Source organism: Mirounga angustirostris, unplaced genomic scaffold (assembly GCF_029215605.1).
Source record: "Mirounga angustirostris isolate CCGP_5_RB_7025 unplaced genomic scaffold, mMirAng1.0.hap1 SCAF_11, whole genome shotgun sequence".
In the NCBI taxonomy this organism is placed as follows: domain Eukaryota; kingdom Metazoa; phylum Chordata; class Mammalia; order Carnivora; family Phocidae; genus Mirounga; species Mirounga angustirostris.
This window is the reverse complement of record NW_026991719.1, coordinates 63510813-63582901: the sequence shown is the minus strand read 5'-3', so window position 1 is coordinate 63582901 and position 72089 is coordinate 63510813. Positions and strand designations below refer to the sequence as shown.

Genomic DNA, 72089 nt, shown 5'->3' with positions numbered 1-72089 from the left:
GAAGGAGGAATTCACAATGAAAGAAAGAACCAGAGGTAATGTTCTCTGCCACAGATATAATCAATAAGGATATAAGTAAGATGTCAAAGATGGAATTCAAGAGAGAAATTATAAAGTTAATAGCTGGGCTTGAAAAAAACCATAAAAGACAGCAGAGAAACTCTTAGTGCAGAAATGAGATCTAATCAGGCTGAACTTAAAAATGCTATAACTGTGATGCAGTATAAATTGGATGTTCTAAGAGCTAGAGTGAATGAGGAGGAAGAGAGATTAAGTGATCTAGAAGATAGGCTGATGGAAAGGAAGAAAGCTGAGGAAAAGAGAGAAAAATAAATCAGAGCCCATGAAGAAAGGGTTTGAGAAATTAATGATGCCTTGAAATGAATGAATATCAGAATTATTGGTGTGCCTGAGGGTGAAAACAGAGAGAGAGAAAGCCAGAAAGTATATTTGAGCAAATTATGACTGAGAACATCCCTAATGCGGGGAAGGAAACAAGCAATATCCAAGAGACAGAGAGGACCCTTGCCCAAATCAATAAAAATAGATCAACAACCCAATATATAACAGTGAAACTTGCAATTTTAGAGAAAAAGAGAGAATTATGAGAGCAGCTCAAGACAGAATGTTGCTTACCTACAGAAGGAGGAATATCAGACTAAGATCAGACCTATCCACAGAAAACTGGCAGGCCAGAAAGGGGAAGCATGATATATTCAGGGAAATAAATGAGAAAAACATGCATCCAAGAATACTTTATATAGCAAGACTGCCATTCAGAATGGAAGAAGACACAATTCCAGGACAGATAGAAAGAGAAAGAATATGTGACCACCAAGTCAGCCTTGCAAGAAATATTAAGAGGGATCCTGTAAGCAAAGAGAGAGCCCAACAGTAACAGACCAGAAAGAAGCAAAGGCAGTCTACAGAAACAGGGACTTTACAGGCAATACAGTGGCACTAAATGCATATCTTTCAATAGTTACTCTGAATGTAAATGAGCTAAATACTCCATTCAAAAGACACAGAGTATCAAATTGATTAAAGAAACAAGACCTATCCATACGCTTTTTACAAGAGACCCATTTTAGACCTAAGTACACCTCCAGACTGAAAGTGAGGGGGTGAAGAACCATTTACCATGTTAATGGACTCAAAAGAAAGCTGGGGTAGCAATCCTCATATCTGACAAATTAGATTTTTAAAAAAGACTATCGTAAGAGATGAAGAGGGACACCAAATTATAATTAAAGGGTCTATCTAACAAGAAAGTTTAACATTTGTAAATGTTTATGCCCCCAACATGTGAGCAAACAGTTATATAAACTAATTAATAACCAAAATAAAGAAACACATTGATAATAATACAGTAATGGTAGGGAAATTCAACACCCCCCTCACAGCAATGGAAAGATCATCTAAGCAGAAGATCAACAAAGAAACAAGGGCTTTGAATGACACACTGGACTAGATGGACTTCACAGATATATACAGAATATTCTATCCTAAAACAACAGAACTCATTTTTCTCGAGTCCACATGGAAATTTCTCCAGAATAGATCACACACTGGGTCACAGATCAGGTCTCAACTGATACCAAAATATTGAGATTATTCCCTGCATATTTTCAGACCACAATGCTTTGAAATTTGAACTCAATCACAAGAAGAAATTTGGAAGGAGTTTAAACACTTGGAGGTTAAAGAGCATCATGCTAAAGAATGAATGGGTCAACCAGGAAATTAAAGAAGAATTTAAAAAATTCATGGAAACTAATGAGAATGAGAACACATCTGTTGAAAACCTTTGGGATACAGCAAAGGCAGTCCTAAGAGGGAAGTACTTTACAATACAAGGCTCTCTCAAAAAATTAGAAAAATCTCAAAGGCACAAACTAACCTTACACATAAAGGACCTAGAGAAAGAAACACAAATAAAGCCTAAACCAAGCAGGAGAAGAGGAAATAATAAAGATTAGAGCAGAACTCAATGAAATAGAAACCAAAAGAACAGTAGAACAGATTAATGAAACTAGAAGCTGGTTCTTTGAAAGAATTAATAAGATCAATAAACCTCTGGCCAGACTTATCCAAAAGAAAAGAGAAAGGACCCAAATTAATAAAATCATGAATGAAAGAGGAGAGATCACAACCAACAACAAAGAAATACAGAGAATTTTAAGAACATATTATGAGAAACTATATGCCAACAAATTAGGCAATCTGGAAGAAATGGATGCATTCCTGGAAACTTAAAAACTACCAAAACTGAAAGAGGAAGAAGGAGAAAATCTGAGAAGACACATAATCAGCAAGGATATTGAACGAGTAATCAAAAACCTCCCAAAAAAACAAGAGTCCAGGGCCAGATGGCTTCCCAGGGGAATTCTACCAAACATTTAAAGAAGAAATAATACCTATTCTACTGAAGGGGTTTCAAAAAATAGTTTGGAAGTAAAACTTCCAAACTTATTGTATGAGGCCAGCATTACCTTGATCCCAAGATCAAAGACCCATCAAAAAGGACAATTACAGACCAATATCCTTGATGAACATGGATGCAAAAATTCTCACCAAAATACTAGCCAATAGGTTCCAACAGTGCATTAAATGAATTATTCACCATGATCAAGTGGGTTTTATTCCTAGGATGCAAGGGTGGTTCAACATTTGCAAATCAATCAATGTGATAGATCACATTAATAAAAGAAAAGACAAGAAACATCTGATCCTCTCAATTGCAGCAGAAAAAGCATTTGACAAAATATAGCATCTTTTCTTGGTTAAAACTCTCCAAGGTGTAGTGACAGAGAGAACATACCTCAATATCCTGAAAGCCATTTTAAAAAGCCCACAGCAAATATCATTCTCAGTGGGGAAAAACTGAGAGCTTTTCCCTTAAGGTCAGGAACACGACAAGGATGCCCACTCTCATCACTATTGTTCAACATAGTACTAGTGGTCCTAGCCTTAGCAATCAGAAAAAAAAAAAGAAGAAAGAAAGAAAGAAAGAAAGAAAGAAAGAAAGAAAGAAAGAAAGAAAGAAAGAAAGAAAGAAAGAAAGAAAGAAAGAAAAGGCATCCAAATTGGCAAAGAAGTCATGACATAATACTTTACGTGGGAAACCCAAAAGACACCACCCCAAAATTGCTAGAACTCATACAGCAATTCAGCAATGTGGCAGGATACAGAATCAATGCTCAGAAATCAGTTGCATTTATATACACTAACAATGTGACTGGAGAAAGAGAAATTAAGGAATTGATCGCATTTACAATTACACCAAAAACCATTAGATACCTAAGAATAAACCTAACCAAAGAGGTAAAGGATCTGTATTTTGAAAACTACAGAAGACTTAGGAAAGAAATTGAGGAAGGCACAAATAGATGGAAAAACATTTCATGCTCATGGATTAGAAAAATAAACATTGTTAAAATGTTTATGCTGCCCAGAGCAATCTACACATTCATTGTAATCCTTAACAAATTACTATCAACATTTTTCACAGAACTGGAACAAACAATCCTCAAATTTGTGTGGAACCAGAAAAGACCCCGAATAGCCAGGGGAATGTTGAAAAAGATAACCAAAGTTGAGGGCATCACAATGCCTGACTTCAAGCTGTATTACCAAGCTGAGATCATCAAGACGGCATGGTATTAGCACAAAAACAGACACATAGATCAATGGAACAGAAAAGAGAGCCCAGAAATGGACCCTCAACTCTATAGTCAACTAATCTTTGACAAAGCAGGAAAGGATATCCAGTGGAAAAGAGACAGTCTCTTCAATAAATGGTGCTGGGAAATTGGACAGCCCAATGCAGAAGAATGGAACTGGACAATCCTATTACACCATACATAAAGATAAACTAAAAATGGATGAAAGACCTCAATGTCAGACAGGAATCCGTCAAAATCCCAGAGGAGAATACAGGCAGTAACATCTTCGACCTTGGCTGCAGCAGCTTCTTACAAGATATGTCTCTAAAGGCAAGGGAAACAAAAGCAAAAATGAACTTTTGGGACTTCATTAAGATAAAAAGCTTCTGCACTGCAAAGAATACAGTCAACTAAACTAAAAGGCAACCTATGGAATGGGAGAAGATATTTGCAAATGACATATCAGATAAAGGGCTGGTATCCAAGATCTATAAAGAACTTATCAAGCTCAACACCCAAAAAACAAATAATCCAGTCAAGGAATAGGCAGAAGACATGAACAGACATTTCTCCAAAGAAGACATACAAATAGCCAACAGATACATTTAAAAAATGCTCCATATCACTTGTCATCAGGGAAATACTAATCAAAACCACAATGAGATACCACCTTACACCAGTTAGAATGGCTAAAATTAACAAGACAGGTAACAACAAATGTTGGTGAGGATGTGGAGAAAGGGGAACGCTCTTACACTGTTGGTGGGAATGCAAGCTGGTGCAGCCACTCTGGAAAACAGTATGGAGGTTCCTCAAGAAGTTAAAAATAGAGCTACCCTATGATCCAGGATTGCACTACTAAGTATTTACCCCAAAAATACAGATATAGTGAAAAGAAGGGGCACCTGTACCCCAATGTTCATAACAACAATGCCCACAATAGCCAAACTTTGGAAGGAGCCAAGATGTCCTTCAACAGATGAATGGATAAAAAAGATGTTTATATATACATTGGAATATTACTCAGCATCAGAAAGGATGGATACATACTATTTACATCCATGTGGATGGAACTGGAGGGTATTATATTAAGTGAAAAATTCAATCAGAGAAAGATATTTGTCATATGGTTTCACTCATGTGGAATACAAGAAATAGTTCAGAGGATCATAGGGAAAGGGAGGGAAAACTGAATTGGAAGAAACAGAGAGGGAGAGAAACCATGAGAGTCTCTTGACTCTGGGAAACAAACTGAGAGTTGCAAAATGGAGGTCAGTGGGGAATGGGGTAACTTGGTGATTTGCTTTAAGGAGGGCACATGTTTTGATGAACACTGGGTGTTATATGCAACTGATGAATCATTGAGCACTACATCAGAAACTAATGATGTATTGTATGTTGGCTAATTGAATTTAAATTTAAATTTAAATTTAAAAAATTTAAAAATTAAAAATTTAAAATTTAAATTTAAAAAAAAAAGAGTATAGTGTAGGAAGATCTAGAGTTCACATATAGAATAATTCTCTTCAAAAAAGACTTGAAGACTAAAAAAGTTCTTCCATTACAATGGGGGGAACAGCCACATTGAGATGGGTAGGAAGGGCAGAGAAGCAGTGTTGCAAGGACCCCACTCTCAGTACAGAAACCCACAAGTATGAGGGATAACACACATGCCCAGTTCCTCTCTGAGAAGCAGGGAGTTTAATCCCCACATTGGACACTCTAGCCTATGGGACTTGCCCTAGAATGGCAAGCCCCCAAAATAACTCATTTTGAAAACAAGTGGGGCTGATGTCTGGGAAACCCAGAGGATTGTAGGAAATAGAGACTCCACTCTTTAAGAGCTTGCACACATTCTCACTTGCTAAGAGGCCTAAAACACAGGCAGTAGCTTGAGAAATGTCTGGGCAGTGTCTTTTTGTTGATTAGTCTCACCAGGGGGCAGTGATCTGTTGAAGATCTCTCCAGGAACAGAAGTATTGGTAGACACCATTGTTTTTTACTTTCCTTATTCCTTGCTAGCCTCATGCTTATGGGTGCAATCTCTGGCATTCTTAATCTTCTTTGCTAGCATTGCTCCTTTGCCCCCAGAATTATCCTGCAGCCCCCCACCCTTCTAGGCCTGGTACAGAGGGTTGCCTTGGTCTGGACTTATTCACCATGGTCCTCACCCCACAAGATCTGGTGGGCAGGCTTGCCCCAATTCAGTGCTCCTCCACCAACAATGCTGCCCCACCAGCCCTAGGGGTAGGCTTGCCCTGACCCAGTGCTCTTCCACTGTGACACTGTCCTCTTCTTTCTCAGAAGGCACATGCTCTCAACACAAGGAACACTCTCCTCCCCCCATGAATGCCTGGTACTTCTGGCTAAGGTTGTTTGCATTTCTGGGTCCATGGGACTGAAACAAATGGAGAAACAGAACTTGGCTGGCTATCACCACCACAGCACTGCACACCTCCCCAACCATATACTGACCATTCCATCCAAACAGGGAGGGGAGAAACTGCTGCTTCACCAAACACATAGAAATAAACACAGAAAGTCAAGAAAAAGAAGACCGAGGCATATGTTCCAAAGGAAAGAACAAGATAAAACTTCAGAAAAAGTCATTAATGGAATGGAGATAGGATATCTACTTAATAGAGATTTCAAAGTAATGGTTATAAAGATGCTTACAAAACTTGGGAGAAGAATGTATGAACACAGTGAGATCTACAGCAAAGAGATGCAAAATATAAGAAAGCTCCAAATGGAACTTAGAGAACTGAAAAATACAATAATCAAACTTTAAAGTATACTATAGGGGTTCAACATCTGACTAGATGAAGCAAAAGAACGGATCAGTGAGCTGGAAGAAAAAGCAATGGAAATCACCCAGGCAGAGCAGCAATAAGAAAAAAAAAAAAGGTAAATGTTCCTTAAGAGATCTCTGAGTCAACATCAAGTGGAATAACATTCACACTATATGGGTCTCAGAAGAAGAGAGAAAAGGGCCAGAAAATTTATTTAAATAAATTATGGTTGAAAACTTTCCTAACCCGGGGAAGGAAAAGACATCCGGGTTCAGTAAGCCTCGAGAATTCCAAATAAAATGACCAAACTAATCTACACAAAGACACATTATAATTAGAATGGCAAAAGCTAAAGATAAAGACAGAATATTAAAAGCAGCAAGGGAAAAACAGCTTCTTATGTACAGAGGAAACCCCATAACAAAATGAACAGACTTCTCAGCAGAAATTCTGCAGGCCAGAAGAGAATAAAAAGACATATTCAAAGTGCTGAAATGAAAAGACTTCCAAACAAGAATTCTCTACCCAGCAAGGTTAACATTCAAAATTGAGAGATCAAGAGTTTCTCAGGTAAGCAAATGTTGAAGGAAATCATCACCATTAAACCAGCCTTACAAGAAATGTTAAAAGGACTTATTTGACCTGAAAAGAAATAGCCCTAAATAATAACAAAAATATATATATAAGTAAAAATCTCTCTGGAAAAGATAATTATACAGGAAAAAGAGTATATCAATCACTTATGAAGTAAGTAAAAAACAAAAGTAGTAAAATTAACTAAAACTGCAGTAATTAGTCAAGGGATGCATAAAATAAAAGGGGTGGTGTAAAAATGTAAGGTTTGGAATATGTTCAAATTTAAGTTGCTATCATCTTAAAAGATATATATATATATACACACACACATATATATGGCTATATGTGAACCTCATGATAACCACAAAGCAAAAACTCATAGTAAATACACAAAGAACATGAGAAAGGAATCTAAACATAACACTAAAAAAACCCCATCAAAATACAGAGGAAGAGTGAAGAAGAAGAAATGAACAGAGAGGAACTAGGAACACAACCATACAACAATAAACAAAATAGCATTAAGTACATACTTGTCAATAATTACTTTAAATATAAATTCACTAAACTCTTTAATAAAAAGCTATAGAGTGTCTGAATGGTTTAAAAGAAAAAGGAAGAGTCCCCTATATGCTGTCTATGAGAGAATCACTTAAGAAGCAAGGACACACAGACTGAAAGTGAAGGAATGAAAAAAGATATTTCATGCAAATAGAAACAAAAGGAAAGCTGGTGTAGCTGTACTAATATCAGACAAAATAGACTTTAAAACAAAGACTGTAATAAAAGACAAAGAAGGGTATTACATAATAGTAAAAGAGACAATCCAGCAAAAATATATATCATTTATAAATATATATGCATCCAACATAGGAGCACCAAAATATATAAAGCAAACATTAATGGACCTAAAGGGAGAAAATTAACAGAAATACAATAATAGTAGGGGACTTTCACTACATTTACACTAATGAATAGATCAACCAGACAGAAAATCAATAAAGAAACATCAACCTTGAATGACACAGTCCAGATGGACTTAAAAGATGTATATAGAACATCTATCCCAAATCAGCAGAATACACATTCTTCTCAAGTGCACATGGGATATTCTTCAGGATAGAAGTCTCGATAAATTTGAGAAGAATTAAATCATATCAAGCACATTCTTTGACCACAATGGTATGACAAAAAAATCAATTACAAATAAACTGGAAAAAAAAAACACAAAAATGTATAGATTAAACAACATGCAACTGAACAATCAAAGGGTCACTGAAGAAAGGAAAGAAGAAATTGAAAAGTACCACAAAGAGATGAATGAAAACAGAAATACAACATACCAAAATCTACAGAACACAGCAAAATTAGTACTAAGTGGTAAGTTCATAGCAATGCAACCCTGCTTCAGGTAACAAACAATTATTTTCAAATAAATAATCTAACTTTATACTTCAAGGAACTACAAAAAGAAGAACAAATGAAGTAAACGAAGGAAATAATAAGATCAGAGTAGAAATAAATGAAATATAGACAAAAATAATAGAAATGATCATTGAAATCAATAATTTGTTCCTTAAAAAGATAAAATTTACAAAACTTTAAGTGGAATAATCATGGAAATAAGAGCAAAGATTCAAATAAAATCAAATGAAACAGAAGTTAAAACTGATACCACAGAAATACAAAAGATTATGAGACCACAATGAACAAATATATGACAACAAATTGGAAAACCTAGAATAAATGGACAAATTCTGAGAACCATAATCTTCCAAGACTGAATCATGAGAAAATAGAAAATCTGAATAGACCAATTATTAGTAAGAAGATTGAATCAAAACCTCCAAATAAAAGTGCAGAAACAGCTTCACTGGGCGCCTGGGTGGCTCAGTTGGTTAAGCGACTGCCTTCGGCCCAGGTCATGATCCTGGAGTCCCAGGATCGAGTCCCACATCGGGCTCCCTGCTCAGCAGGGAGTCTGCTTCTCCCTCTGACCCTCCTCCGTCTCGTGCTCTCTCTCATTCTCTCTCTCGCAAATAAAAAAAAAAAAAGAAAGAAAGAAACAACTTCACTGGTGAATTCTACCAAACATTCAAAGATGATTTAATAGCTATCTTTCTCAAAGTCTTCCCAAAATTTGAAGAGGAAGGATTGCTTCAAACTCATTTTCTGAGCCCAGCATTATCCCGATACCAAAAGCAGACAAGGACTACACACACACACAAAAAGAAAATTATTGGCCAATATCCTTAATGAACATTGATGCAAAAATACTCAACAAAGTATTAGTCAAATGGATTCAACAATACCTCAAAAGGATCATATACCATGATTAAGTGGGATTTATTCAAGGGATGCAAGAATGGTTTAACATCTACAAATCAATCAACATGATACACTATACTAACAACATGAAGGATGAAAACCATATAATCATCTCAATAGACACAGAAAAAGCATCTAACAAAATTCAACATCTTTTTATGATAAAAACTCTCAACAAAGTGGTATAGAATAGATGTACTTCAACATAATAAAGGCTTTATATGACAAACCCACAGCTAACATCATGCTCAGTGGTGAGAATCTGAAAGCTTTTCCACTAAGGTCAGGAAAAAACAAGGATGTGTACACTCTTGCCACTTTTATTCAACATAATACTGGAAGACCTAGCCACAGCAATTAGATAAGAAAAAAGAAAAGAAAAGCATCAATTTCAGAAAAAGAATAAGTAAAACTTTCACTATTTGAAAATGACATAATACTTATATAGAAAACCCTAAAGGATCTACAAAAAAACAAAATAAATATGTGCTAGGGCTGTTAGAATAAATTAATTCAGTAAAGTTTCATTATACAAAATCAATCTAAAGAAATGAGTGACATTTCTATGCATTAATAACAAGCTATCAGAAAGAGAAATTAAGAAAACAATCCCATTTGCAATTGCATCAAAAAGAATAAAATACTGGGAATACATTTAATCAACGAAATGAAAGATCCATACACTGTAAACTATAAGACAATTGAAGGAAATTGAAGACACAAATACATGGAAAGATAGTCCATGCTTGCAGATTAAAAAATCAATATTGTTAAAATATCCATGATGCCCAAAGCAATCTAGAGATTCAATACAATCCTTATTAAAATGTCAGTGGCAGGGCGCCTGGGTGGCTCAATCATTAAGTGTCTGCCTTAGGCTCGGGTCAGAAGCCTGCTTCTCCCTTTCCCACTCCCCCTGCTTGTGTTCCTTCTCTCCCTGTCTCTCTCTCTGTCAAATAAATAAATAAAATCTTTTAAAAAAATGTCAATGGCATTTGTCAAAGAATTAGAACAATAATTCTAAAATTTGTATGGAATCACAAAAAATTCTCAATAGCCAAAGTGGTCTTGAGAAAAAACAAAGCTGAACATATCATTCTCCCTGACTTCAAAGTATATTAAAAAGCTATAGTAATTGAAGCAGTATAGTACTGGCATAAAAGAAGACACACATATCAATGGAACCAGATTGAATGCCTAGAAATATATATATATAGGCAGGATTTATACCCATCATTTTTCCTCCTATATACAACAGGTATTTAAAATTAATCTATGATGAAGGGACCAAGAATGTACAATGGAGAAGAAAACAGTCTGTTCAATAAATAGTGTTGGAAAAGTGGTCAGCTACATACAAAATAATGAAACTAGATCACTCTTTTACACTCTATACAAAAATTAAATCAAAATGGATTAAAGACTTGAACATAAGACCTGAAATAATACAGGACGCCTGGGTGGCTCAGTCGGTTGGGCTGCTGCCTTCGGCTCGGGTCATGATCCCAGGTTCCTGGGATTGAGTCCCATATTGGGCTCCTTGCTTGGCGGGGAGCCTGCTTCTCCCTCTGCCTGCCTCTCCCCTTGCTTGTGTTCTGTCTCTCTCTCTGACAAATAAGTAAAAATAAATAAATAAATAAATAAATAAATAAATAAATAAATAAATAAAGACCTGAAATAATACAACTCCTAGAAGAAAACATAGGCAGTAACCTCCTTGACATTGGTCTTAGTGATGTTTTTGTGGATCTGACTCCAAAGGCAAGGGAAACAAAAGCAAAAATAAACAAATAATATTACAACAAACTAAAACTCATTTGCACAACAAAGGAAACCAACATCAAAACACAAAGGCAACCTACTAGAGGATATTTGCAAATCACATATCCAGCAAGTTTCCAATACTCAAAATACGTAAAAACTCATAAAACTTAAAAACAAACAAACAAACAAAACCAACCTGAGTAAAAATGGGCATAAGACCTGAATAGACATTTTCCAAAGAAGTCATACAGATGGCCAACAGGCACATGAAAGTATGTTCAACATCACTAATCATTATGAAAATGCAAATTAAATGTGATTACAATGTGATATTACCTCATACCAGGTAGATTGGCTATCATCAAAAAGGCAAGAAATAACAACTCCTGGAGAGGATTTGGACACAAAAGAACCCTCACACACTGTTGGTGGGTTACAAACTGGTGCAGCCACTATGGAACACAGTATGGAGATTTTTCAGAAAGTTAAGAATAGAAATACCATATGATCCAGCTATTCCACCACTCAGTATTTATCCAAAAAATATGAAAACACTAATTTAAATATATGTATGCACCGCAATGTTTATAGCAGCATTATTTACAACTTGAGGAAACAACTTAAATGTCCATCAGATAAATGGATAAAAAAAAGCTTTGTATATATATACACAATATAATACTACTCAGTCATAAGAAACAAATCTTGCCATTTGCAATAACATGGATGGACCTTCAGGGTATTATGTTAGGTGAAATAAGCAGAAGGAGAAAGACAAAAACAGTATGATTTCACACATAAATGGGAGTTTAAAAAACATCACAACCAAACTAAACAAAACAATAACATCAAAAAACAAATAAATGGGGAAAAAAATAAAAACAAACTCATAGACACAAAACAGAGATTGGTGTTTATCAGAAGGGAAGGGATTTGAAGGTAGGCAAAAATGGATGAAGGGGGTCAAATGTATGGTGTTGGATGGTAACTAGAATTTTGGACGTGACTACTTTGTAATGAATACAGATGTCAATTTATAACATTGTACACCTGAAACATATAATGTTATATACCAATTTTATCTCAATAAAAGAAATACTTGTGCTCCTTGGCACGGTTGAATTCATAATGTAATTCAACTCTATGAACATAAAGTCTCCTTCATTACTAGTGAAGAAATAAATTGTTCTGGCAAATACAGAGGGAGTTGTGTGCACTTTACATGACAGCTGTTTATAGAATGTAAAAGAAATATTATAATTAGTACTTTCCAAGCACTAATTTGTCAGAAATATGCCATTTCAACTCAATTTTTCTCTCAAAGACAGGTAGAGCAGGATTTATACCCATCATTTTTCCTCCTATATACAACAGGTATTTGTATTCATTCCTTATTTGAAAACCACAATGCACCAGAGACAGACCCATATGGGGTTCTCATTGCTCACTTCAGGGACAATTAGAAGCCCATTTAGCAGAATAATTTGTGTGACTAACTCACAGGCTCTGAAGTCTGCAAGCTTAATTTCATACCCTAGCTTACCAACTATTTTTTATGTGATAATGACCGAGTCACTTGCCCTCTCTAATCTCTGGTTTCTTATCTTAAAACCTGTTATTAGGATAAAATAAGATTAAACTTTTAAAATACCTAGCAGGATTGGAAGATGGCAGCAGAGTAGGAGGTCCCTAGGCTTGCTTCATTCCCCCAGTACAAATAGGTAACCATCAAATCATTCTAAATAGACCCAAAAAATGACCTGAAGACTAGCAGAACAAACTCCATAACTAAGAGTAGAGAAGAGACCACATTGAAAAAGGTAGGGAGTACAGAGATGTGATATTGGAGGGAAACAGATTGTGGCTACTGTGGTAGGAAGGGAGCCATGGTTATGAAGAAGGGCAAGAGAGAGAAAAACACAGAGTGGAGTGAATTGGGAAAATGAATCTCCATAGGAATTGGCTTGGAAAGTGAGAGGGGGAAAATTATGTAACTTCTGGCAACCCAGCAGGCCTTAAAGCCTGCAGTTTTAAAGGTCAGTGGGCTTGGCTGGGTTGAGCCTGGAGGGCATTGGGGCTGCTCCTGGAGAGAAGGCAAGCAAACAACCTGAGGACACACAGTGTGGAAACAACCTGAAGAGCATATGAGATGCATAGTGGGGAGTTTACTTGCTTATTTCAGAGTATCTCCCAGAGAGGCAGCATTCCTGGAGGGACATCAAGAACAAAGGAACTGACCAATGTTATTTCCCTACCTGCCCCTCATCATAAGTACAGGGCCACCTGTGGGAACCTATCTGGCACCAACACTCACTACCTAACTTGCTTACACCAAGCTCCACATACACCCCCTCTTCATGATCCAGCAGAACTACACTTTCCTGTCTCACTTGTCTCAGTCCTAAGAAGAATGGCTCAAAACCCTGCACACATCCCATATCCTGGCTTGGGAGTTTGGCATAGGCTCAGTTCCAGTGGCATTGGTGACAGGTTTCATTTCACAGGTAGATCAGAGCACACTTAGTTAAAATGCACCACATTCAGGTGAGGAATGAAGCACTGCCCAGAACAGGCAAAGACAACATTTGCAGAAGATTGACCTGAAGGATAAAGAGACCAGGATAAAACAGCACAGTACATGCAATACACATTGGACACACCCCTGGAAGCACCAGGCCCTGGGGAACAGGGGACATTACCCAAAAGGGCACTACAGAAGTACTTCTTCATAAGGCTGTTACCCTCAAGAGCAGGAGATATAGCACACTTTCCAAAAACAGGGAAACAGGCACAGAGACTTAGACAAAATGAGAAAACAGAGGAATTTGTCCCAAATGAAAGAATAGGACAAGGCCACAGAGATATACCAAAACAGATATAAGTACATGCCTGATAGAGAATTGAAAGCAATGATTGTAAAGATACTCACTGGACTACAGAAAGGAGGGGAAGACATCCGTAAAACCCTTACCACAAAGATAAAGAATCATATAGTAGAGATAAAGGGCTCAATAAACAAAATAAGAAACATGCTTGATAGAATGAACAGCAGGCTGAAAGAAGCAGAGGAATGAATTAAAGACCAAGAAGAAGGCAGTAATGGAAGTAATCAAGCTGAACAAAAGAATTATGCAAAATGAAAATAAACTTAGGGAAATCAGCGACTACATCAAGTGTAATAACATTTATATCATAGGAGTCCCAGAAGAAAATGATAGAGAAAAGGGGGCAGAAAATTTATTTGAAGATATACTAGCTGAAAACTTCCTTAATCTGGGTAAGGACAGAGGTACCCAGATTCAGGAGTCGCAAGAACCCCCAACAAAATCAACAAAGGCAGTTGCACACAAATATATATTGTAATAAAATTTGCAAAATACAACGATAAAGAAAAAAATTTTTAAATAACAAGACAAAGGAAGGTAGTAACATACAGGGGAAGCCCCATAAGACTAGCAGGGAACTTTTCAGCAGAAACTTTCCAAGCCAGAAGGCAGAGGCATGATATATTCAAAGTGCTGAAAGGGAATAGGCAGGCAAGAATATTCTATGCACCAAAGCTATCATTCAGAATAGAAGGAGAAATAGTTTCCCCTACAAACAAAACTAAAGGAGTTCATGACCATAAAACCAGCCCTGCAAGAAATATTAAAGGGACTGTTTGAGTGGAAAAGAGACCAAAAGTGACACTATGAAGATAGGAAACACAAAAGCATTAAAATTAATATTTCTGTAAAAAATCAGTCAAGGAACTTACAAAATAAAAGGATGTAAAATATGACAACATATACCTAAAATGTGGGGAAGAGAGGAGTAAAGAATGGGTTCAAACTTAAAAAATAATCACCTTAATATAGATGGTTTTATGCAGAACATGTTCTAAATAAACCTGAAGGCAACAATATATCAAAAAACACTAATATATAGGCAAAAAATAAAGAGAAAGAAATTCAAATATATCACCAAGGAAAATCAGCAAACTATGAAAGAGTGAAAGAATAGAAAGGATCAGAGAAAACCACAAAACAAGTAATAAAATAAAAATAAATACATATCTATCAATAATTACCTTGAATGTAAATGGATTAAATGCTCCAATTAAAGATATATAGGGTGACAAACTGGATAAAAAACACAAGATCCATTTATATGCTATGTACAAGAGACTCATTTTAGAACTAAAGACACCGCAAATTGAAAGTGAGGTGATGAAGAAATATCTATCATGCAAATTAATATCAAAAGAAAGAAGAGTAGCAGTACTTGCTTTGGACAAAATAGGCTTTAAAACAAAGACCGTAACAAAAGATAAAGAAATACACTATATAATAAAGGGGACAATCAAACAGAAGATATAACAATTGTAAATATTTCTGCACCCAACATAGGAACACCCAAATACACGAGAAATTTAATAAACAAAGAAACTAATCAGTAAAAATAAAATAACAGTAGGAGACTTTAACACCCTACTTATATCAATGGATAGGTCATCTAAACAGAACATCAACAGAAAGCAATGTCTTTGAATGACACACTAGAGCAGAATGATTTAACAGATCTATTCAGAACATTCCATCCCAAAACAGCAGAATACACATTGTTTTCAATTGCACATGGAACTTTCTTTACAATACATCATATATTAGACCACAAAATAGTCCTCAACAAATTCAAGAAGGTCAAAATCATACCATGCATCTTTTCTGACCATGAAGATATGAAACTAGAAGTCAACCACAAGAAAAAATCTGGATATACCACAAACACATGGAGGTTAAATAAGATGCTACCAAACAATGAATGGGTAAATCAAGAAGTAAAAGAAGAAATCAAAAAGTACATGGAAACAAATGAAAACTCAAACACAATGGTTCAAAACCTTTGGAACAAGGCAGAAGAAATTCTAAGAGGGAAGTTTATAGCAATACATGGCTACTTCAAGAAGTGAGAAGAATCTCAACTAAACCACCTAACCTTACACTTATAGGAGCTAAAAAGAGAAGAACAAACAAAACCTAAAACCATCAGAAAGAAGGAAATAATATTAGAGCAGAAATAAATGACATAGAAACTAAAACAAACAAATAAAACAAAGCAAAACAAAAACAACAAACACAATAGAACAGATCAATGAAACCAGGAGCTGGTTCTTTGATAAACTTAATAAAATTGATAAACCTCTAGCCAGGAAATCAAGAAAAAAGGGGAAAGGACTCAAATAAAATCACAACCGAGAGAGGAGAAATAACAACCAACACCACAAAAATACAATTATAAAAAAGTATTATTAAAAAGTATATGCCAACAAATTGGAAAACCTAGAAGAAATGGATGGATTTCTAGAAACATATAAGCTACCAGAATATATAAAATATAAATATAAACTGAATATAAAATATAACATATAAGCTGAAGCAGGAAGAAGTAAAAAATTTGAATAGATTGATTACCAGCAAGGAAATTTAATCAATAATCAAGAAACTCTCTAGGAACAAAAATCCAGGATCAAATGGCTTCACAGGAGATTTCTCCCAAACTTTTAAAGAATAGTTAATACCTATACTTCTCAAACTATTCCAAAAAATAGAAAAAGAAGGAAAACTTCCAAATTCATTCTTTTTTGACAGCATTACCCTGATACCAAAACCAGGTAAAGACTCCACCAAAAAAAAAAAGAACTACAGGCCAATATCCATTACGAATATGGATCCAAAAATTCTCAGTAAAATACTAGCAAACCAAATCCAAAAATATACTAAAAAAAATCAGTCACCATGATCAAATGGGATTTAGTCCTAGACTGCAAGGGTGGCTCAATATTCACAAATCAGTTAATGGGATACACCACATTAATAAAAGAAATGGTAAAAACCATATGATCATTTCAGTAGAGGCAGAAAAAAAAATTCACAGTCTAACATCCATTCATGATAAAACCCCCAACAAAGTAGGTTTAGAGGGAACATACTTCAACATAATAAAGGCCAAATAGGAAAAAAAAAAAAAAGGTAATATCATCCTCAATGGGGAAAACTGAGAGCTTTTCATTTACAGTCAGGGACAAGACAGAGCAGTCCAGTCTCACCTCTGTTATTTGACATAGTCCTGGAAGTCCTAGACACAGCATCAGGCAACAAAAAGAAATAAAAGACAACCAAATTAGTAAGGAAGAAGTAAAACGTTCACTATTTGCAGATGACATGATACTATATAAATAGAAAAACCAAAAGACTCCACAAAAAAATGATTTAAAAAAATGCAGTGAAGTCTCAGGATACAAATCAATGTACAGAAATCTGTTGCATTTCTATACATTAATAATAAAGCAGCAGAAAGAGAAATTAAGTAAACAATCCCATTTATAATTGCACCAAAACAATAAGATACCTAGGAATAAATCTAATCAAAGAGGTAAAAGATCAGTATTCTGAAAACTATAGGACACTTATGAAAGAAATTAAAAATGACACAAAGAAATGGAAAAACAGCCCATGCTCATGCAATAGAAGAACAAACATTGTTAAAATTTCTATACTAACCAAAGCAATCTACACATTTAATTCAGTCCCTATCAAAATACCACCAGCATTTTTCAAAGACCTAGAACAAAGAATTCTAAATTTGTATGGAACCTCAAAAGACTCCAAATACTGAACAGCAAAGCTGGAGGCATCACAATTCCAAGTGTCAAGTTATACTACTAAGCTGTAGTGATCAAAACAGTATGGTATTGGCACAAGAATAGACACATAGATCAATAGAATAGAATAGAGAACCCAAAAATGGACCCTCAACTCAATGGTCAACTAATCTTAAAAAAACAGGAAAGAATATCCAATGGGATAAAAAATAGTATCTTCAACAAATGGTGGTGGGAAAACTGGACAGCAACATGCAAAAGAATGGAACTGGACCATTTTCTTAAACCCTACACAAAAATAAATTCAAAATCCATGAAAGACCTAAATGTAAGACCTGAAACTATAAAAATCCTAGAGGAGAACACAGGCAGTACCCTCTTTGATGTGGGTCATACCAACTTCTTTCTAGATGTGTCTCCTTAGGCAAGAGAAACAAAAGCAAAAATAAACTATTGGGACTTCATCAAAATAAAAATCTTTTGCAGCACAAAGAAAACAACCAACAAAACGAAAACATAACCCATGGAATGGGAGAGGATATTTGCAAATGACTTATCTAATAAACGGTTTTTACCCAAAAGATATAAAGAACTTATCAAGTTGAACTCTCCAAAAACAAATAATCCAGTAAAAAAAATGGGCGGAGTCATCGGGGTGGAGCAAGATGGCGTAGGAGTAGGAGACCTGGATTTCCTCCCGTCTCAGGAATTCAGCTGGATAGGGATCAAACCATTCTGAACACCTATAAACTCAACAGGAGATCAAAGAAAAGAATAGCAACAACTCTCTGAACAGAAAAGCGACGACTTTCTGGAAGGTAGGACGTGCAGAGAAGTGAATCGAGGCGATATTCGGGAGGAAGGATGGTGGAGGAGAGGGCCTCTGTTGGCCACTTCTGGCAAGTGATAGAGCAGCAGAGCACAAAATCGGAACTTTTAGAAGTCGGCTCCACTGAGGGACGTCGCTCCAGTGGCTAAGCGGGGGTGGAACCCTCCTGGGACAGTGTGGTCTCAAGACCCTCGGGGTCACAGAAACACCGGAGGTGCCTGAGTGTGGCAGAGCTCCCAGGTATCGGAGCAGGGAAGCTGGCTGCAGAGACGGAGCCGATGCACGGGCTCTCAGCTCAGGGTTGCCATAAATGATGATCCGCGGCACAGTCGGGCCACTGCTCTTCCAGCAGGGACCCAACAAGCGTTAGATCTGGGGAGACTCCCCTTCCTCCCCTGGGAGGAGTGGCGTGGGAGCACACCGCAGGGATCTGCTGGGTTTGGAGACTCCACACAGGGTCGGGTGCCAGAGATAGAAACGCTCAGTCACAGGCCGGGTGGGCATGGAGTGCGGCTGGAGACTGGGAAGACGGGAGTGACTGACTGCTTTTCTCTGGGGGCGTACTGAGGAGCGGGGCCCGAGTCCTCGGCTCCTCTGGGCAGAGATTGGGAGGCCGCCATTTTCACTCTCGTCCTCCAAAGCTGTACGGAAAGCTTGCAGGGAACAAACTCTCCCAAGAGCAAACCCGAGCAGATTAATTAGCCCTGACTGGCAAGGGCGGGGCAATTCCACCTCCAGCAAAGACATTTGGGAACCAGGGCAACAGGCCCCTCCCCCAGAAGATCAGCGAGAACAGCAACCCAAGACCAAGTTTACCCATCAATGAGAATGGCAGAACTCCAGTACTAGGGGAATAATGCACATAGAATCCATGGCTTTTTTACCATGATTCTTTATTCTTTCAAAGTTAATTTTTTTTAACTGTCTTTTTTTTAAATTTTTCTTTTTCCCTTTTTCAACCATCTTATCAATCCCTTTTTAAAAAAACATTTTTATTTTTCATTTTTAAAATCATATTCTATCCCTTCATAGTAGTTACCCTTATTTTTGGCATCTATATATATAAGTTGTTCTCTCTTTAAAATTTTGAGATAGTTTCATCTAAAAGATCAAAATATACCCTAAATCTCTAGTGTATGGTTTTTTTTCTACTCTCTTGCCTGATCACATTCTCTCCCTTTTTTTTCTTTTTTTTTTAATCCTCTTCTTCCTTTTTTCAAACAACTTCTTATCAATTCCTTTTATAAAATTTTTTATAATTTTCATCTTTACAGTCATATTCCATCGCTTCATTGTATCTACCCTTATTTTTGTACATATATGTTTTTCTTTCTTTAAAATTTTGGGAGGCACTTTCTTCTAACAGACCAAAATACACCCAAATTCTAGTGTGTGGCACTGATCTATGTACCAGCCTGATCATATTTGATCATATTCTGTTTTTTTTTTTGTTTTGTTCTGTTTTTGTTTGTTTTTATCTTTTTTTTTAAAGATTTTATTTATTTATTTGAGACAGAGAGAATGAGATACAGAGAGCATGAGAGGGAGGAGGGTCAGAGGGAGAAGCAGACACCCTGCCAAGCAGGGAGCCCGATGCGGGACTCAATCCCGGGACTCCAGGATCATGACCTGAGCCGAAGGCAGTCGCTTAACCAACTGAGCCACCCAGGCGCCCCTGTTTGTTTTTATCTTTTCCTTTTCTTTTTTTTTTTTCTTTTTTCTTTCTTTCCCTTTCTTTTCTCCTGGTTTCAGGTCTTTTCTGATTTGTTTAGAGTATATTTTCTGGGAACATTGTTACCCTGTTAGCATTTTGTTCTCTCATTAATCTATTCTCCTCTGCACAAAATGACAAGATGGGAAAAATCACCTCAAAAAAAGAACAAGAGGTAGTACCGACTGCCAGGGACTTACTCAATCTGGACATTAGTATGATGTCGGATCTAGAGTTCAGAATCATCACTTTAAAGATACTAGCTGGGCTTGAAAAAAGCATGGAAGTTATTAGAGAAACCCTTTCTGGAGAAATAAAAGAACTAAAATCTAACCAAGTCAAAATCAAAAAGTTTATTAATGAGGTGCAATCAAAAATGGGGGAGCTAACTGCTAGGATAAATGAGGCAGAAGAGAGAATCAGTGATATAGAAGACCAAATGATGGAAAATAAAGAAGCTGAGAAAAAGAGAGATAAACAACTACTGGATCACGAGGGCAGAATTCGAGAGATAAGCGATACCATAAGATGAAACAGCATTAGAATAATTGGGATCCCAGAAGAAGAAGAAAGAGAGAGGGGCAGAAGGTATATTGGAGAAAATTATAGCAGAGAACGTTCCTAATTTGGGCAAGGAAACAGGCATCAAAATCCAGGAGGCACAGAGAACCCCTCTCAAAATCAATAAAAATAGGTCAACACCCCGACATCTAATAGTAAAACTTACGAGTCTCATAGACAAAGAGAAAATCCTGAAAGCAGCTCGGGAGAAGAGATATGTAACCTACAACGGTAGAAACATTAGCTTGACAACAGACCTATCCACAGAGACCTGGTAGGCCAGAAAGGACTGGCAGGATATATTCAGAGCACTAAATGAGAAAAATATGCAGCCAAGAATACTATATCCAGCTAGGGTGTCATTGAAAATAGAAGGAGAGATAAAAGCTTCCAGGACAAACAAATCTAAAGGAATTTGCAAACACAAAACCAGCCCTACAGGAAATCTTGAAAGGGGTCCTCTAAGCAAAGAGAGAGCCTAAAAGCAACATAGACCAGAAAGGAACACAGACAATATACGGTAACAGTCACCTTACAGGCAATACAATGGCACTAAATTCCTATCTTTCAACAGTTACCCTGAATGTAAATGGGCTAAATGTCCCAATCAAAAGACACAGGCTATCAGATTGGATTAAAAAACAAGACCCATCGATATGCTGTCTGCAAGAGACTCATTTTAGAACCAAAGACACCCCCAGATTGAAAGTGAGTGGGTGGAAAACCATTTACCATGCTACTGGACACCAAAAGAAAGCTGGGGTGGCAATCCTTATCTCAGACACATTAGATTTTAAACCAAAGACTGTGATAAGAGATGAGGAAGGACACTATATCCTACTTAAAGGGTCTATCCAACAAGAAGATCTAACAATTGTAAATATCTATGCCCCTAACATGGGAGCAGCCAATTATATAAGGCAATTAATAACAAAAGCAAAGAAACACATTGACAACAATACAATAATAGTGGGGGACTTTAACACCCCCCTCACTGAAATGGACAGATCATCTAAGCAAAAGATCAACAAGGAAATAAAGACTTTAAATGACACACTGGACCAAATGGACTTCACAGACATATTCAGAACATTCCATCCCAAAGTAACGGAATACACATTCTCTCTAGTGCCGATCGAACATTCTCCAGAATCGATCACATCCTAGGGCACAAATCAAGTCTCAAACTCAAAAGATTGGGATCATTCCCTGCCTATTTTCAGACCACAATGCTTTGAAACTAGAACTCAATCACAAGAGGAAAATCAGAAAGAACTGAAATACATGGAGGCTAAAGAGCGTCCTACTAAAGAATGAATGGGTCAACCAGGAAATTAAAGAAGAATTTAAAAAATTCATGGAAACCAATGAAAATGAAAACACAACTGTTCAAAATCTTTGGGATGCAGCAAAGGCAGTCCTAAGAGGAAAGTATATAGCAATACAAGCCCTTCTCAAGAAACGAGAAAGGTCTCAAGTACACAACCTACCCCTACACCTAAAGGAGCTGGAGAAAGAGCAGCAAATAAAGCCTAAACCCAGCAGGAGAAAAGAAATAATAAAGATCAGAGCAGAAATCAATGAAATAGAAACCAATAGATCAGTAGAACAGATCAACGAAACTAGGAGCTGGTTCTTTGAAAGAATTAACAAGATTGATAAACCCCTGGCCAGACTTATCAAAAAGAAAAGAGAAATGACCCAGATCAACAAAATCATGATTGAAAGAGGAGAGATCACAACCAACACCAAAGAAATACAAACAATGATAAGAACATTTTATGAGCAACTCTATGCCAGCAAATTAGATAACCTGGAAGAAATGGATGCATTCCTAGAGATGTATCAACTACCAAAACTGAACCAGGAAGAAATAGAAAACCTGAACAGACCTATAACCACTAAGGAAATTGAAGCAGTCATCAGAAATCTCCCAAAAAACAAAAGCCCAGGGCCAGATGGCTTCCCAGGGGAATTCTACCAAACATTTAAAGAAGAATTAATACCCATTCTTCTGAAACTGTTCCAAAAAATAGAAATGGAAGGAAAGCTTCCAAACTCATTTTATGAGGTCAGCATTACCTTGATCCCAAAACCAGACAAAGACCCCATCAAAAAGGAGAATTACAGACCAATATCCTTGATGAACATGGATGCAAAAATTCTCACCAAAATACTAGCCAATAGGATCCAACAGCCCATTAAAAGGATTATTCACCACGACAAAGTGGGATTTATCCCTGGGCTGCAAGGTTGGTTCAACATCCACAAATCAATCATCGTGATACAATACATTAACAAAAGAAAGAACAAGAATCATATGATCCTCTCAATAGATGCAGAAAAAGCATTTGACAAAGTACAGCATCCTACCTTGATCAAAACTCTTCAGAGTATAGGGATAGAGGGTACATACCTCAATATCATAAAAGCCATCTATGAAAAACCTACAGCGAATATCATTCTCAATGGGGAAAAACTGAGAGCTTTCCCCCTAAGGTCAGGAATGCGGCGGGGATGTCCACTATCACCACTGCTATTCAACATAGTATTAGAAGTCCTAGCCACAGCAATCAGACAACAAAAAGAAATAAAAGGCATCCAATTGGCAAAGAAGAAGTCAAACTCTCACTCTTTGCAGATGATATGATACTTTATGTGGAAAACCCAAAAGACTCCACCCCAAAACTGCTAGAACTCATACAGGAATTCAGTAAAGTGGCAGGATATAAAATCAATGCACAGAAATCAGTGGCATTACCAACAACAAGACAGAAGAAAGAGAAATTAAGGAATCAATCCCATATACAATTACACCCAAAACCATAAGATACCTAGGAATAAATCTAACCAAAGAGGCAAAGGATCTGTACTCAGAAAACTATAGAATACTCATGAAAGAAATTGAGGAAGACACAAAGAAATGGAAAAATGTTCCATGCTCATGGATTGGAAGAACAAATATTGTGAAGATGTCAATGCTACCTAGAGCAATCTACACATTCAATGCAATCTCCATCAAAATACCATCCACTTTTTTCAAGGAAATGGAACAAATAATCCTAAAATTTGTATGGAACCAGAAAAGAGCCCTAATAGCCATAGGAATGTTGAAAAAGAAAAGCAAAGTTGGCGGCATCACAATTCCGGACTTCCAGCTCTATTACAAAGCTGTCATCATCAAGACAGTATGGTACTGGCACAAAAACAGACACATAGATCAATGGAACTGAATAGAGACCCCCAAAATGGACCCTCAACTCTATGGTCAACTAATCTTTGACAAAGCAGGAAAGAATGTCCAATGGAAAAAAGACAGACCTTTCAACAAATGATGTTGGGAAAATTGGACAGCCACATGCAGAAGAATGAACCTGGACCATTTCCTTACACCCCACACTAAAATAGATTCCAAATGGTTGAAAGACCTCAATGTGAGACAGGAGTCCATCAAAATCCTAAAGGAGAACACAGGCAGCAACCTCTTCGACCTCAGCCACAGCAACTTCTTCCTAGAAACATCGCCAAAGGCAAGGGAAGCAAGGGCAAAAATGAACTATTGGGACTTCATCAAGATAAAAAGCTTTTGCACAGCAAAAGAAACAGTCAACAAAACCAAAAGACAACTGACGGAATGGGAGAAGATATTTTCAAATGACATATCAGATAAAGGGCTAGTATCCAAAATCTATAAAGAACTCATCAAACTCAACACCCAAAGAACAAAGAATCCAATCAAGAAATGGGCAGAAGACATGAACAGACATTTTTCCAAAGAAGACATCCAAATGGCCAACAGACACATGAAAAAGTGTTCAACATTGCTCGGCATCAGGGAAATCCAAATCAAAACCTCAATGAGATATCACCTCACACCAGTCAGAATGGCTAAAATTAACAAGTCAGGAAATGACAGATATTGGTGGGGATGCGGAGAAAGGGGAACCCTCCTACACTGTTGGTGCGAATGCAAGCTGGTGCAGCCACTCTGGAAAACAGTATGGAGGTTCCTCAGAAAGTTGAAAATAGAGCTACCATATGATCCAGCAATTGCACTACTGGGTATTTATCCCAAAGATACAAATGTACGGATCCGAAGGGGTACGTGCACGCCGATGTTTATAGCAGCAATGTCCACAATAGCCAAACTGTGGAAAGAGCCAAGATGTCCATCGACAGATGAATGGATAAAGAAGAGGTGGTATATATATACAATGGAATATTATGCAGCCATCAAAAGGAATGAGATCTTGCCATTTGCAATGATGTGGATGGACCTGGAGGGTGTTATGCTGAGCGAAATAAGTCAATCAGAGAAAGACATGTATCATATGACCTCACTGGTATGAGGAATTCTTTATCTCAGGAAACAAACTGAGGGTTGCTGGAGTGGGGGGTGGGGTGGGAAGGATGGGGTGGCTGAGTGATAGACACTGGGGAGGGTATGTGCTATGGTGAGCACTGTGAATTGTGTAAGAGTATTGAATCACAGATCTGTACCTCTGTAACAAATAATGCAATATATGTTAAGAAAAAAAAAAGGAGATAGCAGGAGGGGAAGAATGAAGGGGGGAAATCAGAGGGGTGATGAATCATGAGAGATGATGGACTCTGAAAAACAAACAGAGGGTTCTAGAGGGGAGGGGGGTGGGAGGATGGGTTAGCCTGGTGATGGGTATTAAAGACAGCACGTTCTGCATGGAGCACTGGTGTTATGCAGAAACAATGGGTCATGGAACACTACATCAAAAACTAATGATGTAATGTATGGTGATTAACATAACAATAAAAAATTTTAAAAAATGGGCAGTGTCATGGACAGACATTTCTCCAAGGAAGGTATACAGATGGCCAATAGACACATGAATGGTGTTCATCATCACTTACCATCAGGGATATGCAAGTCAAAACTACAATGAGACATCAACTCACAGCTGTCGGAATGGCTAAAATCAACAGCACAAGAATTATTGGTGAGGATGTGGAGAAAAAGGAATCCTCATGCACTGTTGGTTGGAATGAAACTGGTGCAGTGACTGTGGAAAACAGTATGGAGTTTCTTCAAAACCGAAATAGAACTATCCTATGATCCAGCAATTGCACTTACAGGTATTTACCCAAAGGATACCAAAAAAAACACCAATTCAAAGGGACACATGGTCCTCTATATTTATAAAATCAATATTCACAATTGCCAAATTATGGAGGCAGCCCAAGTGTCCATTGATTGGTGAAGAGATAAAGAAATTGTGGTATATGCACAATGGAATATTATTCAGCCATAAAAATAATGCAATATTGGTATTTGTAGCAACATAGTTGGAGCTAGAGAGTATAATGGTAAGTTAAATAAGACAAATACTCTATGACTTCACTCATATGTGGAATTTAAGAAACAAAACAAATGAACAAAGGGAAAGAGTGAGACAGAGAGAGAAACCAAGAGTTTTGTAATTATAGAGTTTCAGAAGGAAGGTTGGTGGGAGGATGGGATAAATAGGTGATGGGGATTAATTATTGCACTTATGATGAGCACCAGGTGTTGTATGGAAGTGTTAAATCACTATGTTGTACACCTGAAACTAATAAAAAAAAAAAAAACCTGTATGTTCAAAAAACACTGGGAGAAAATTAAAATAATAAAATAAAATACCTGGTAGAACATCCGCCACCACATTAAGTACTCAGTAAAATTAAACTAATACCTTTACAAACATGAGATAGTTTGTAACCCTCCCAATCTATATTCCTTTGATACTCATGTCTAAAATGACTCTATCCCTACAACTCAAAGACTGTTGATATTAAAATGGAATAGCCTCCGGGAGGGGGACGTAATGTTAGTTATGCAGAATTACAAGTACAGAGGTTGTGCTGTCAAATAAAAACACATTACCTATTAGGATATTTTTCTGAGACAAGGCCTGCTCTTTCCAGTAGTAGTACATTTTGTCTGGAAAGCTTCCAAAAGGAGGAATTGCTTCTGTCCTTAATAGAAATAAATGCCCTTTGCAGGAGTCATGCTAAGCTGTCTCTCTCATGAATCACAATATCTATGCTTTCCACAAGTGGCAGTTGATTGTATATCTTATCCATGTTGGCTCCAGGTCTCTCAAAAACACTTTTCCCTCTCCTCAGGTGAGTAAATAGTAATGAATTCATTGTCCATCAGAGAGACTTTCTTAAGAGATGTTTTCTTATCATCAAATCCAAATATTGACTTTTCTTTCCAGTGTGCCTTTGAGTGTAGAGAGTAATACAAAACAATAATGGGATCTTTTGGTTCTTTGTAAACAAACTTGCTGACATTGCAACCTCTCTGCCATTTGTCATAACAGAAAATAACATATAAGCCTAGGCAACAGGGTCCATAACCTCATTTCTTCTTATCCAATTTACTCAGTTAATCAGAAACTCCAGGGAAGTGCATCCTACTTGACTTTTGGGTGGCTTTTCCTTTAGTTAAATCTTAGACCATTATCCCTGGCTAAGTTACTATTAAGGAAGAATAGATAGAATTAATGAATCTGGCAACAAGTCCTCAGAGAATCAGATGAACAAAAATATGGCAACCGTACTGTTAAGGAAAGAGATCTAATTTCTAGTTCCAGTTTCTTGTCAGGAATGATCTTATCCTTTATACTGGGGACACAAAGAGCCAAGAATGCCTGAAGAAATAAAATCCTCACCATATTTGTGTCTTCCATTTTTATTTTTACTTACACAAGTAATACATGTTGATTGAGTCACTTGTTCACTTATTCATTTATCGAATATTGTTGAGCACTTAATATGTTCCATGCAGAGTGCTAGATAGACACTAGAGATACAGTGGTGAGCAGGAGACATGGCCCCTACCATCAAGGAGCTTACAGATTAGTGAAGTATAGAGGAATAAAATAAATTTATATTTGATTGTAATTATAAATTATGCACATATAATATAGAGAGAGTACAAAGTCCTGTGAAGGAGTAGAACAGAATTTAAACTCGGGAGTCAAAGGAGGCCTCTGTGTTTCATTCACTTTGAAACTGAGAATGAAAATGAAGATGAATTGTGAAATTTTGCAGGAAAAGCATTTCAGGCAAGGGTCTTGAGGTGGGGGTGGTCTTCAAAAGTTCAAATAACTATTGAGGGGTGCCTGGGGGGCACAGTTGGTTAAGTGTCTGCCTTCAGTTCAGGTCATGATCCCAGAATCTGGGGATCAAACCCCGCATCAGGATCCCTGCTCAGCAGAGAACTTGCTTCTCCCTCTGCCCCTCACCCCATTTGTGCTCTTTCTCTCTCTCATAAATAAATAAAATCTTAAAAAAAAGAACTGTTGGAATAGAGTAGGCCAGGAAGGAAAAGTGATAGAAAGTTAGTTCCTAGGAGAGGTCAGGGATTAAAGCATAGAGAGTCTTTTGACTGTAGTAAAGAGCTTGGTTTGTAGTACTAGTTTGATAGGTATCTACTGGCAGCTTCTAAGCAACAGATTTACATGACTAGATTCATATTTGTGGTAAAAGATATTCTGAGGTCTCAATGAAGAATGTATGCTAGGGATCAAAAGTGGAGTGAGGAGTCCATTAAGAAGGTAAGATTTGGATAAAATTTGGAAAATGTATAAAAACACAGAAAAGAAAATTATTTTTTCTTTGAAATAACCACTATTGTGACTTTGGTGTGTTTTCTTCCCATTATTTATATAAACAAAAATGAAATTGTAATGTGCACATTTATTTACAACCTGCCATTTGCATTAATGTTTTGAAGCCATTTTTATTTTTTTAAACATCACAAATAAGATTTTTAATAGAATCTTCCAGAAAGAGAAAAGGAAAAACACATTTCCTACTTCCCTATTTAACTGGACTTGGGTCTGGTCCCTATTTGCATTTCACTAGCTGTCCCCTGGTAACAGTACCATTCCTTATGGTCCACATGGGTCTACACAAGCAGAGGATGAATCAGGAGGCCTGGCTGTAGTATCAGCAGCCATAAAATATATCATCATTTAATCTTTACTTCTTTAAAATTGTAACCTTCTGTAGCCGTTACTCCTCTACCTCAGAGACTTTGTGCCTTACAGCTTTCCCATGCCTCATGCACTTGAATCAATGTGCCTGGACTTTTCTGAGAAAGTTTGACATTCCTTATTAGAACCACTGAATGGCAGAACTAGATAGGGCACCAGAGACCATAAATTCCAACCCTTTCATTTGACAGAAGATGAATTGAGGCCCAAAAAGATCTAATAATTTGTGTTGGGTCACAGCAAATGAGCAGCACAGCATGGACTAGACCTTGCATCTTCTAAGTCCCAGGCCATACTCTCTTCCTACAGCAGCAACATTTTCTCACAATTATCAGCAAATACAGGTAACAGCGCATGTTCATCAGTTACAGAGTCAAGGCCAAAGAGAAAACAGAAACATGACAAAACCCAGACTTGGAGGACTGTAAACAATTTTAGTTTCCATAAAGTAATTATTGTCACTTTGCTGGTTTAAGATTGGTTTGGACTCAAGGTTAGGGTGTAGGGAGATCTAACAAACTGGTTTCTTTCTATGGCTTCATTATTTACCTCATTCTTAACTTACTTTCTCTTCCTTCCTTCCTTCCTTCCTTCCTCTTTCTCCCTTCCTCCCTTTCTTTCTTTCTTTCTTTCTTTCTTTCTTTCTTTCTTTCTTTCTTTCTTTCTTTCTTTCTTTCTTTCTCTCTTTCTTCTTTCTTTCTCTCTTTCTTTCTTTTTTTCTTTCTTTCTTTCTTTCTTTCTTTCTTTCTTTCTTTCTTTCTTTCTTCCTTCCTTCCTTCCTTCCTTCCTTCCTTCCTTCCTTCCTTCCTTTCTTTCTTTCTTTCTTTCTTTCTTTCTTTCTTCCTTCCTTCCTTTCTTTCTTTCTTTCTTTCTTTCTTTCTTTCTTTCTTTCTTTCTTTCTTTCTTTTTTTCTCTTTCTTTCTTTCTTTCTTTTTCATTTATTAATTTTTATTCTTATTTTTAAACCTGATTCATTCTTGTCTGTGGCCACCCTGAGTCAACTTCTGAGTATTAGTTAAACATCAAATTTGTAAATTGAGTCAAACCAAGATATGAAGACATAATTACTGGTGGTAGAATTCAGAGATTTAAATAAGAGTAAGTTATAATTTCCATGGAAATAGTTATCTCACCCAGGGCTTATTTGCATATGACAAATGTTAGCTATGTCCTTGAATCAGCATCTGTTATTAGATATTGAGAATTCTATTTTTATGTAGAGAACTAGAGTGGCTGCATGTTTTGGAAGCCAACCCATATGAATTCTTTTGACTGCTTACACTTTTCTCACATGCTTCTATTTCATTTGAGCCACTTGGAAACACCTTTCCTGCCATCTACCATTTTTAATTCCTTCTCCTTTTTCTCATGTAAACCTTAAATATGAATTGGTAGGCTGTGTGTTGAGAGGGATGTCAGGAGACATTATTTCATGTTCTTTCACTATTCTCATTGCCCAAACTGCAAGCTTAACTGAAGATTGATGAAATGCAGTATTACAATCACATAAAAAAGATGTAATAAAAAGCCACTCCCTAGTAATACAGATTGCACATGATATAGATTGTCATCACCAGGATGTCTTACACACCTTCTAGGTGCCATTGTACTAAGAGTTTTTATTTATATTTTCTCTTTATCCTATTTTTAGCTTCAATTCCCAGTGAGGAAACCAATCATAGAGAGATCAAGTAACTCACTCAAAGTCAAATAGTTAATAGTGGAGCTGACATTTAGGCCCAGGATTGCCCAATTTTAATGCCCAAAGAAGGGTAGAAATAAATAATTTCTCACTGTTAGAATCCAAAGTAACAGAGAAAAAGTGAAATAAACCTGTTTGCCAAAGTTGGGTTTGACTCACCATTCTGGTGTTCAATCAACTAAAACTGATCTGATGTGAATTGTAAGTTTTGCATCTTGTTAAGATAGTAATTATTATGTCATGTCTTGGTAATGTAAAGATTAAATCCTTGCCCTGAGATTTTTTAAAACAATTTAAAAATGAGAAATTAGCTTTGTTGGAATGTTAGAATTGAAAGAGAGCTTAGAAAGCATGAATTACACACTCATGGTTTAAAAAACGAAGAAGTCAAACCCAGAGAGAGACAGTGACTTACTCAAGATGACAAGGATGATAATTAGCAATCTCCACTTCACAATGCTAGCATAGACATATTGGAGAACACTGCATTTTGTCTCCTGGGGTTTTATTATTATTTAAGTTAATAGAAGTTGAAAAACTATAAAGCAAAAATATAAGCTAGTTAAGGACCTAAAAAATAAATCTGTCAATCAACAACTATTTATAGATTTTTTAATCTGGTGCCCAATAACTGTGATAAACTATGTTGTAAGAAATAGAGATGAATATGGCTCAGTCCCTGTTTCTAGGGTACTCAGAGTTTAGGTAATAAAATAAAAATAACATATGTATGAGTTAAATAAGTAGCTCAAAAGGTAGCATAAGGTAGTTAAAAAAAGAACAGGACTGGGAAAATACATCTGGATCTGAGTCTTTATTCTGACACCACTTACTGTGGGATTACTCACTATAGAACTCTGGCAAAACTTTGGTTCTCACTGTTTTCTTCCCCTGAAATGAGGGCATTTGACAATGACCACATCAAGGAATGGTATGGAGTTGGAGGAAGAAAAGGTTTTTAGCTCTCTTTCTTTCCATCAGGTCCTACTCCTTCATTCTGTAATATTGATAAATAGCATTTTCTTGATCCTGCAAATGCAGAATCAAGTCAGGTCTCCTAAAGAACACCCTTCCATTCTCTGACTCTTTCCACCCAGATTGCCACTCTTAAATTCTTGTTATACAAAGGCAATCTTTAAATGTCTTATCTAATTTAGAGTCTATACCAGATATGATAAGAATATATTCTAAGTATAATAATTGTGGCCCAGTTAATAAGTGCTATAGGAACACAAAGGAAAGAGACATCAGTGAATGTGAGAAGAATAGAGAAATATTTCTGAATCAGGTAGGTAAAGGATCAAGGTAAACCATCAGGGTAAAGGATGCTGAGATAGTAATAAGTTGAAGAGTAGAGGGTGTCTTCCAAGAAGAAGGATCAGGCGGCACAGAGATGAAAAAGCCAAAGAGAGTGAAAACACTAATTTGGCTGGAGTGGAAAAAAAAATGGTGGGACTGAATAAAGGAGGCTGGGGCTAGACTAGATGTCAGGCAAGGAATCTGGGTTTTTATGCCATTGACAGTGGATACCAAAGGAGATATGCTAAAGTAGGGAACTAAGAGGTGATACTAAATACAATTTGAGGTCCATATGCAACCAGCCTATAAGCTACCAATAACCAGTAACAAAGGTTAAGTTTTCCTTATATGTCCTCTCTCATCTTTGTCCTAGACTATATGTGGTAGTTTTGTGGCCTTCTCCTTTTTCCTATAGTTGCTCTTCCATTTACCCAGTTCCACAAATGCTGAAATGTAACAATAAGGCAATAACTTCTCATTGACCTGTAGGTGGAACAAATCCACAGAAAGTATACATAACTAATGAATCATTGAACACTACATCAAAAACTAATTATGTACTATGCAGTGGCTAAGTAAATATAATTTTAAAAGGCACTTTTGATGAGCACAGGTATTGTATGGAAGTGCTGAATCACTATATTGTACATCTGAAACTAATATTACACTGTATGTTAACTAACATTACACTGTATGTTAACTAACTGGGATTTAAATAAAAACTTTAAAAAAAAGAAAAAAGAAATAAAATGAGAATCTAACTGAGCATCCACAACTTACCAAGGAGAAGAATGGCCCAGAGGAGACAGAGTAACTACAGAATGGCAAGCTATAATTGGATCTGGCATAGAAGCAAGAACAGGAGCAGATTCCTGGCTACTATAAAAAAAAAAGTGGTACTTTAAATAATTTAGATGGAACTCATACAGGTCTGATTTTATCAATACTTTATTGAATTCATTGGAAATAAATGAAAGAGCTGAGAATATAGATGAAAGAAGGAAAGAGTAACTGGTCTTGTGAGATACTAACTTTGTTCTGCACCCAGTCCTTCACACCTCCACTTCCAACACTGAGAAAAGAAAGCATAAAGTATCCTTTTTAATAGCACCATGACATCAAAGCAAAAAGCAAACAACCTTCCAGAAACATTTTTTAAATATTTTAATAGTTAATGCACAGCTTATAAACACAATTTAGAGAACTAAAAAAGTCAGAGCATACTGCAATATGGTAACATAATTAATGGAGATCCAGGTAGACTTTGGCCCCATTTATATTTATATTTATATTTATATTTATATTTATATTTATATTATTTGTATTCAACAAGTTCAACCAATCTGCCAAGATGCAGTGACTCTCTCTTGCTCTCTCTTTTTCTCTCTCTCATATATAAATTTAAAGGACTATATATATGAATATATATATATGTGTGTGTGTGTGTGTGTATATATATATACATATATATACATATACATATATATATACATATACATATACATCATGCAAATTGTAGGTGCTCAATAAATGCTTGTTTGGTGATTTAAAGGTGATTTAAAGGAATATACCTTTATATATATATTTGCATGATGTTGAGAAATATAGATTAATTATATGGCCACCATATAATAATAGACTGTATAGTTTATGCCCAGAATGCAGTCTCCCATAAAGAAAGAAATATGCAAGTCTTAATCTAGCAACAGAAACTATCAAAATCTTAATATCCCTATAGGAAATTAGGTTCAATTTCAATATGTTATGGAGTACAACATATTGTATTGTCCTTGATGGGTACCTTCAAGGACTTTACTGTATAGAAGAGATTATGTGGTTATACAGTGAAGTAAAATTTAAGCTGAATCTGAAGTAATTTGTAAGACTAGATAGACAGGAGGAGCAAACACATACTTGAGTGGAAACAGTATGAGCAAAGGCAGAAGTGTGTATGTTCAATGTTTTCTTGGGAGCCTAAGTTTTTGCATATTTTATATTTATTCAGATTTGCTTGTCTGATATATTTAACCAGACCAGGAATTGTAAAACTGTACTGAATTAAGGATGTTCTTTGAGCCTTTAAATGTCCCTCAACAAATGTATCCATGTCCAAACAATACTGCTAAGTAACCTAGTCTCCCTTCAGGCTCTCCTCTTTACAACTGTAGGTTCCTTTAGATTTGTTTCAGATCCATTCCTTCCAAAAATTTTGGAGACCTTGCATTCTATCTACAGAATTCATCCATAGGAGATACTGACTGTGCTCTATTTGTATCCTCATTGTTTTCCTATGGCTATGACCAGTCTCTGATATTTGATTTCTTCAGAGATCCTTAATCCTAATCATAACTTTATCCTCTGAAAGGCTGGACCTAACTGACTCATGGTAGGGGACAGGCAGATGGTTCTTTCTGTTACTCACAGGAACCTCAGCCAGTATTGCCATGACCTGGGACACTACTTCATGCCTTCATCTTTTCTATGATACTGATATGTTGTTTAAAATATTTAATTCTGGGGTGCCTGGGTGGCTCAGTCATTAAATGTCTGCCTTTGGCTCAGGTCATGATCCCAGGGTCCTGGGATAGAGCCCCACGTGGGGCTCCCTGCTTAGCAGGGAGTCTGCTTCTCCCTCTCACCCTGCCTGCTGCTCCCCCTGCTTGTGCATGCTCTCTCTCTCAAATAAATAAATAAAATCTTTAAAAATATATTTAATCATATCCTATGCATTTTAGTGGTTAAGAGGGGCACTATCTGCTTTCTTTGATTCCTTTCTTAATACTACTCCTCCCTGTGTCCTTATGTTTTAATAACTATTATAATTTAAAAACAATTATCATCTACATTTCTTATTGGATCTTTATAAGAGACTTCTGAAGCAGAATGATCATAGATTATTATCACCATATTGCAGAGGAGGAAACAACGTCAGAGTGTTTGTAAAGTGTCTTACTCAGGATCACACAGTTAAGAAAGGGCAGAGACAGTATTAGAACCCAACTTCATCCAGTTACTATCAGTTACAGCTATAGGTTTAAGCTTGCCATTCTTGGGACTCTTGCACTCCAATACTTTGGGTAATAGTGTGTAGAGGGACAGGACTAGCTATTTGCCTGGCCCCAGAAATACAGGATTAAGGTGACTACTTGTGGACCCTCTTCTAGAAGTAGGAGTAAATTGGAACCTTATGGGGAAGTCTAATAATTTTATTTTTTAAATTTTTTTAAGTCTAATAATTTTAAAATAATTGGTAAGACAGTCTGTTTTCTGTGCTTCTCCAAATCTTCTGGATAATGTTCATTACTCATGAAAACAATAGGCCAACTTCAGAAGAAAGTATTAATGTATCTCAAATAGGACTCCAAATACATAGGAGGATTTCTACCAAGTGCCCTTAAGAAGGAGGGAGCAAAGGTCAGAATGAGGAGATGTTCTCTCAAGAGCATTATGGAGGGGCGCCTGAGTGGATCAGTCTTCTCCCTCTCTCTCTGCCTGCTGCTCCTCCTGCTTGTGCTTTCTCTCTGTCAAATAAATAAATAAATCTTTTAAAAAAGAGCATTATGGAAAATGAAAAATAGCTTCCCCAAGAGCAATAAAGCAATTTAAACTATTTCTTAATGAAACAAGTAAAGCAAATAGTAATTTTGAAATTATGAACATATAATTTCATATATAATTGATATATATGATTATTAAAATTATACATATACATTTTATATATTAATATTATATATGGAATTATATATAAATTTATATATGAAGTTATATATAAATTATGTATATAAATTCTGGCAATATTTATATTCCAAGAAATTTCAGGTGTCAAACAGCTAGTCACACCTCAGTCATCTGGAACCCAAAAATCTTGCAACCTCAACTATCCAAACACAGCTGACAGAGCCAAGAAGGAAATAAAATAATACTGAATAGCCAAAATGGATGTCATAAAGGCCACAAACTAAAAACTATACACTTTGTTCCATAGGAGGTTTTCCCTTTTCCACCCACGCCCTCTCCAAATAAAATAAAACAAGCAGTCTTTACTCATTTTTGTTAAATTTCAGCTGTTATAACTAGCTTGATTAGTGTGTTCTCAAAGCCACAAAAGATTACAAAGAACTAATTGAAATGACAGGGACTTCATTAGGCAGGTCCACTGACAATAGCAACAAATAAGTACAAATAGTCTGAAAAGATAAAGAAGCATTTATAAAATCAAATATATAAGAACAAAAAATCCATGAGTCCATTTTAGTGTAGGTACAAGCAAAATTTCAATAGCTACAAATTTTAATTGTTCTGAGAGTAGCAAATATATATAGTACAATAACTGATTTTTTTTTTAAGATTTTAATTATTTATTTGACACAGAGAGAGAGCACAAGCAGGAGGAGCAGCAGGCAGAGAGAGAGGGAGAAGCAGGCTTCTCACTGAGTGGGGAGTCCAATCCGGGGCTCGATCTCAGGAACCCGGGATCATGACCCTAGCCGAAGGCAGATGCTTAAGGACTGAGCCACCCAGGCACAACAATAATTAATGTTTATAATGATGACCCTCAGTCATCCTGAAAAGATTACATTAAATGACAGAGTTGAAGCTCTTCTTAAATAATAACAATACTAAAACTAACCAAAACAAACATTTCTAGTGTTTTAGGGTTTAGAAAGCACTTTCCAAGAAAGTATGCCTAATATTGAGATCATCTAGTCTAGCCTCCTCATGTACATATAATAAAAAAGAAATCCCAAAGAGAATTAACTTACTCAAAGATACCTAGCTTATCATTGGTAGACCTAAAACTAGTATCTTGGTCTTCAGAGTGTGGATTAATGCTTCTTTCAAACATTATGTCCCATTATTTAAAACAAAGTGCTTAAATGAATAGGACATAATACAATTTATAAATATTTGCACCTAAAAAGATATTTTAAATGTCCAGGTACTTAAAAGAGCTAATCAATTTCTACAAAATACAACTGTCAAATATACAAATCTGCAGAGGACTTCAGAGAACCTGTTTTTTGTTTGTTTGTTTGTTTTTTACTTTTCTCATTTTGTAATCTAAATTCCAGCTAGTTAATATACCGTGTAATATTAGTTTCAGGTGTACAATATAGTGATTAAACACTTCCATACAACAACTGGTGCCCATCACAAGTGCACTTCTTAATCCCCATCAACTAACCCATTCTCCCACTCACCTAACTCCTGGTAATCAACAGTTTGTTCTCTATAGTTAAGAGTTTGTTTCTTGGTTTTCCTCTTTCTCTTTTTTTTCCCTTTGCTTCTTTGTTTTGTTTCTTTAATACCAAATATGGGTGAAATCACATGGTATTTGACTTTCTCTGACTGACTTCTTTTGTTTAGCATAATACTCTCTAGCTCCATCCATGTCATTACAAAGGGCAAGATTTCACTCCTTTATATGGCTGATATTCATTCTATATATATACCACTTCTTCTGTATCTATTCATCAGTCAGTAGACACTTGGGCTGTTTCCATAATTTCTATGGTCATAGACAATGCTGCTATAAACATTGGGGTGCATGTATCCCTTTAAATTACTATTTCTGTATTCTTTGGGTAAATACCTAGTAGTGCAATTGCTGGATCATAGGGTAGTTCTATTTTTCACTTTTGAGGAAACTCCATACTGTTTTCCAGACTGGTTGCACCACTTTGCACAAGGATTTCCCTTTCTCCACATCCTTGCCAACACCTGTTATTTCCTATGTTGTCCATTTTAGCCATTCTGACAGATGTGAGGTGATATCTCATTATAGTTTTGATTTGTATTTCCCTGATGATGAGTGATGTTGAATAGCTTTTTATGTGTCTGTTGGATATCTGTATGTCTTCTTTGGAAAGATGTTTATTTATGTCTTCTGTCCATTTTTAATAGGATTATTCATTTTGGGGTGTGGAGTTTTAAAAGTTCTTCATATATTTTAGATACTAACCCTTTATTGGATATGTAATTTGCAAATATTTTCTCCCATTCTGTAGGGTGCCTTATAGTTTTGTTGATTGTTTCCTTTGCTGTGCAGAAACTTTTTTTTTTTTATGTAGTCCTAATCTTTATTTTTGTTTTTGTTTCCCTTGCCTCAGGAGACATATCTAGAAAGAAGTTGCTATCATTGATGTTAAAGAAGTTACTGCCTGTTTTCTCTGCTGGGATTTTTATGGTTTCAAGTCTTACATTTAGGTCTTTAATCCATTTTGAATTTATTTTTGTATATCATATCAGAAAGTGGTCTCGTTTCCTTCTTTTGCATTGTTGCTGTCCAGTTTCCCCAACACCATTTGTTAAAGAGACTGTCTTTTACCCATTGGATATTCTTTCCTGCTTTGTCAAAGATTAATTGACCATATAGTTGTGAGTTCATCTCTGGGTTCTCTATTCTGTTCCATCGATCTTTATGTCTAATTTTATGTCAGTACCATACTGTTTTGATCACTACACCTTTATAATATAACTTGAAGTCTGGAATTGTGATACCTCTAGCATTGCTCTTCCTTTTCAATGTTGCTTTGACTATTTGGGGTCTTTTGTGTTCTATAAACATTTTAGGATTGTTTGTTCTATCTCTGGGAAAAATGTTGTTGGTAGTTTGATAAGGATTGTATTAAATGTGTAGATTGCTTTGAGTAGTATAGACATTTTAACAATATTTATTCTTCCAATCCGTAAGCATGGAATATCTTTCCATTTCTTTGTGCCATCATCAATTTCTTTCTTTAGTGTTTTACAGTTTTCGGAATACAGGTCTTTTACTTCTTTGGTTAGATTTCCTCCTAGGTATCTTATTGGTTTTGGTTCAATTGTGAATGGTACTGATGCTTTAATTTCTCTTTCTGCTGCTTCATTATTGGTCCAGTGTGTCATTCAAAGCCATTGTTTCCTTCTTTGTTTTCTGTTTAGATGATCTGTCAATTGATGTAGGTGGGGTGTTAAACTCTGCTACTAATTATTCTGGTATTATTAATTACATCCTTTTTTTTAAAGATTTTATTTATTTATTTGAGAGAGAGAGAATGAGATAAAGCATGAGAGGGGAGAGGGTCAGAGGGAGAAGCAGACTCCCCGCTGAGCAGGGAGCCCGATGTGGGACTCGATCCCAGGACTCCAGGATCATGACCTGAGCCAAAGGCAGTTGCTTAACCAACTGAGCCACCCAGGCACCCTATTAATTATATCCTTTATGTTTGCTATGAATTGTTTTGGGTGCTCCCATGTTGAGTTCATAAATATTTACAATTGTTAGATTTTCTTATTGGATTGTCCCCTTTATTATTATATAATGCCCTTCTTTGTCTCTTTTGAAAGTCTTTGTTCTAAAGTCTACTTTGCCTGATATAAGTATTGCTACTCTGGCTTTCTTTTGAAATCCATTTACATGATAAATGTTTCTCCATCCCCTCCCTTTCAAAGATTTTATTTATTTATTTGAGAGAGAGAGAGAGAGAGTGCACAAACGGGGGGGGGCAGAGGGAGAGGGAGAAGCAGGCTTCCCACTGATCTGGGAACACGATGTGGGACTCCATCCCAGGACCCCAGGATCAAGACCTGAGCCACCCAGGCACCCCCTCACTTTCAATCTGCAGGTGTCTTTAGGTCTAAAGTGAGTCTTTTATAGGCAGCATATGGTTGGGTCTTGTTTTTCTATCCATTCTGACACCCTCTGTCTTTTGATTAGAGTGTTTAGTCCAGTTACATTCAGAGTAATTATTGATAGATATGTATTTATTTCCATTTTATATTTGTTTTGTCATTTTTTCTGGAGATTTTCTCTGATCCTTTCTTGTCTTTTTCACTTTTGGTCTCTCCTTTGTACTCAGAGTCCCCTTTAATATTTCTTGCAGGCTGGTTTAGTGGCCATGAACTCCTTTAGTTTTTATCTGGGAAACTCTTTAACTCTCCTATTCTGAATGATAACCTTGCTGGGTAGAGTATTCTTGGGTGCAGATTTTTCCCATTCAGCATTTTGAATGTATCACACCATTGCCTTCTGGCTTTCCAAGTTTCTGTTGAGAAATATCCAGCTAGACTTATGGGTTTTCCTTTGTAAATTAAGGATTTCTTTTGTCTTGATGTTTTTAAGATTTTTTTTCTTTATCACTATATTTTGCAAATTTAATTACAATATGTCTTGGTGTTGCTCTATTTTTGTTGATTTTGATGGCAGTTATCTGTGCCTCCTGAATCTGGATATTGTTTCCTTCCCTAGATTAGTTTTCAGCTATTATTTCTTCAAATAAATTTTCTGCCCTCTTTTCTCTCCTCCCCCCTCCACATCCTCTTCCACCCCCTTCTCCCCCTCCTCCCACTCCTTTTCCTCCTCCTCCTCCTCCTCCTTCTTCTTCTTCTTCTTCTTCTTCTTCTTCTTCTTCTTCTTCTTCTTCTTTCTTCTTCTTTTCTTCTTCTTTCTTCTTCTTCTTCATCCTCTTCTTCCTCTCCTTCTTTTCCTTCTCCTCCTCCTCCTCTCCTCCTTTTCCTTCTCTTCCTCTCCTTCTTCTGTGACTCCTCTAATAAGGGTGTTATTACATTTGGTATCATCACTGAGTTTTCTGTCTATTCTCATGTTGAATAATTCTTATTTTTCTCTTTTGTTCAGTTTCAATATTTTCCATTATTTTGTCTTCTAGATCACTAATTCATTCCTCTGTTTTTTCCAGCCTGCTGTTCATTACATAAAGTCTGTTTCCAATCTCATTCACTGTACTCTTCATCTGATTCATTCTTTTTTAGCTCTTTTATCTATGTGGTAAGGGTCTCACTAATGTTCTCTATTCTTTTCTCAGGCCAAATGAGTATCCTCATGATTGTTGCTTTAAATTCTCCATCTGTTTTACTTAGATCCCTGGACATAATCTTGTTCTTTCATTTGGGATGAATCGCTCCATCTTTGCATTTTGTCTAAGTCTCTGCTTTCTTCTCTGTGTTAGAAAATCCTGTTATGTCTCCTGCTTCTGAAAGTAGTGACACTATGAAGAAGAGGTCATGTAATGCCCAGAGCCTACTGCTTCAGGGAGTGTCTCCGTTATGTGCTGCATGCATTCTGCTACTGTGGTTTTGCTGCTCTATCCTTTAGTCTAATCATCTGCAGTGGCTTTCTTTGCTTGCTGTGGGCAGTGTTTGGTTCCTGGCCTGAATGCAGTGAGTTGTAACTAAGTGTGCTCTGGTCGGCTTGTGAAATGAGACATGACATCACTTGAACCAGAACTGAGGCCCTGCTAAACTCTCTGGTAAAGAGACATGATGGGGAATGGTTTGTGCTTATCTTCTGGGTAAGGGACCTGTTGCACTGGGACTGAGCCAAGGTGACTGAAAAGGACAGCCCCACCAGAGTGCTGGGGGTTGGGTTTTGGTGTAAGCAAATTGAGTAGCCAGTGTAGGAGCTGAACTGTTCCCAGTAGGTGGTTCTGTATATTAAGGGGCAGGGGAGGGAAATGGAACTGGTCAGCTCCTTTGTTCCAGGAGAGGTGTCTCCATGAATGTTGCTTCTCAGGGATGTGCTCTAAGAAGAGTGAATAATATCCCTTCTGTGTATCCCAGTTCTTCAGATCTTTGTTTCAATGCTGTCTGTCCCCAGGTCGTTTGCCTGTCTTCTCTCCAGGAGTAGCATAATGCCATCAGGGCTCTATTCCAGGCAAACCCTCTGACCTTTAAAACTCCAGGTTTTAAGCCCCACTGGTTGCAAGAACCCACAAAATTCAGCCCCTCTTGTTTTCCAACTCAATGGCTTCTGGGAAATGTTCTCTTTGTGTTTTCCTCAGTGTGCCCTTCTCCTTGACCATGGTTCCCTTCCCTCAGCAGTGGCTGCAATCCCTTCCTCCCCTAGACCTTCTTTGATGTGGCCTTTTCTCTTCTTTTACTTGTGGAGTTTGTTCTTTCAGTCTTCAGGTCAATTTCTGGGGAATTTAGGTTGATTTGATAGTTATCTAGCTGTGTTTGTGGAACGAGACATGCCTAGGGTCCTCCCAGTCTTCTGCTTCTTCCTCTGCTAAGAAGCACTTTCCTATTTTTTTTAATTATTTTTTTTATTTGAGTGTAGTTGATACACAATGTTTCATTAGTTTCATGTGTACAACATAGTGCTTTGACAAGTTTATACATTAGGTTTTACTCTATTTTCCCAACACTGTAGCAAATGTTATTATCTGTCACTGTTCTAATAGGCAATCACTATTACAAAAAAAAATTCACACAAATAAAACAGTTTGTGAATTTCCAACCTTATAAAGACAAGAAAATAAGTCTTTATAATTTTATAAACCTGACTACTGCTTTATAAAATACCATTTTAATGAAAGCCAATATATGAAATTTTAAGTTTCACATTTTTTCAATGTTAGTGATTTGGATTACAAAATTATTTCACCACAAAGATTTAAAAAATAGCAACTTTTCATTCTGCATTCATAATAATATTCAATTCACCAATATTCTCTTTATATATGTCTTTACTTGTGAGAATGAGGTCTAACTGAAAAACTACATGTGTGATACTTTTTTTTTTTTAAGGCTTAAAATGTATTTTAATAAGTTAATGCTGTATTACTGCTCCATTTCTCAGAAAAGCTCCAAAGATATCAGGGACAAATCAAACATGGTACACCAATAAAAAAAAAATGCACAGCATAACTACCTAAGATAGGCAAGGCTAAGAGCTACCGTCCAACCTTCAGCATACAGCAACCCTGTTCCCAAGATTGTACTAGGCCTATCAAGAAAAGCTGTGAACAGCAACATCATAGACACAAAAGGGCCATTCCTGGGTTGTCCTAACCCAAGAAAAAAATATGGAGGCAACTTAACACAAGATTTTTTTTTAAAGATACACTAAAATGAAAATCTCTAAGAGAAAATGTCTTCCTTGGGACATGAAGGGCTAATATATGGGATATAACAGAACCTTATGTATGTTGTCTGTGACCTCTGTGGACATTTGCCTGAATTCCCATCTGCGAGTGAATGGAACAATGGGACTAAGGTCATTGGGGGATGCTTATTTTTGTGGTGTATGTGGCAGTGTCTCTGGGGTTTGGAGGGTATAATAAGGAACCAAATAGAACAGGATGGACAAAGAATGGAATGATCAAGATTAATGGGGGCTCTAACTGGATCCATTTTGCCATGGTTTCCAGCCCCCTTCACAGGCCCTCAGCAATCACATGAGACTTCAGGAATGCACCACACAAAATCAATTTGTTAAATGATATACCACAAAGAACTGATTTGTTAAATATCACCCCTCTCTTGCCCTCAGCCTCCAGCAAACTCCCTCAGAGTAGTACAGGCAAGGAAGACCTAACTATTGGGAGGAATCCCTAGCACTTTTCCAGGGCAGAATTCTGGCTAGTCCAAAAAGGGTCCTTATTTTAAGGTTTTTTGGGAAACTAGACATTGAAATTTTTATTAGTATCAGCTACATTTGTTTGGAGCAAATTCAGCTCCAGGAGCTGCATGGTTGAATGCAGGAGGGGTTCCACCAATTGCCCCAATTCCTTCCATTGTAGCAGCTTGGCCAAAGCATTCAGTTGTTGGTGGGGTCAATCCCAAGGTTCCATCTGGCATCAGAGTGGCAGTTCCTGGAGGAGCTGGGGTACCTGTTGGCACTGGAGCAGGGGGCATGGCGTCTCTGTTGTTTATGCCCATAGCACCTCCCATAGCCATCTGGCCCATCCACATCTCCTGTTCTCTTGCATCAGGGCATGTTCCCTTGAATCCTTCCTGCTGTCACTGCATCATTTCTTCCTGTTGCCACCGCATCTCTTCCTCACGGCGCCTGCGTTCCTCCTCCTGGTTGAGCTCCAGTTGTTTTCGTTTTTGCACTTCTTGGTTGTGCAGCTCTTCTATCCTCCAAAGTTTTTCTTGACGACTCATCAAATCCTGTCTCATTAGCATGACCTGGTGCTCATGGCGAGCAGCCTCCATCTCCATCTCCAGCTTCTCACAAGCTTCCTTGATGCTGTGGTCCACTTGGTCCTGCTGCTGCTTCTCCATCTCAATGAATGCCTTCCAGTGCATGGCATACTCATACTCAAAGGAGCCAGGCTTTGCAAATCTGGGTGGCTGCTCTCCCTCCTAGTGAAATTGCTGGTTCTTTTTAACCAGCTTCTCTGGAAGTCCCTCTTCATCATCCAACTGGTCCATGGGCTCCACAGTCACAGGCCGAGGAAATGTGGTTAGCAGGAAGGAGCCTTCACTGCACCTGTCCAGAGCTTTCCGAGCAGCTGGCTTCCCTGAAAATTCAACAATGCCTTTTCCTGAGGGCCTTCCTCGATCATCCACGATGACTACAGCCCTTTCCACCTGGCCAAACACCGGAAAGGCTTCCTCCAGAAGTTCATTGGAAACATACTGAGGAAGGTTTTGGACTGTAAGGGATGCACTATGGCAGGCAAAGAGCACACGCAGCTGCTTTCCATGGAGTGACATGTTGTCCAGTTCTACTTTGGCAATTTCCGCTAGGGTTCATGTTTCCAAGTGGATAAAGCCAAAGCCCTTAACCTTATGAATGAAGACTTCCCCTGCTTTCCCGTATTTCTCAAATAGTTTCCTCATCTCCTCCTCAGTGATGTCAGGAGGAAGATTGCCCACAGAGAGCCGGCTACGTTGGGTGAAGGTCTTCTTTCCTGGTTTCCTAAAATTCTTCAGGTCAATAGTCAAGCCTTCATTTTGGCTGCTGGCATGTTGCCCACTTGCAGGTATTGGTGGCGGTGGTGGCTGCTGTTGCTGCTAGAGGTGCTGCTGGTGGTGATGCCGATGATGCTTCCTTGGAGTATGGTTTTGCTTCTCCAAGTTAAAGGTTTTATTGTTCTGCATTTTTGCACCCCTCTACCGACTGTTCTCTCCTCAGAGTAACGGCAACACTATACAGCCTCTGCAGTCCCAAGAAAAAAATGTGTGTGGTACTTTATTAACTCTTTATTTAAAATCTATCAAGCAAAGTTGTGACTGAGGTTGTATATAGAGGAATTAATGTAGAAAGATCATTGCACAATTGATTTTAATGTACAAATATAACAAAATATTTTCTTAATGAGTGCCAATATATAAAAGTAAGCATCATATCACACACTCTTAGACTTTCAAGCAAAGAGCTTTCACTGCAAACCTTGAAACTCTGAAGTTTATGAAATATGTTAGAACACAGCTCTCTTCTGTGTTTAAGGTGTATGTGTTGTGTGTGAATCTCATGATACTTTTGAGATATTTGGGATAAGTCTGAATTGTTTGTTTACCCAGGGGGACAAAAGAAAATGCTGATAGATATTCCAAGTTATATGGATATTAATTCCCACTACTCCTATTAATATTAAAAACTCTTTCCTCTTTAGTCTATTTTACTCAAGTAGTATATATTTTCTAAATAAAGCTAGGATCATATTGTTCTCCTGTGCATTTTTGAATGATTGGACAATTCACCTATGTCCACTTATTTTCAATTTACTTTTTGTTTCTTGCAGGACAAAGTGAAAACATTGGACCCACTGCTGAGGAAGAGTTGTGCAATTTATTCTGTTGCTTATTACGTTCTGTAAAGAAAGATATTTTATTTTATGCTCCATAGAACAGTATGTTTCCATTTGGATAGAAAATACAGTCATGAATAATTCCTTCAGAGGGATCATTTTGAGGTTGAAAGGAAGGAGGCCATGTTTTGTTAAGGCACTCAAAATACAATTTTTTTTTTTAAGAAAAATCTTCAAGGTGACATAGCTAAACTGATAGAGAACATAGATTATTCTAGCTAGTAATTTGATTACAATGTCTTGGAATCATTCAAAATTTCAAGGGAGATAGTTTGAAGATCCTCCTTCCTGTGATGAATTTCTAAAGCACTGTCTTTGCATCTCACACATGACTGAAGAGCCAAACCACTGTGTTCCAAAAACCTATCACGGAATTCTGAGGTCATAAAATAATATACAATGGGATCAAGACAGCAATTCAGATTTGCAAGACATAGAGAAATGATGTGAAAACATACGGTGCTCTTAATAAAGGAACAGTTTGAAAAGACATGTTGTTTCACCATCATAAAGAATGGGAAGTTGAAGTGGTAAGGAGTGAAACACACAATGAACACCACTGCACACATCAGGACCATCCACAAAGCCTTTTTTCTCTCTTTGGTATTCTGAGGGGGAACTTGGAATTCTTGTAAAGATTTTCTTGTTTTCCATGTGCAATAAGTAATAATTACAACAGGTAAAAAAAACCCTCCAAGTTCAGCTACAGTTATCATGCCAATGGAGGAAGCCATGCTAATGTGTTGAAATCCTAAATCGGCAAAGCAGGATTCAGTGTTGTTGGTTAAGCCAGAACTTCTCAGAATTGGAAGTGGCAAACAGGCAGTCCCCACAATGATCCAGATGGCAGCACTGATGCCCACATCATACCTACGCTTCCAGTTTCTGGCCCTAAAGGGCTTGAGGAGAAAGTAACATCTCTGAAGGCTGATGCACGTCAGGAAATAAATGCTGGCATACATGTTGAGATACTTCAGGTAGAAGCACAGCAGGCAAAGGGCCTTCTGGAAGGGCCAGTGGTGGCTGATGTAATAGTAAATCCGGAGGGGTAAGGACAGCACGTGAGCAAGGTCAGCCACAGAGAGGTTGATCATGAAAATGATGGCTTTATTTTTCTTGCTGATGAAGCGGCACAGAACCCACAAGGCTACACTGTTGGCCAGAAGACCAGGGATGAATATGAGGATGTAAGTGGTTGCATAGAGAGAGTACTGAAATGACACTTGAAGATCAGTGCACTTTGTTCTTACACTGTTTGTGCTGTTACTTCCCATCTTGAGGATGTATGTTCCTTCCTTAAGGAAAGCATTAGAGTGATGATTTCTGCAGAAAATAGAGTAAAAATAGGGTCAAGGGCATGCCAGTTTATATTTGGGTATACAAATATATTTGTGTCCTGCCAAAAAAGTATTCAAGTATTCAAGTGTGAACTTTCACAAATTCAAAAGGTATTTTTTATGAAAACTAAACTGAAAATATCATGGCAATCTACAAATGTATAACAGCATTGTGGAGCATATTTTTAGAAATCAAGGCCTTAGTCTTGGTTTTCCCCTAAACTAAAACCTTAGTCAGGTTTTCCCCTTAGTAGTCAGAGGGAGTAATCAAACTTATAGAGATGGCCAACAAGCAAGACCTTACTGGAAAATTTACCCAGACATACATTCCAACACTTTTCTGGGTTTCTATATTTCAGTATTACAGTTGTCTCCATCTGCATTTTCAAAGTTTGAGATCTAGCTGAGTTTCCAATCATTAATGCTGGAAAAGACTAAAACTGAATCAATTTTAAATTGCAACCTTATCAGGGTTTAGGTGACTGCTGAGATGAGTCTGTGAACCTTTGGGAATGAAACACAAGATAAGGGCCTGGGAAGGGCTGGCAGGTCACCAGTCCTTGAAAGGATGGAAACTTGGAAAAAATGTTGCAATGCAGATAAACTTTAGCTCCTTCAGAATTTGGCTGAGGGCAAAGTTAGTCCTGCTTGTATGTCATGACACTTTTCTTGAAGATTCTGTAGCTTTAAAGATCTGTGTTTATTAACAGAATTATGTCAGCTTCAGACATTCACATTTATTGAGACTATCCTTGCTACCATTTCAAACAACTACCAGAGTATGTGAAAAACTAGAAGGTATCTAGTGGTAGTTACAGCAAAAAGAGCTATCTCTAATTCAGATCTTGAGGCAAGTTGAGTGAAAAGTTATTAATTTTGAATTGTTACATTTTTAACAATCATAATTGTTAAAGAGTTCTTCCTTCTAGTGAGTTATCTGTATCCCTGTCATTTTAACCTAGTTCTGCCTATCAATGTCAAGTAAAGTTTACCCCCTGTTGCACATGAAACTCTTTAAATATCTGAAGACAGCAATCCTGTCTCTTCCTTTATCCAGGTTCACCCCTAAATTCACCCCTAAAATGCAGAGTCCCACTTCTTGGTTTTCTTTTGGATCAGATCATTATTGCTTTTGGCCCAAAACCACTATAAAACAGCTTATTTTAACCTTTGAAAATGACAGTTTACTCAAACATTTGATATTCTCGGGAAATATAGCATGCCTTTGATTGTAGAAACAAAAGGCTAAATAGAATTTTAATATTCCCTTGTACTTTTTATTGCTTGCAAAGGCAGTTAGTTTGTTTCACATTTTATGGAATTAAAGGGAAATTGAGACACACTTAACATTAACTATTGAAAGCAATATAAAGTCTAAGACAGTGCTTATTCAACCCAAAATACAACTAATTGAAATTGTAAAAACTCAGTCAACACACACACAGCCTATACAGTGCCAAATCATCTATTTGATGCCTTTAGACTGACTACATGGTGCTTTCAGATAGACTGTATTTACTGAAAGTTCATTGCAGTCAACCAGCTCACTCAAGTAAACAACTACTTTGAATGTTATTTTCCACAGAGTTGACTATTTTGCTAAATCAGCCAGTTAGTCTAGCAAACTGTAAATTGAGCCAACACTATCTGTTTTTGTGGTCTGTTTGTTTCCCCACTGAACTAACTAAAATAATTGATCTTGTATTCTGTGTACTCAGTTTAAATAAAAAGCCATGTAAACGTGAACCAGGATTATCCTTTTTTTTTAAAACCAGAATTATTCTTGAAATAAAATTTAGAAAATAGTTAACATACATGAAGTTTTCCCTGATCATCTTTGGTTTTGTTATAATAATAATTAAAAATCACTGAATGCCTACTTGGATGAGGTGTTATGCTAAGTACTTTGTATACACTCTCTCAATCTGTCCCTCACAGCAATCTTATGCAACAATATAACATTACCACTGTTTTACAGCTGAGGAAACTGAGGTCCCAAGAAAGACAAGCTTCACCTCCTACAAGAAGACTTTCTTGACCTCTCCAAACCAGAAGTCACTTCTATGGCCTCACAGTCCATAGTTCTGATCATTTTTCTAGTGAGAATGCATTTAATACACTTAACAACGTGCTGTGGTTATTACCTTTGCATGGAGTCTCTTTTGTTCCTCTAAATAGATTGCAATCTCTTACATATCAAAGACTCATTCTCTCACTACTTTCTTTCCTCCATAATAAAGTGTCTCCTAAAATGTTTTGAACATATTAGGGATCCACTAAGTGTTTGTTAAGTGAATGACTTGAATGCATGATGAGTGGATAAATAGGGGGAGTGGGGGGAGTCGCACTGACAGAAAGGGAGTGTCTGGGGAATTAGAATTTAGATGTGATATTTAATTTGACCACCAGGTGTCATAAGTATACCAATGTTCAAATATTTTTAAATATTTAACACATTTCTTTTAAAATTCCATTAAGGGAGAAGTTATACTAAAGGAGAGAAGTATCAACAACATCTTGTGTAACATCAGAAGAAGAATCCTTTAAAGGGCATTTTACAGAGTTTTAATTTATTTTATTTTTTTAGCTTCCATACTTCCTCATTTAGATCTCTGAAAATAGTTGGGCTTCTAAATTCATTAGAAATCCCTAGAATATTAGAGCAGTTAAGGACCATCAAGATCTCCTGATCATGACACTTCTTATAGATGAGGCTACCAAGGCCAAAAACAAGGAGATTAAATTTTCCACATTCACAGGATCTTCTTGCCTTCCACTACGGAGTAATATTTACTTTTCCAGGAACTTCTAAGATGAAACCCATATTTTTGTAATTACCTAATAATAATACAAACTTTTAGAAATAAACTAATGCCAGATTTTAGAACAGTAACCTTGACAGTGGACTATTAAAGCAAGAGTGATTAGGTTTTTTTCCCAAATATTCTAGGACAAATACGGTGTTTTTAAAAAGCAGAATTAATATTTTTTTGTCCCTAATAATAAGATTGTGTAAAAAATCTGCTTAACAGGGGTGCCTGGGTGGCTCAGTTGATTAAGTGTTGGATTCTTGGTTTTGGCTCAGGTCATGATACCAGCGTCTTGAGATTGAGCCCATGCTGGGATCCATGTTCAGCTCCCAGAATCTACTTGAGATTCTTTTCCTCTCTTCACCTCCCCGTGCTCTCACTCTCTTTCTTTCTCTCGCTCTCTTTCAAATAAATAAGTAAATCTTTCTAAAAATTTGCTTAACAGTCTTAGATTAGGTTGTTTTTAACCTTTTGTTATTTCTTTATATAAGGAATACAGTTTCACATTAGAAAATAGAGATAAAGAAAAACAAAATATATACACATCTATCATTAATATTTCCATTGCTAACATTTTGGTGTATAACCTACATTTTCCCCCATGCCTATAGACCTATAAATGAATACATGTATAGATATTTTAACCAAATTTGACTCATATACACATACTCTTTTATAATTATAGTTTGTATTCAATCATAATTATTATGAATATAGTATCATTAATAAATAGACATTAGCAATCATTTTATTAATCAATTTATTGATAAATAATCATGTTAATGGGTACTTAGAATTTCATCAGAATTATATACCATAATTTATTTTACTAGTGGACATTGAGGTAGATTCTCATTTTTCACTATTAGAAACAATGCCTTGTGAAACATTCTTGTACACCCATCTTCATACATTTGAGCAACTATTTTCTTTGAATAAATTTTTAAAAGTGGAATTGCTAGGCTTTTGATCTATAATACCAAATTATCCTCCAAGAAGACATCCTAAGCTAATTCTCTTTCAAATTCCAATGCTAATACTTTCTCATAATATCACAATGCCAAATCTGTTTGTTTTCCAAATATATCAAATTCTTTTCAGCTGAAGGAAGACTTATGGTGTACAGAATTTTGACTCATTCTTTAAGGCCTAACTCAGTAATTACTTTACTTAGTCACAAATCAACCCAGACAGAATTTATTATTCCCACCTTAACAAAGTGGTTTTCAAACTTGAGCATGCCTCAGAATCATCTGGAGTGCTGTCCCACCCATGGTTTCTGATTTAGTAAGTCTGGGTTAGGGCCCAATAATTTACATTTCTAATAAGTTCCCATGAGATCCAGGGACTATATTGTCCTGTATACCAGCAAGGATTGTGTTTTATCTGAGAAACCAGTATATTATCGCCACACAAATATTGTGAATCATTTAATTAATGCTGTTGGCTGAATGTAGAATGTTTATTGCACCCTAGAGTCATATGTTGAAACCTAATCCTAAACGTGATGGTGTTTGGAGTGGAGCCTTTGGGAAGTAATTAGGTCTTTAAGGGATTAGTGGTCTTATAAAAGAGGCCCCAGGGAAATCCCTTGCCCCTTCTGCCAGTGAGAAGATGGCCATCTATAAGCCAGAAAGTGGACTTTCAACAGACACCAAATCTGACATCCTGATCTTGGACTTCCTAACCTCCAGAACTCTGAAAACTAAGTATTGTTTAAGATACCCAATCTGTAGTCTTTTAGTTATAACAGCACAAATAGACCAAGATAGTCAGACATTCTTTTCCAACCTGAAGGAGGAAACTCATGGACAAGTTTGTGACCTAACTTTCATAACTGTGTAGTAAAATCTGGCTTATTTATCTACATCCAATTATTTCTCCTATCTTGACTGTGTGGGGAAAAAAAGTGATAGTAAAACAAAACAGAAACAATGACAAAAATATTGCATTATGCTTAGGTTTTAGAAAACAAACAGGATTCTTATGTTAAAAAAAAAAAAAAAAAACTTCTAGGGGTGCCTGGGTCAGGCTCAGTCAGTTAAGAGTCTGACTCTTGATTTTGGCTCAGGTCATGATCTCAGGGTCCTTAGATAGAGCCCCACACCCGGCTCTGTGCCGGGTATGAAGACTGTTTAAGATTCTCTCCCTCTCCCTCTGCCCATCCCCCTACTGGCACGCTCTATCTTTCAAAACAAACAAACAAAACAAAACAAAACAAAACAAAAAAATATTCTATACTTCTCAATACTATAATGAAAAGATGAGCTTTTTTTTTTTTTTTTGAGGAAGGCAAGATGGCAGAGGAGTAGGGGACCCTGTTTCAACTGGTCCCCTGAATTTAGTTGGATATCTATCAAACCATTTTGAACACCCACAAAATCAACCTGAGATGTAAGAATATATATCTGGATCTCTAGAAGCAGAAAAGCAGCTGCTTTTGGCAAGGTAGGAAGGGCAGAGTCATGAATCTGCAGGGAGATACTGGAAGATAAACAGAAGGGGGAGGGAGCTGCCATAAGCTGACTCCTGGAAACTAATAACATGGGAGAGCAAAATCAAAACCCTTAGAAATCTGCTCAAGTAAGAGACACCCCTCCCTGAAGGGGGCCTTGGAAATGAAAAGACAGAATTCTAGGTAGGGCATTGTGGTCTTGGGATACAAGGAACCACAGAGCAAAAGGGGGTTTCTGAACTGGAAGAGTGCCCAAGCAGTGGAGCCAGGAAGCAGGTTATGGTCAGCGAGCACACGAAGGGACTCTCAACTAGGATCGCCAGAAACCACAAACCAGGCAGGTCGATATCCACTCTTTCCTTGAACAGCCTAAAAAAATCTGGAACCAGTGCCTGCAACAGGGCAAAAACTCGCAGAACAGTAGTGGCCGGGAAAGGGCTTTAGGGCAGAACTGGACCTGATTTTGGAGCTTCTGGTGCAAGCCGGAGCCCACGGTTGCTCACAGTTTTAAAAACAGAAAGGGCAGAGATACTCCCGAGCCCCTGAAAACACTTCTGGGAAAGTAGCTGTGAGCACACACTGCAGAAAGCTGCGGTTTTCAGCAGCACAAACAGAAGTTGAGACTGTTTGTCCTGCAGAGTTTACTAAAGAGGGCAGACTCCGAATTTTCTGCTCTGGGCCAGAGGTTTGGCAGCGGCCATTTTTGCTCTGATCCCCTGAGGAGGTGTGGAAAAGCCCCAGGATACAAAAGACACTCCGAAGTCCAGTCTCCACTGAGCCCATCCCCCAGACAGGGGGTGGGGCAACTCCACACTGGCAGGATTACCTGAGAAACAGAGTGGCAGGACCTTCCCCGAAGACAGGCTGGAAAATAGGTAGATGACAATCCTTTGGACCCTATAAGACTGTAAAATCCCAACACAAGGAGAAAATTGTATATTGAGCTCCAGGTGTGGCCTCACAACTTGTTTATTTTTCAGATATAATTTTCCTTTCCTTTTCTTTTCTTCTTTCTTTTTTTTTTCCTTTTCTCATGCCGTTTTCTACTGCTGTATTCTTCTTTATACCTTCTCATTTCAACTAGATGTCTATTATACCAACTCATGTTTTCATAGGCGCTTTTTAACTTGTATTTTTACATACCTATATTTTTTGTAAACATATGCTTTATTTTAGCCCGTTTTTCACTCTACTTAGTTTTACCTTTTTATATATACAAATTTTACTTTTTCTAGTAATTTTGAGACGTAGTGTCCTCTAACACACAGACCAAAATACACCCAAGAACTAACACTCTGCTTTGTTCACACTGAGAGATTATAGCTCCCCTTCCCATCCACTCTTTTTAATTTTTTTATTTTATATTACATGTATATATAGTATATTTTTTAAATTTTTTAATTTTTCAATTTTTTACTTTTATTCTTGTGTTTCATTTTGGCTTTGTTTTTTTCAGTGGTGGCATCTGACCATGCTGGATATTGCTAGGGTGCATCTAACTTGGGTCGTGGTTGATATTTTGAATTCTGTCCATTCATTCAACATCCACTGATAGAATGACTAGGAGGAGAAACTCTGAACAAAAAAAAGAACCAGAGACAACATTTCTGCCACAGAACTAATGGATATGGATATAAACAAGATATCAGAGACAGACTTCAGGATAGCAATCATGAAGTCAATAGCTAGGCTTGAAAAAAGCATTAGTGACAATATAGAATCTCTACAGGCAGAAATTAGATCTAATGAGGCCAAACTTAAAAATGCTATGAATAAGATGCAGTCTAAACTAGAAACTCTAACAGCCAGGGTAAATGAGGCAGAATAACAAATTAGTGATCTAGAAGATAAACTGATAGAAAGGAAGGAAGCTGAAGAAGACAGAGATAGGCAGCTAGTGGCACATGAAAATAGACTTAGAGAGATCAATGACCCTAGGAAATGCTCCAATGTCAGAATTATTGGGATCCCCAAGGGGGTGGAGAGAGAGAGAGAGAGGACTAGAAAGTATATTTGAACAAATCTTAGCTGAGAACTTCCCTAATCTGGAGAAGGAAACAAGCATTCGAGTCCAAGAAGCAGAGAGGACCCCTTCCAAAATCAATAAAAATAGATCAACACCCTGGCATGTAATAGTGAAGTTTGCAAATCTGAGAGCCAAGGAAGCCATCCTGAGAGCATCTAGGGGGAAGAGATTTCTTACTCACAGAGGGAGGACCATCAGAATAACATCAGGCCTGTCCACAGGGACCTGGCAAACCATAAAGGGCTGGCGGGACATGTTCAGGGTACTAAATGAAAAGAACATGCAGCCAAGAATACTTTACCCAGCAAGATTGTCATTCAGAACAGATGGAGAGATAAAATGCTTTCAGGACAGGCAGAAACAAAGAATATGTGACCACCAACCCAGCCCTGCAAGAAATATTAAGGGGGATTCTGTAAATGAAGAGAAATCCCAAGAGACACATAGACCATAAAGAAACAGAAAACCTACAGAAACAGAGATCTTATAGGCAATACAATGGCACTAAATTCATATCTTTCAATAGTTACTCTCAACATAAACAGGCTGAATGCACCAATCAAGAGACACAGGGTTTCAGATTGGATAAAAAAGCAGAACCCATCCATACGCTATCTACAAGAGACTCAATTTGAACCTAAAGACACCTCCAGGGTGAAGGTAAGGGGATGGAGGACCATTTACCATGCCAACAGACCTCAAAAGAAAGCTGGGGTAGCAATTCTCATATCAGACAAATCAGATTTTAAACCAAAGACTGTAGTAAGAGATGTAGAGGGACACTATATCATACTTAAAGAGTCTATTCAACAAGAAGATCTAACAATTGTAAATATCTCTGCCCCCAACATGGGAGCTAAAATATTCAATAAGATCTTAGCCAATAGGATCCAATAGCACATTAAAAGGATTATCCATAACAACCAGATGGGATTTATTCCTGGGATACAAGGGTGGTTCAGCATTCACAAATCATCATGATAGAGTACATTAAAAAAATAAAAGACAAAAACCATATGATCCTCTAAATTGATACAGAGAAAGCATTTGGCAAAGTATAGCATCCTTTCCTGATTAAAACTCTCCAAAGTACAGGGACAGAGGGAACATACCTCAATATCATAAAATCCATCTATGAAAAGCCCTCAGTGAATATCATTCTCAATGGGGAAAAACTGAGAGCTTTTCCCTTAAGGTCAGGAACTCAAGGATGCCCACTCTCACCATTTATTGCTCAATATAGTACCAGAATTCCTTGGCAAGAGACAACAAAAAGAAATAAAATGCATTCAATTGGCAGAGAAGTCAAACTCTCTCTCTTCGCAGATGACATGATACTTTATGTGGAAAATCAAAAAGACTCCACCACCAAGTTATTAGAACTCATACAGGAATTCAGCAGTGAGACAGGATACAAAATCAATGCTCAGAAATCAGTTGCATTTCCTAATTTATCTGGTCCACAGCTTCCTCCACTCTATAATGTATAGCACTGTTGTGTACATTCAAAGAGTCAAAATAATATATGTAATGCATGTATTTGCTACATAGTAATACTGCAAGAAGTGCTATTATTCTAATTTGTTTTGTATATTTCTTCTAAGTCATGAAAGAAGGTGAAATATAAATACATTTCAAATCCCAGCTTAAGTTCCTTGTACCTCTGACTTCTCCAGTCCTTGTTGACTTCAACTTTCTTGGAATAGCTGATGTATCTAGCAACTTATACTCCAATAACATCACTGTTTACTAACAATTAAATTTACTGATCATTTACTACGTGCCATCCACTTTAGATATATTATATCATATAATCCTCATGACAATGCTATAAGGAAGGGAGATACTGTCCTTATTCCCATTTGACCACTAAGAAATTATCAAACTCTTACTTATACATTATTATCTCCAACTAGTACATTATTTGCTCTTATGTCTAGGGTGTGGATCATGAATACTAATACCTTGACAAACCCCTATCTGCACTAAAAGACAGACTACACCAGTAGTGGGCAGAGAATCTTACTGTGTCAATCCCACTGCAAGCATCCATGGCTTGATCACAGGCCTTTTCAGGATTTTCCCAGTTTCCCTTCACAGTCATATAGTTATTTTATATTCTCCAGGGACTCTGGCCCTTAAAATTGCTTTAAAGTAGATAACTCCATTCATTCTATTTTAAAACTTTCAGCCTTCCCTAATAACTCCATTCATTTTATTTAAAGCTTTCAGGTCTTCCTAAAATAATAGCTTTTCTTTTCTTTTTTCTTTTCATTATTATGTTATGTTAATCACCATACATTACATCATTAGTTTTTAAGTAGTGTTCCATGATTCATTGTTTGTGTATAACAACACCCAGTGCTCCATGCAGAACGTGCCCTCTTTAATACCCATCACCAAGCTAACCCATCCCCCCAACCCCCTCCCCTCTAGAACCCTCAGTTTGTTTGTCAGAGTCCATAGTCTCTCATGATTCATCTCCCCCTCCAATTCCCCCTCCTTCATTCTTCCCCTCCTGCTACCCTCCTCTTCTTCTTCTTCTTCTTCTTCTTCTTCTTCTTCTTCTTCTTCTTCTTCTTCTTCTTCTTCTTCTTCTTCTTCTTCTTCTCCTTCTTCTTCTCCTTCCTCTTCTTCTTCTTCTTCTTCTTCTTCTTCTTCTTCTTCTTCCTTTCTTCTTCTTCTTCTTCTTTTTTAACATATAATGTATTATTTGTTTCAGAGGTACAGGTCTGTGATTCAACAGTCTTATGCAATTCACAGCACCCACCATAGCACATGCCCTCCCCAATGTCTATCACTCAGCCACCCCATCCCTCCCAACCCCCACCACTCCAGCAACCCTGTTTATTTCCTGAGATTAAGTATTCCTCATATCAGTGAAATCGTATGATACACGTCTTTCTCTGATTGACTTATTTCGCTCAGCACAATACCCTCCAGTTCCATCCACGTCATTGCAAATTGCAAGATTTCATTCCTTTTGATGTGGTATATATACACCATAATAGCTTTTCAAATGGCTTTTAGGTGGTTGTTATTCCACTTAAAAAGATTCTCTTTTCTCCAAATGCAGGACCATGAATGTTTCCCACCCCTGTCTGGCAATGCTACTGGTTTCAGATAGCAAAAGGCTTAGGAACAGAATAGCCTCACCACTATTGTGCTCCTTTGGTTGTGTCTGAGTCTCACGTTTCTCACTGAGGACTGAGCCAAGCAGACATGGTTGCAGATCACAACTTCTTCAGAAAGGTTAGCAACAAGAACTATGGTAAGTTGCCTGCGTATGTATGTCCCAACTCATTTGCCCCAGAACTGGAGGATGCTACCTGCAAGAAATTAAAAAAAAAATCATTTGAATCTTCATTTTTACCTCATTTGGTAAGGTACAAAGTGGTAAATTAACTTGCCCAGGGATAAAGAAACTCACTGTTAATTAGATTTTGAAATGTGGCTAAAAATAAACCTCTCACTCAAATAATCTTTCTACTTCACCTGTCTGCCTCTGTGCTGAGAGAAGAAAGTGCTCTGTAAATCTCCCCAAAACCAAGGGCACCAATGGTAGGTGGAAAGCATGGAGCAGATTAGCTGTGGCTTAGTGAGAGGCAGAGATTGACATTGATAGGAATTTTTTACTTCACTAACAGCTTTTTCTATTATCCTCTGCCTATAGCAGCCATTATTTGGAGTATACACAGGACTTGTGTCCCTTCCCCCAGTTATCTCATTTTATGTACCGTCAAGTGCAAAACAATACTTTCCTAGGCCTTAGAACACACCTTTCCCTCTAAATATAATGGATATTAATTAATTAATGTACATTTTGCATCCCTTCAATGTATTAGGCATTGTTTTAGGTACTGATGATAAGATGGTATATAGGCAGACATGGTCTCTGCACTCATGTAAATTGTAATCACATACTATATCCACCCCATCCTCTCCACCCAAAGAAATAATACTCATTTATTAATAAGTGCATGTCTCTTGAGCATTTTAAATTATTTTTTTTAATTTTCTCAAGATAAATTAAAATGTTTTAAATAAAGTGTAGTATTCCTCCAAAAAACATGCTATTTTACTAAAATGACCATACACTAGGCTGACCATATATTCTGATTTGCCTGGAACAGAACTGGTTTACATTTGTTATTGCAATGTAATCAATAATGATACTACCTTTCACTCTTTAAAGTGTCTTAGTTTGGATAATGGCATATGATCACTCTGCCATCTGCCCATTCACACAATCTAGGTGATACCTTTAACATTTACACCTATTAATACCCACACATATCCCATAAATTCTATCTTCCTAATTTCTAAATTTAGCTACTTCTCTCTGTACCATCTTTATTCTAATTTAGACAACCATCATCTGTTTTTTTATTATTATTATGTTATATTAATCACCATACATTACAGCATTAGTTTTTGATGTAGTGTTCCATGATTCATTGTTTGCAGATAACACCCAGTGCTCCATGCAGTACATGCTCTCTTTAATACCCATCACCAGGCTAACCCATCCTCCCACCCCCCTCCCCTCTAGAACCCTCAGTTTGTTTCTCAGAGTCCATAGTCTCTCAAACCATCATCTCTTTATTACTTATTCTTACCAGCCTTTATCGGTTCCCTCTACTTCCAATTTTGCCCATTCCAATAAACATATTCTTCATTTTTTAAAAGATTTTATTTATTTATTCATAAGAGACACAGAGAGAGAGAAGCAGAGGGAGAAGCAGGCTCCCCGCTGAGCAGGGAGCCCAATGCGGGACTCGATCCCAGGACTCTGGGATCATGACCTGAGCTGAAGGCAGATGCTTAACCATCTGAACCACCCAGGCGCCCAAATCTATTTTTCACTAAAGTGATCTTTCTGAATTCCAAATTTGATGCCACTATTCTGTTGCCTAATTCTTCCAAAGATTCACCTGTATCTAAAAACAAAAACAAAACAAAACAAAACAAAACTTCCTTACTATGGTGTATTAAGTCCTGCAGGTCTATCTTTCCAACCTCATTTCTATAGCTCTACACTTCACCACAATTCTCTGCTCCAACCATGCTGAAGTACTCACATTTTCATGAATGTGTGATGCATTTTGATATATTGATGAACTTGAATAAATATTTTACGCTCTTGGAATATTCTTTTCCCACTTTTCATGTGACTAATTTTCCTTCAGCTCCTAATTTAGAATTATCTTCTGGAAAGCCTTCTCAGATTTCTCTCCAAGTCTGACTTAGGTACCTCTCTGTGCCTTGATAAGATCTCATGCTTCCATTATAAACTGGGTCATACACTGGATATTATATTCTGAGACATATATTGAATTTTTCTTGATCAAGTGTACATCAAGAGAAATAGAAAACTTCCTTGCATGCATTAGATATTCAAAACACATTTGTTATTGAATAAATTAAGGAAATGATAGAATCATAGGTGCAAGATAAAATTAATATTGTTAGAAATTAGCAGTCAGCATCCCCATGCATCTTCCACCCAAATAACAACAGGTAAGCCTACTTGTAAGATTGTCCTGAAAACTTCCGATTGCAGATGAGATGGAATAAATCTACTCCATCCCATTATTCTTGATAATTATGGCTAAAATACCTAGATAAAACATAAAACAAATGAAAGAGGACTCTAAGATGTGGAGAAAATTAAAAAAAAAGACTGGCTGAAGATCTCAAGACTCAAGGAACAACATGACATTGTGTGTGTGTGTGTGTGTGTGTGTGCGTGCATGCACATATGTCGTCTCCTGTATATCCTGGACTAAGCACTGGGGAAGCCCAGAAGTGAAAAAACTTTTTCAAAAAAATGGCTGAAAATTTCCCAAATTTTGTGCAAGGCATAAAGCTATGAATTCAAGAATTGAGTTTACCCTAAATGGGATAAATGCAAATAAATGTACATATAGACACATCATAATTAATCTTCAGAACTCTAAAGACTAGAAATCTCATAAAAGAAGAAAACAGAGAAAAGCAATATATGATTCATAGAAAAACAATGATCCAAATGACAAATTTCTAATTTAAAACCATGGAGGCCAACAAAAATATCCTTTGGGAATACTCAGGTGATGGAAACAAAGTTGACATGCTCTAAGATAATTGCTAAAGAAAGTTCTTCAAGCACAAAGGAAATAATAAGAGAAAAAAATTAACATCAAGAACATAAAAAGAGGGGCACCTCTGTGGCTCAGGTGGTTAAGCACAAGACTCATGATTTTGGTTCAGGTCATTATCTCAAGGTCCTGAGACTGAGCCCTGCATCAGGCTCTGAGCTCAGTACAGAGCCTGCTTGAGATTCTCTCTTCTTCTCCCTCTGCCCCTCCCTGCCTCTCAAAAACAAATAAATAAATAAAAATTTAAAAAGAAAGAATAAAGAAGGAGACTGGTCACAAAATGGGGAAGGAAGGCTGTGGGGCAGTCTCATTGTGCCCTGAGCCAGCTTTGGAGCAGGGACTGGGAGGAGGCATCTCCCTTCACCCCTCCTATGCTGGATTGTGCTTCTGGGCCCCCAGATTCCCCTTCACCTCAACCTGACCCCCTTCCTGCCATCCTTACATTGAGTGTAGGAACCTGAAACCCTGCAACAAAATGGTGAGACCTAATGTGGCCTTCTGGAGTGATTGACACCCAAATAACATGTCTATGTCTCTCTGACTCTCTTTCTGTTTTTGAGTTTCTCCCTCTCCCTACTTATCCTGACTGAGTGTGTCAGAAGCCAGGACTTTTTCTCTGGGTCCCTTTCCAAAATGCAGCCACCACCATCACCAACCTCTACAAAGAAAGAAAGCATGGATACCCATCAGTAAAGTTTTGATATTGGAATTCAAATTGACTATCAGCAATGCAATAAGTATGTGTTGGTTTGGGTTAAAGAGCCCTGAATAACTATTCATAGAGAAGATTTGGTCAGCTTCCTGTGTGGAAAAGTTCCTTCACCACAAAACTCTAGAGCTCCCCAAGACTGACTGTAGTGTCCCCTAACTGAGCTACTTCAATGGAAATCAGCTCATCTATAGAGACTAATTTGCAACCCTTCTGGGAAAACATAGCTCTGCATGGTCTTAGTGGTACAATGGATAGTATAAGCATGCATTTGAGTACCCCAAGCTCTCCTACACATATAAGCAATAGATGGAATGCTAGTTGAAGGATAAATGGACTCCATGATGTCAATGTGAACACTTTCATATCAGAAGAAATGGCACTCCACTTGGACAATGGTGGAACAGAAGGTGTACCTTAGCCCAGTGTGGCCATTTGATTACAGACTTGCCAATCCATAAACACAACAGAATGATCTAAACTGCAGACATTTTCACACCCACCATGCTGCTTGAAAGCCACTTGATCCCCAACTATTATTGCAAAGGAAGCATGAGCCATCTTCCCTTATTAACTGTTTAAAACAAGTGAATTCTATAGTGGTTGCCATAAAAGGAAGTTCTAGGTATTTACAGTAGATGATTCTTGTAACTATGGCTTTCTTAAAACTATAATCCTAGCAGAGGATATCAGATATCATGTAGTCATTAACAAGATTATCACAGGGAAACATATATCTGTTCCAAGGCTAAAAGTGACCTTACTTATATTTATTCTCAAAGGGAAAGGAAATATCAGATGTTTACTTGATTATAGAAGGCCTTTTTTTGGTCCATTTCCCGCTGTGTTGATTATTTTGCTTCAACAGTATTGCCAGTTTCCTAAAATTATCTCAAACCCATGATTTGGCTTCCTGTCAAATCTACAGGCTTCCATTTTTTGCAGCAGCACTGTACCATGCACCTGGTTTCTGTATAGTCAGAGTGTGCAATTTCTAATGATTGGGCTGTTCCCTGTTTTTAGTTTTCCATGCAGTTTCTAGTTCTGGTGATTATGTGATGTAAAAGGGTTCTATGATGGACATGCAATGTACTTAATCCATACACAGATCTTTATTGGATTCACTTTGTGTGTGTTAGTGCTCTAAAAGTAACAATATTATTAAATTGTCCCCAGATAAACCCTGTAGGCTTAAAATTCTCAGTTTTAAGACAAGGACTACTCCTCAAACAGGATACTATTCTTATGGTAAATGTAATTATGTAGACTCCATTCAAGGGTGACCTAAAGTAGAGAGGTCATGAACTTTGAGAATGGGGTTCCTTTTTGGTTCAGTATTAGCAAGATGGAGATGGATGGTGGGGGAGGGTAGGTATTCTAGTCTTTCGTGTCCTGTTCTACATTTTTCATGAATGCCCTACTTTGTGCAGTTTCCATTGGGATGGTGGAAGATAAAGGTCTTTTATCTGCTAACAATGTGGTCACAACTTAAGTAGAAAAGCCGGACTCTTCAGTCCCTCTTCTAACAAGTGCAGTTTGGAATCTCATTCTGGAAAATATGGAATCACATGGATGTTCTCTAGATGTTAGGTAGCCCTAAATAAAGGTTCTGAGCACATTCCTCTTTTGAGTACATATAAGACCTCTTATAGGGGCGCCTGGGTGGCTCAGTCAGTTAAGCAGCTGCCTTTGGCTCGGGTCATGATCCCAGGGTCCTGGGATTGAGCCCCACATCAGGCTCCCTGCTCCGCAGGAAGCCTGCTTCTCCCTCTGCCACTCCCCCTGCTTGTGTTCCCTCTCTCGCTGTGTCTCTCTCTGTCAAATAAATAAAATCTTAAAAAAAAAAAAGACCTCTTATAGTACAATGTTTTAGAACATGTTTCATCCTCATTTTTAATATCTTGAACTGAATGATAATCTGTTTTAGATGAAGAGTTGATGTCAGCCTGCCAGGTACTATAATTTATTCTATCATATTACTATATTATATATCAAGTAGGACAGTGAAAATGTTTCCTTGCAAACTTGTAGTATTATGTTCAAATAGCCAACATATTTTTAACCTTAAAAGACCATTGCAAATCAGTATAAGAATTTTCCAACAGTTATTCACAGCACTTTGTTAAAGTTTGCAGTTACATCAGCCATTTAGTAATATCTTTCTGTGAAGAAACTTTGCTAAGATAACCATAATATTCATTGACTGGGTGGGAGATGAATGGAATATTAGAAAGGTGTGAGCTGAAGTTCTGTATCCATTATAGATATAGCCCTTATTTTAAAAAGTCAATCCTATACTAAAAATAAGAATGAAAATGAGGTATTTCTAAATATTTGCAAAACTGTATCATTTTTTCTTTGAATATAACAGCAGGAAGAATTACAGCAATATGTCATTTTCCCTGAAACAGACAAGCCTGTGTATTACGAATACTTTCAAGCTTCTCTTTGCAGTATGCCCAGAAATGAATTTGGAATTATCTTTGTTTTTTTTCTATTGCTGTAAATTTAGATTCTGGAATTGGGATTGGTGGTGTAAACCATTGCTCACAAATGGCCAGAACTTCTTGTCCTAAAGGATTTTGAGATTGAGGAACCCCATTTAACCTCCCCTTTATGCCTTGGTTCTATTCTTCCTTCCAAGTTGAATAACATTTTTTTTTTTTTGGTTGTTTTTGTTTTAGTTGGTGTTTTAATTTCAGTACCCTTAACTCTCGATTGTCAAATTTTGATAAAACATGTTCCATTTTCTTCAGTAAGAAAAAGTAGGTCTTAATGTCTGCCAGCATACAATTTATATGCCTTTTTGCCTCCATAAACTTTTGAAAAACTTTAAAAAAAGAATGAAGAAAGATTAACCTAAAAATTAATATATCCAGAAAAACTATCCTTCAAAATGAAGGAAAAATTAAGACAATCTCAAATAAAAAAAATTAATAGAAATCACTGATTGATAGTAGTGTTCTTCAATAAAAATTGCTAAAAAGAGATTTTTGGGGGGAGGGCAAGATGGCAGAGGAGTAGGGGACTCTGTTTCAACTGGTCCCCTGAATTTAGCTGGATATCTATCAAACCATTCGAACACCCACAAAATCAGCCTGAGATGTAACAATATATATATGGATCTCTACAAGCAGAAAATCAGCTGTTGCAAGGTATGAAGGGCAGAGTTGTGATTCTGCAGGCAGATATGGGAAGATAAACAGAAGAGGGAGGGAGCCACTATAAGCTGGCCCCTGGAAAGTGATGTAACACCCAAGTGCAAAAGCTTCCCAGTGATAACTTGCAGACCAGTAGTGGTGGGATGGGAAGGGCCTGATAACAGTGATCAAACAGGATCCAGGAGCTGGATGGTATGAGCGCACACAAGGGCCTGAGGCCAGCCACCCCCATCTCTGCCACTGCCCACACAGACCTGGGACCACTCAGGGTTTTGGAAGCACAAAGAACAGAGACAAATAGGGCCTGAGTCAACAGATGAGAGGCTTGTTGGGGGTGTGCACCTCCCATGGGAGGCTGCGGTTTTCAGCAGCGCTTACAGAAAGGGAGACTGTGTGTTCTGGATGGTTCAGAGAAGAGCGGACTGTGACTTCTCTGCCCTGGGGCAGAGGTCCGGGTGTGGACATTTTCCTTTGCTCTGACCCTCTGAAAAGGCGCAAAAAGCTGCCAGAGAACAAAAGCCCAAAAAAACAGTTTCCAAGGAGCCCAGCCCCCTGATGGGGGCAGGGCAACTCCGCCCAGGCAGAGTGGCTTGAAAAACCACACAGAAGGCCCCGCACCCAGAAGAAAAGCTGGAAGAACAAGAGGATGACAACCCTAGCATCCCCATAAAACTATAAAACCCCAACACCAGGGGAAAATAGTATATTGAGCTCCAGGTATTGCCTCACAGCTTGTGTACTTCTCAGATACAACTTTTTTTTTCTTTTTATTCTTTCTCATGTTTCTTCTCTGTTTTTTCTTTTTACCTATTTCTCATTTCAACTAGATGTTTAATATAACATCTCATAGTAGCTTTTTAACTTTTACTTTTTCACACCTCTCTCTCTCTCTCTCTCTCTATTTTTTATATAGATATAAGCTTCAATGTAGTCCTTTTTTCCCTATTCAATATTACCTTTATATATATATCCCAGTTTTATTTTCCCTGTAACTCTGGGAAGTAGTGTCCTCTAACAAAGAGAACAAAACACACCCAAGAATAACTGAAACACCCTACCTTGCCCACATTGAGAGATTATAACCCCCCTCCCCCACCCCACCTTTTTTAAATCTTTAATCTTTAATTTATTTTTTAATTTTTTTAATTTCATAAATTTTATTCTTGGGTTTCATTTTGGCTGTGTTTTTTCGGTGGTGGCTTCTGACCACTCCGGATTTTCTCAGGGTGCATCTTGCCTGGATTGTAGTTGATATTTTGGACTCTATATCCCCTCAAGCACCCCTCAACAGAATGACTAGGATGAGGAAACTCCCAACAAAGAAAAGAACCAGCGACAATGGCCTCTCCCACAGACCTAATGGATATGGATATAAGCAAGATATCAGAAAAAGACTTCAGGGTAGCAATTATGAAGTCAATAGCTAGGCTCAAGAAAACCATTAGTGGCAATATAGAGTGTCTAAGGGCAGAAATGAGAGCTAATCAGGCCAAACTTAAAATGCTATGAATGAGATGCAGTCTAAACTGGACACTCTAACAGCTAGGATAAATTAGGCAGAAGAACAAATTAGTGATCTAGAAGATAAGCTGAGAGAAAGGAAAGAACAGGAGGAGGCTTGGAACAAAGAGCATAAAATCCATGAGAACAGATTTAGAGAGATTAACGATGCCATGAAATGTTTTATTGTCAGAACTATTGAGATCCCTGAGGGGGTGGAGAGAAAGAGGACTAGAAGGTATATTTGAGCAAATCATAGTTGAGAACTTCTTTAATCTGGGGAATGAAACAAACATTCGTGTCCTAGAGGCAGAGAGGACCCCTCCCAAGATCAAGGAGAATAGACCAATGCCCCAGCATGTAATAGTAAAACTCGCAAATCTTAGAACCAAGGAAGCCATCCTGAGAGCAGCTAGGGGAAAGAGATTTCTTATGGACAGAGGGAGGAACATCAGAATAACGTCAGACCTATCCACAGAGACCTGGCAAGCCAGAAAGGGCTGGCAAGACATATTCAGGATACTAAAAAAGAACATACAACCAAGAATACTTTATCCAGCAAGGTTGTCATTCAGATCAGATGGTGAGATAAAGAGCTTCCAGGACCAGCAGAAACTGAAAGAATATGTTACCACCAAGCCAGCCCTGTGAGAAATACTAAGGAGGGTTCTAAAAGGAGAAAGACCCCAAGAGTAATATAGACCAGAAATTTACAGAGACAATCCATAGAAACTGACAATAGGATGGCAATAAATACATATCTTTCAGTAGTAACTCTCAACATGAATGGCCTAAATGCTTCCATGGAACGACACAGGGATAAAAGACTGGATAAAAAGACTGGACCCATCCATATGCTGTCTACAAGAGTCTCATTTTGAACCTAAAGACACCTCCAGACTGAAAGTGAGGGGATGGAGAACAATTTATCATGCCAACAGACCTCAAAAGAAAGCTGGGGTAGCAATTCTTATATCAGACAAATTAGAATTTAAACCAAAGACTGTAATAAGAGATCCAGAGGGACACTATATCATTCTTAAAGGGTCTATCCAACAAGAAAATCTAACAATTGTAAATATCTATGTCCCCAACATAGGAGCAGCCAACTACATAAACCAACTATTACCTAAAATAAAAAATCAAATCAACAATGATACATTAATAGTAGGAGATTTTAACACTCCACTCTCAGCATTGGACAGATCATCATTTTTTTTTTTTAAGATTGTATTTATTTATTTGACAGAGAGAGAGACAGTGAGAGCGGGAACACAAGCAGGAAGAGTAGGAGAGGGAGAAGCAAGCTTCCCACTAAGCAGGGAGCCCAATGCAGGGCTCAATCCCAGGACGCTGTGATCATGACCTGTGCTTCAGGCAGACACTTAACGACTGAGCCACCCAGGTGCCCCTGGACAGATCATCTAAACAGAAGATCAACAAAGAAACGTGAGCTTTGAGTGACACATTGGACCAGATGGACTTCGTAGATATATGCAGAACATTAAACCCTAAAACAACAGAATACTCATTCTTCCCGAATGCACATGGAACTTTCTCCAGAATAGACCACATACTGGGTCAAAATTCAGGTCTCAGCCAATACCAAAAGATTGAGATTATTCCCTACATGTTATCAGACCACAATGTCTTGAAACTGGAACTCAATCACAAGAAATAATTTGGAAGGAATTCAAACACTTGGAAGTTAAAGAACATCTTGCTATAAAGAATGATTGGGTCAACAGGAAATTAAAGAAAAACTTAAACAATTCATAGAATTTAATGAGAACTAAAGCACTTTGGTCTAAAACCTATGGTACACTACAAAAGCGGTCCTAAGAGGGAAATGCATACCCATCCAAGCCTCTTTCAGAAAACTAGAAAAATCCCAAACGCACAAGCTAACCTTATACCTAAAGGAGCTGGAGAAAGAAGAGCAAATAAAACCTAAACCAAACAGGAGAAGAGAAATCATAAAGATTAGAGCAGAAACCAATGAAATAGAAACCAGAAAAACAGTAGAACAGATCAATGAAACTAGAAGCTCATTCTTTGAAAGAATTAATAAGATCAATAAACCACTGGCCAAACTTATCCAAAAGAAAAGAGAGAGGACACAAAATAATAAAATCATGAAAGAAAGGGGAGAGATCAAGACTAACACCAAGGAAATAGAAACAATTATTAGACATTATTACCAGCAACTATATGCCAAAAATTAAGCAACCTGGAAGAAATGGATGCCTTCCTGGAAACTTAAAAACTACCAAGACTGAAACAGGAAGAAATAGACAATCTGAATAGACCAATAACCAGTAATGAAATTGAAACAGTAATCAAAATCGTCCCAAAAAACAAAAGTCCAGGGCCAGATGGCTTCCCAGGAGACTTCTACCAAATATTTAAAGAAGAAATAATACCTATTCTACTGAAGCTGTTCCAAAAAACAGAAACAGAAGGAAAACCTCCAAGCTCCTTCTATGAGGCCAGCATTACCTTGATCCCAAAACCAGGCAAAGATCCCATCAAAAAGGAGAATTACAGACCAATATCCCAGATGAACATGGATGCCAAAATACTCAACAAGATCCTGGCCAATAGGATCCAACAGTACATTAAAAGGATTATTCACCACGATCAAGTGGGTTTTATTCCTGGAATGCAAGAGCGGTTCAACATTCACAAATCAATCAATGTGATAGAGCACATCAATAAAAGAAAAAACAGGAACCATATGATCCTCTCAGTTGATGTGGAAAAAACATTTGACAAAATACAACATCCATTCCAGAGTAAAACTCTTCAGAGTATAGGGATAGAGGGAACATTCCTCAATATCATAAAAACCATCTATGAAAAGCCCACATCGAATATCTTTATCAATGGGGAAAAGCTGAGAGCTTTTCCCTTATGGTCAGGAATAGGACAGGGATGCCCTCTCTCACCACTATTGTTCAACATAGTGCTAGAAGTCCTAGCCTCAGCAGTCAGACAACAAAAAGAAATAAAAGTCATCCAAATTGGTAAAGAAGACGTCAAACTCTCCCTCTTCACAGATGACATGATACTTTATGTGGAAAACCCAAAAGACTCCATCCCCAAATTACTAGAACTCATATAGCAATTCAGCAATGTGGCAGGATACAAAATGAATGCACAGAAATCAGTTGCACTCCTATACACTAACAATGTAACTGTAGAAAGAGAAATTAAGGAATCAATTCAATTTACAATAGCAACAAAACCATAAGATACCTAGGACTAAACATAATGAAAGAGGTAAAGGATCTCTACTCTAGAAACTACAGAATACTTATGAAAGAAATTGAGGAAGACACAAAAAGATGGGAAAATATTCCATGCTCATGGATCAGAAGAATAAATAGTGTTAAAATGTCTATCCTGTCCAGTGCAATTTACACTTTCAATGTCATCCCTATTAAAATACCATTGGCATTTTTCAAGGGGCTGGAACCAACAATCCTAAAATTTATATGGAACCAGAAAAGACCCTGAATCACCAAGGGAATGTTGAAAAAGAAAATCAAAGCTGGGATATCACATTGCCTGACTTCAAGCTATATTACAAAGCTGTGATCACCAAGACAGCATGGTACTGGCAGAAAAACAGACACATAGACCAATGGAACAGAATAGAGATTCCATAAATGGACCCTCAACTCTATGGTCTACTAATCTTTGGATTAAGGAAAAAATATCCAATTAAAAAGACAGTCTCTTCAATAAGTGGTGCTGGGAAAATTGGACAGCTACATATACAAGAATAAAACTGGACCATTCCCTTACACCATAACAATGATAAACTCGAAGTGGATAAAAGACCTCAATGTGATAAAGGAATCCATCAAAATCCTAGAAGAGAACATAGTCAGTAACCTCTTCGACATTGGTCACAGTAAGTTCTTTCAAAACACATCTCCAAAGGCAAGGGAAACAAAAGCAAAAATGAACTTTTGGGACTTCATCAAGATAAAAAGCTTCTGCACAGCAAAGGAAACATTCAACAAAACCAAAAGGCAACCCACGGAATGGGAGAAATATTTGCAAATAACATTACCAAAAGGGCTGATATCCAAAATCTGTAAAAAATTTCTCAAACTCAACACTCAAAATACAAATAACCCAGTCAAAAAATGGGCTGAAGACATGAACAGACGTTTCTCCAAAGAAGACATACAAATGGCTAACAGACACATGAAAAAATGTTCAACATTACTAGTCATCGGAGAAATACAAATCAAAACCACAATGAGATACCACCTTACACCAGTTAGAATGGCAAAAATTAAAAAGGCAGGGAACAACAAATGTTGTCAAGGATGTGGAGAAAGGGGAACCCTCTTACATTGTTGGTGAGAATGCAAGCTGATACAGCCACTCTGGAAAACAGTATGGAGGTTCCTCAAGATGTTAAAAATAGAGCTACTCTATGACCCAGCAATTGCACTACTCAGTATTTACCCCAAAGATACAGATGCAGTGAATTTATTTTTGTGTATTGTGTAAGAAAGTGGTTCAATTTCATTCTTTTGTATGTGGCTGTGCAGCTTTCCCAGCACCATTTGTTGAAGAGACTATCTTTTTCCTATTGCATATTCTTTGCTCTTTTTTCAAAGATTAATTGACCATACAATTGTGGGTTTGTTTCTGCCCAGTGAAGTCTTTCCAATTCCTTAATACCTTCTGGAGTACCAACCTTCCTTTTTTGAGAAAATCTAGTAGTTGGCTGATAAATGAAGCCCGTAAATTCATTTCCTGAATTAACATTAGCTTAGCTTTTTACCTATCCCATAAGAATTTATATTTCAAGAAGTAGGCCTTTAGAGAGGCAGTAAGTAATCTCTGGTAATAGATTATTAATAGTGGAATTTCTGGTTGGACGCAGACACACAGGTAGGGCTAGGAGACACATCAGGTTAGGGGTGACTTCTCCCAGTCTCAAAATAATATGCTTAAGCTATTGTCAATTAGTAAGTCTAATTCTAGTAGTATGCTATCATTTAATACTCCTCAAAATTATAAAGATGCATTATTTTCCTATCTTGAGCAATAATTTTGACCAAGTGGAAAACTGTCTCAAGCTCTAGTGAAGAATTTCTTAGTATTCCTGGACACCCGCATTTCCAGCTGCAGAAAGCAAGACCTCAGCACAGAGCCATTTAACAAGCAAACCCTCCCTCCCCCTAGGGTTCTACATTTAGTAAATACCCAGTCCTCACTCAGCACCAGATTTAGGCTGAACTTTGCTATTAGGGATACAGAGATGATTAATGTCCTGCCTCCTCTCATCCAACTTTAGAAGCTGGTTAAATGACCAACATCCTCCTAGTCAACTTTCTTGGTAGCTGGGGGAAGTTTGGGAAGAAAAAACTCAATCCAGAATTTTTAGGTCCACTGAGGAAGTTTTTTCTTCATAGTCCTGCCAAAACACAATTTCTGGGGAAGATCAGTCCAAGGGGCATTGCCGACTTCAGCTCTTTTGAAGGTTCCTAAATCCCTGCAGCTCCCTAGGCTGCTTGTGTTTCATATGCTGTCCCATCTCAGCCACTTTGGAACTGCTTGGGTGGAGGAAAAAATCCATCTATACTTGTGGTCAGAGTGATTAAGCAGAGTTGCTTTCAATATACAACATTATGGTGCCACTTGGCAACCATAATATGCAGATAGTGCCATCCTGTGAGTCATGTTCATGTAGTCCACAGCTGTTAATTATGTGTTGTTTCTGGAAAATAAACTAGTAGTACAATAAAGTCTTTATCCTGATATTTTACAGTAAAAATATTTATTGAGTCATTTTTTTACTTAAAGGGAACTTAGTGTCTCTAACTTTTTAATCTGGGGGAATTGAGTATATACAAAATACACTGATTTGCTCATATCATGAGAAGGTATCAATATGACTAGATCTTACTGATATATTAGATGACTTGTACCAACTTTTCCAGGATGTACATAATTTTACATATTCTGAATAATCTCACATACTTAAGAATTAAACTCCATGTGTAAAATTAGCAGATTTTTTAAAGGGCAACAGCTATTTTATTATTTCAAATAAGGAAAATTGAATGAATTCCTTCTAACAAAGACTGCACCCTACTTAGAACCCCTTCCTAAAATATTTCCCATGTTCTCAAGTTAAAAATACATCCAAAGAAATGTTCATCATAAATTGAGAATCAGCCCCTCTGAGAAATAACAGCTGTCCTAGCTTCTAGGGCTTGATGAAAATCTTTGTACTATTTGAAGCTTTTATGTCCCACCACAAAATGAATGTATGAAAAATGTCCCAATCAAAAGAAACATGTCAAGTTTCATCTTATGAAAAGATTTAGGCATGTAAATGTATTTATCATTTGAATGCCACATAATTTGGTTGGCAAAACCCTGGATTTAAAATTTTAAGTCCTCCCCACACACACTGCTCATACTAACAGAATTGTGTTTAATCAACCACTATCCTAATTTTAACATATATTTGTTAAGATCAGTATTTAA

General features: G+C 37.3%; 1 protein-coding gene and 2 pseudogenes across 1 annotated transcript; 1 reads left to right on the top strand and 2 right to left on the bottom strand.

Annotated features, from left to right (window-relative positions):
- Positions 1–43059: 43059 nt before the first annotated feature.
- Positions 43060–44762, bottom strand: LOC123859609 (non-POU domain-containing octamer-binding protein-like; annotated as a pseudogene).
- An 875-nt stretch (positions 44763–45637) lies between these two features.
- LOC123859554 (putative P2Y purinoceptor 10) lies at positions 45638–46703 on the bottom strand. Its single transcript, XM_045897613.2, has one exon. The coding sequence runs from the start codon at positions 46701–46703 to the stop codon at positions 45660–45662; it is 1044 nt and encodes a 347-aa protein (XP_045753569.1). The 3' UTR covers positions 45638–45659.
- A 10576-nt stretch (positions 46704–57279) lies between these two features.
- Positions 57280–61386, top strand: LOC123863475 (HUWE1-associated protein modifying stress responses 1-like; annotated as a pseudogene).
- The last annotated feature ends 10703 nt before the right edge of the window (positions 61387–72089 follow it).

What these genes read in the sequence shown, in the direction of transcription:
- LOC123859554 (XM_045897613.2), bottom strand. Translation starts at nt 46,703, where the DNA reads ATGGGAAGTAACAGCACAAACAGTGTAAGAACAAAGTGCACTGATCTT.